Source organism: Numenius arquata, chromosome 1, assembly GCF_964106895.1.
Source record: "Numenius arquata chromosome 1, bNumArq3.hap1.1, whole genome shotgun sequence".
Lineage (NCBI taxonomy): Eukaryota > Metazoa > Chordata > Aves > Charadriiformes > Scolopacidae > Numenius > Numenius arquata.
This window is the reverse complement of record NC_133576.1, coordinates 93,337,616-93,409,704: the sequence shown is the minus strand read 5'-3', so window position 1 is coordinate 93,409,704 and position 72,089 is coordinate 93,337,616. Positions and strand designations below refer to the sequence as shown.

Sequence of the window (72,089 nt, the reverse complement as noted above, 5' to 3'; positions counted from 1 at the left end):
TTTGCAGGAAATTTGCTTTTGTCCCATAGAAATTTACGGGAAGGAAATGGTCCTGAGGAAGAGTTCATTCCTGTGCCTTTATGAATTTTCTATAGCAAGGTTCACAACAACAGCAATTCCACTACATTCACCTGCAATTCAGAAATAAACTCTCGCTACTGTCAACTACGTGTGTGTTCAGCTGTCTTAAAATCAAGACAGACATTTAAGATCCCCCTATGGCCTCAGAAAACTAACTTTACGTGCTTTCATAAAACACCAAAAAACTGCTACTTGTATCTTTTTGCATCCATTGCCACACTCTTGATGAGATACCTGGTGCTGAGGTCCTGCACATCAGACGCCTCTTCCGTTTTGCTCTCGTACAGGGAAACTGGACAGTTTGTATCATACTCTGGGTGCTACTATCAAAGAAAATTAGCTTACACCCTGCACTTTGAAGCAAAAAGAAGAGAACGTCATGAAAAATTTTACAGTCTATAAGAGATACTGAGTCATGGAGGGATTATTCAAAAATCACAAGAAATCATTACACTCACTTTTGCTTATTTTGTGAAAAAAGCAGAGAGCAGCTGTGGTTCTGCACCTTTTCTTGGTTATCATGGACATAAATCAATCACAGATTTGGAGGCAGGTATTTCAAATCTTGAACTCTGCATGAAATTCAATATGAGGTCAACATACAGTGGTTTATTTTTCTGAAGAACCAAGTTTAAGCACTTGCCTATGAATGTGCCAGTCGTGCTGTACATAGTGCACATATTTAAGACATACTCTAGTTAGCAACATCTGTGGGGATTGTGCTTGTGTCCTGAATATTGCCAGACCTCCTTACTGAAGACACGAAGAATGAAAGAAGTCTAGACCCCTCTCAGTGTTTTTACTTTTCCTATTCATGCTGCTGGGAATTAAACCAGTAACCAGTCACTTAGTATTGGGGCCATTGATAGACTCTAATTCATTGATATTTTTGCCCTAATCATTTGGGTTTGCATAGATATTATTTTTTTTTCTGGTATAGGTATTTAAGTCTTTCAGATTAAAGAGCTCTTACAACAGCATGACGGTGATGTGTTGATCACATTAACTTTAATGGAGTTTACAAACACAGGTACAAAATACAGTTACTCGCCTTTAGGGGCAACGGTACTAACAGTGAAATGAATTAGCAACTTGATCTATCGGATATATTAATTTCCCAGCTACATATGGACCGAAGTAGTATAAGACAGTGTGGTATCAGCCTCTTTGTCCTAAAAGATAGAGGATACCAGCACTGATTTCCTGAATGCTGATTCCCTATTCTTCTCTCTGACATACAAATCTCTACATTTTTCAGTAACAAATATCAGGTATAATGTTTAGAAACAGCAGAGTAGCAAGAGACAGAAAGATCCACACTGCTTTTTCCTTTGCTAAATCTGAACTTTGTATCAGTTATCTCTACCCTGGTGATAAGTAGCCTTCACAGAATTAGTAGAGGCTACTAATTCTGTGATGTATCCCTAGCCTCCCATTACAAAAAAATATCTCTCTCCTACTTAAATGGTACTCTTGTTTCTCTGATTCAGAAAAAAGCCTGAAAAGCTGTCTTTTTTCCTCCCTTAGCTCTGTTCTTACAGGCATCTGGTTCAGATGGAGTTAAGGGTCTTCTAGTTCATTCAAACATCTGGTGCTATAAATATTCATGCCTTGGTAGGATTCCAAATTTTTTGTGTCTGTTGGCTTCTTTTTCTAAAAAATACATGAGGAGTTTCCATGAGGGGAGCTTTCCTCTGTCTGAGTGCCTGCTCTAAGTTATGACTGTATCTTCAAAAACTGCTGAAGGAGGAAGAAAATTGAGGTTGTATAAAAGCAGTATAACTGTAATGAGTCAGGCAAAAAATCCCACAAAGATTTAGACCAGCATCCTCTGACACCCATCAACAACACATGACATGTTTGACACTGCTTAGCATGACCATACATTGATTTCCTCAACGCTTCATTAAGCCTTGTCTAAAGTTAGCAGAGAAGCCCTTCTTACAGCCCATGGAGAGAAGGGAGTGAATGTGGACTCCAGTTGAAACAGATTCTCCGTCCTTGGAGATATCCAAAATAGGTCTGAGTAACCTGGTCTAACTGGGCCTGCTCGGAGGAGAGAGTTGGGCTAGCTGACCTCTGCATCTCCCTCCCAACCTACATGATTCTGTGACTCTCACTTTTCTATTTAGCATCCATCCATCCATTGCTAAACCTTTGGGAGCAGAAAAACAAATCCCCACGCTCATCTGGTATCTTTTCAGTTACACAATGAGAACCTCAAAACACACATTCTGCAGCTTTTGGAAGGCACACAGGGTATGGCCAGATGCCTACTTATAAGATAGATGCCCACTTATAAGCTAGATGCCCTTTACAGTCGGTGGAAATCCGATCAATACAGTCGATGGCTGCACTGCATTTTCTGAGTCTAGGTTGCCCACATTGTCTACAAACTTGTTACTAATTTGCTGCATTTAAATTACAGATTAGGTTGCCCCTGCCAATGTGGTGCACTGCAGCTTGTGCAGTTTATGTGGGTCACACATGTTTTACGCAGATCTGGGAATTTACTGCTAGTCTAATTAAAGTCTTGACAGCCTAATCAAAGATTTATTATTAGTCTGGGTACAACGATACCAGCAATTATATTTCAAATTATCCAATCATTACGGCTCATCCCAGTAACGATACAGTGAAAACTGAAATATCCAAACTTTATAGTAATTGCCCCTTTCTCTAGTATTATGCTCACCCTTCCACTGTCATTCTGGTGACACAGAGATCATGTCCTAAGATTGACGGCTTTTGTCTTGGGAGGAGGGTGTCATGGCAAGTCATCGATGGAAGAGGTATGATGTTTGGGGGGTGGTTCTTCCTCCTCGTTTCTGGAAATAGGATGTTGGTATTGATGGTTTCTTACTCCTTATCTTGGGTCTGCTTAATGTCATTATTATGTACTTGCTAACACAGTCCACTTGCTCCTTATTCATTGGTTCACAATTCCATATTGCCTCCAAATCTGCTGTGTGCGGTATGTTTTACACATATCAGATGCCTGTTCTTTGCTGTTTTTCTTACTCCTCAGTTGTTTTATCCGGCTCCCAAGGTTGCATTCCTTTGACAGCCAGTAACTGACTATACTGCTGAGCTGTTTATGACCCAGGGGCCTCTGTTATCATCCCGTGTCTGCACTTTCAAGGCTTCAGTTATCATCCTGTGCCTGTATTTCCCTACGCTGCGTTTTTGTTCTAGCATCATAGATACGTGACCATAGAAAGAAAAACTACATGTTGTATCTACTACTTATAAAAATGTAAGAATGTTCCCAGATATCTCCTGGGAATACAATACAGCAGAGAGGGAACAATCCAGGAGGTTCCTAGAGTGTGTGGAGGATAACTTCCTCACACAGCTGGTAAGTGGGCCAACCAGGGGAAGTACCCTCCTGGACCTGCTCCTTGTGAACAGGGAAGAACTTGTGGGGGAGGTAAAGTTTGGAGGCTGTCTAGGGCACAGTGATCATGAGATGATTGAGTTCTCGATCCTTGGAGAAACAAGGAGAGGGGTTACTAAAACTGCCACCTTAGACTTCCGGAGGGCAAACTTTGACCTATTCAGAAGACTGCTAGACAAAGTCCCTTGGGAGGCTGCCCTGAAGGATATAGGAGTCCAGGAAGGATGGACATACTTCAAGAAAGAAGTCTTAAAGGCACAGGATCAGGCTGTCCCCGTGTGCTGAAAAACAAGTAGGCAAGGAAGGAGACCAGCCTGGCTAAATAGGGATCTTTTGCTGGATCTCAGAAACAAAAGGAGAGTCTACAACCTTTGGAAGAGGGGGAAGGCCTCTCATGAAAACTATAGAGGTAGTGAAGCTATGCAGGGAGAAAATTAGGAGAGGCAAAGCGCAGCTAGAGCTCAACCTAGCTGCAGCTGTTAAGGATAATAAAAAATGTTTCTATAAATTCATTAACAACAAAAGGAGGATTAGGGAAAATCTCCCTCCTTTATCGGATGCAGAGGGAAACATAGTCACCAAGGACGAGGAAAAGGCTGAAGTGCTCAATGCCTACTTTGCGTCAGTCTTTAGCAGTGGAACTAGCTGTTCCCTGGACACCCAGCCTCATGAGCTAGGAGACAGGGAGGAGAAGCAGAATGAGGGCATCACAACTAAAGAGGAAGAGATCAGTGACCTGCTACGCCGTTTGGATGCACACAAGTCTATGGGACCAGATGGGCTACACCCAAGAGCGCTGAAAGAGTTGGCAGACGTGCTCGCCAAACCGCTTTCCATCATTTATATGAAGTCATGGCTAACTGGGGAGGTCCCAATGGACTGGAGGGTGGCAAATGTAACACCCATCTACAAGAAAGGCAAAAAGGAGGATCCAGGAAACTATAGACCTGTCAGCTTGACCTCGATACCAGGGAAGGTCATGGAGCAGGTCATCTTGAGTGCCATCACAATATATAATGTGCAACCAACATATAATGGGCAACCAGGGGATCAGGCCTAGTCAGCATGGGTTTATGTAAGGCAGGTCCTGCCAGACGAACCTGATCTCCTTCTATGACAAGATGACCCGATTATTGGATGAAGGAAAGGTGGATATTATCTACCTGGACTTTCAAAAAGCATTCGACACTGTTCCCCATAGAATTCTAGTGGAAAAACTAGCTGCACATGGCCTGGGTGAGCATACGATCTGCTGGATCAAGCACCGGCTGTCTGGACGGTCCCAAAGAGTGGTGCTCAATGGAGTTAAATCCAGCAGGCGGCCGGTCACAAGTGGTGTTCCCCAGGGCTCAGTGTTGGGACCATCTCTGTTTAACATCTTCATTGATGATCTTGATAATGACATAGAGTGTATCATCTGTAAGTTCGCAGATGACACCAAGTTAAGCAGGAGTGTTGATCTGCATGTGGACAGGGAGGCTCTACAGAGAGACCTAGATAGGTTGGATCGATGGGCCAACATTAATGGTATGAACTTCAACAAGACCAAGTGCCAGGTCCTGCACTTGGGCCACAACAGCCCCATACATCGGTACAGGCTTGGGGAAGTGTGGCTGGAAAGCTGCCCAGCAGAAAAGGACCTGGGGGTTCTAATTGACAAGCGGCTGAATATGAGCCGGCAGTGTGCCCAGGTGGCCAAGAAAGCCAATGGCATCCTGGCTTGTATTAGAAATAGTGTGACCAGCAGAAGTAGGGAGGTGATTGTCCCCCTGTACTCAGCACTGGTGAGGCCACACTGGAGTACTGTTCCAGTTTTGGGCACCTCAATACAAGAGAGATATCGAGGTGCTGGAGCGGGTACAGAGGAGGGCAACGAAGCTGATGAAGGGCCGGGAGCACAAGTCGTATGAAGAACGATTGAGGGAGCTGGGACTGTTCAGTTTGAGGAAGAGGAGACTGAGGGGTGACCTCATCACTCTCTGTAACTACTTGAAAGGACATTGTAGAGAGGTTGGTGCTGGTCTCTTCTCACAAGCAAATAGCAATAGAACAAGAGGGAATGGCTTCAAGTTGCAACAGGTTAGGTTTAGACTGGACATTAGGAAGAAATTCTTCACAGTAAGAGTGATCAGACAGTGGAACGGGCTGCCCAGGGAGGTGGTTGAGTCACCATCCTTGGATGAGTTTAAGAGTCGTTTAGATGTGGTGTTGGGGGATATGGTGTAGGGAAAAACTTTGTAGAGTAGGGTAGATGGTTGGACTCAATGATCCCAAGGGTCTTTTCCAACCTGAATGATTCTATGGTTCTATGTATATTACAATAAGCCTTACACCATTCAATTGTACAAACCTAAGCAAAGGCTGAAACAAATCAGGTTAACAGCCACCTGGTTATCAGACAACTGCTGTTACAGCTAAACAAACTCAACCCAAGCTCCAGGTAGGTCAAGACAAGTCCAGGTCAATCCTGACATGTCCTAAGGCCTGTGTTGTCAGCTCCACACAGAGCCTGAAGCCTGCTATTCCTAATGGCAGCACCATATGTGCTGGGCTTTAAGGCTGAAGGGTCTGGAGAGCTCTTCAGCTCACCCTCTAACAGATGCCGCCTCTTCAAGAGCCCAGTTCCACCTATAGTGTCCTGAATGTGTTTTGAATCCTGGCAATGCATTCCTCCCCGATCTTCAAGGAGAGTGAATTATTAACCTTCTCTTTACCTAGCTCTGATAGTGCTAAGATCAAATAATGTTTCTGAAAGACATCCTGAAAAGCCCATGCTTGGCAAAACTGTTTTGAATGCAGATACCATGGTCTTATCTGCACATGCTTTACCTCTGGGAGAGCTCATACGTCAGAACAACTGGTACATTACACATTTGGAAACAGCTTTTCTATCACTCATAACTCTGGTGTTGTCCGAATAACACCGTTCCTTCATGACTGGGACATTTGCCTCAGAGTAGAAACAGTTGAGACCAGCATGTCCTTCCAAGTGGACATTTGTGTGCCGAGTTAAGCAACATTCTGAGTTGCTGTCATATTCCTGTAGTACTTGCTGACTTGTCACTATACCTGCTTCGTGCAGATTCACTTTTGCTGGGGTTCTTGCACAGGACCCAGGTCTTTGTCTCCAGTTGTAAATATCAGAAAAAAAAAAAATCTGGAAAACACTATGGGTCCCATTCAGCTTGCAATTTTGGGCTTCATTTCTGTTGAAACTTGGTATGGTATATATCAAAGGTTAGGAAATTTGGTATGACGCATGCCTGTGTCTATCCTTCAAATGGAGTTGGGACATGGTCAGTGGAAACAGGATCTAGGGAAGCAATCTTAGATCCATAAGCTTTGGGAGCAAAAGACTATTTCTTAGTTCCAGCCAAACTCTCTCAAAGTATCAGCCAGCATCTTAGGCAATATGGTTTCTCACATCTGTTAGTTTCTAAGCTTCCCAGGGGTTCTTGAAAATAATTTTACGCTGTTTCTCCTCCTGTCTGGTGCTTTCTCTTCTTTTTTGAGACACTGCCTGCAGATTTTACAGAGGGTCCCATTTTCAATTCCCACCATCTTGCTCATTATTATATTTGTCAGTGCAAACAGCTTAATAGCAGTGTTGTCAGCACGTGATTTGGCACTTCTGGGAGCTCTCACTGCAGAGTATTCCAAATGACAAGGAAATAAGCTCACTTAATGCTTACTCAATGTACTTATTAAGTTACAGACTGATGGCTGGAACATGCCACGGTCCTGATCCTCAGTCACTCATTCTCCTTTCTGAGACAGGCACCTGGTTTTTTTTTCTGTTTATGGCCACATCACAGAACTAGCATGGTGGCTGATGCCCACAAGGTTTTCACCTCCAAGAGAATATGGCTGGCCATGTGAACACAATTCCAGAAGTACAGGAGACCAGTCTCCTATGCCTAGAATTAACCAATTAACCTCTTGTATATCTTTTCCCTCTTTTGTCTTCTGCCCCTTATTCTGTGATGAGTGAGATGAGCCCTTCTGTGGCCTTTTGCTCAACTTTCCAGCCAGAAAGAGCTAATCAACTGAGATATCCTACAAACAAAATGAGCTGCAACACTGAGATGAAGCACCTTCTGCTATTTTTCTGAAAAACATATCTTTATCAAAGATACGCTCTGCACACCGTGTGGGTCACCTGCCCTGCTCCACATCTTGTGCCCTTCCTTTTTATATCTGAATTAATTTAGGAGCTCCTTGCTCATCCATGCAGGCCTCCTGCTGCCTTTGCTTTATCTCCTACTTGTCAGGATGAACCCTCCTTGAGCTTGGAAGGGTTAGCTTTGAATATCAACAAGCTCTCCTGGACCCCTCTTCTTTCCAAGGTCATAACCCATGGGACTCTTCCAAACAGATCTCTGAAGAGGTTTAAATGCAGGGTTGTGGTCTTTTTGTCCCACTTCATCTTCTTGGGATCCTCTTCCTGGGTCCTCCTGGATCCTGTGACTCCCATGACCAAGGCTGCCTCCAACTTTCCTATCCCTGACCAGTTCTTCCCTGTTTCTAAGTATCAGGTCCAGGAGATAATCTTTCCTTGCTGGCTTCTCCAGGCTAAGAGAGCTGGGATTGTTCAGCATGGAGAAAAGAAGGCTTGGGGAGATCCCATCCATGTGTGTGGATGGGATCCAAAAGGCCACCAGCTGCTTTTCAGTGGTGCCCAGTGACAGGACCAGAGGCATTTAACTGAGAATGAGATGAACTGCACAATGAAAATGCCTCTTTATCTCCACTCACTATAAAAAACATCCAGATATCTAGATCTGATGCAGACATCTGTAACAGAAACATCTAAATTTAGGTGAGCTAACTGCTCTGTAGTGGAATAAATCTGGGCAACACAGCTGACAAATATTTCAAGATAAGTGTTCCTCCTCTCCTTTAGCTCAACTCACATAACCATGTGAGGATCCAACCCTTACTAAACTGCTGAGTTCAGAGCACATCTGTACATTCCCAGCAGCATTTAAGACACTCAAGCATAGCACTGCCCTTTTTTGCCTCAAAACTGGTATGAATGCTGAAGCATCCTGCCTGAAGCTATATACATGCACCGCACAACGAACAAAAGCCAGCTTCGGTGGAAATTGTCATTGAAGATTATTTCTCAAAACTCATTTTTACCTTCTGCCACTGCAGTCCCAGGTCAGCTCAGATGTTGACGGGCACTTGAACTCAGATTCAGCGAACGAGGCATTTTTTCCAGAAAGCTATATGCTTTTGAAAACAAGAGTATGGAAAAGGCTTGAGCAATTTTAATTACAATTGTGACTAGTGTTTGCCTAGTACTTGCTAGTTCCCGAGGTGGGTCTGGGTAAAATTTGGGAAACTGCCTCTATTTAGCTGACATAGTACAGTGTATTCTGACAGTGGGACACGTGTTGTTTGACTGTTACCATGCTAGTCCGGTGAAAAAGAACATTTTTCTCCATGTTTAACAAGTTACCTGTTGAGGCAAGCAGTCATATTCAGGCAGTTTTAACTGCTCACGCATCTAGCAAATAGGTAAAAACTATGCATGTCAGAAATCCCCTAAAAGTTCTTTGAAGGGCTCTGCAAGATGCAGAACGTTTACTCAACAGGAAACTTGAAGCATGGGGCCTTAGAGAGAATTTAGGGCTGAGTTAGCATTGCACCTGGCTGGGTTTGGTTGATGATATGGTGGCTAATGGCACCATAATACGCAATTTTTGTTTATTCTGACTTACATTCAAAAGAGACTAAGCCAGCGTTACAAGGAGCCGCTGTAACAGCGCAGCACTGGGTGGCTTTTAATGCAGTTGTATTACAAACAGAGAATAAAAAAAGGCTGGTTCCTAATCCAAGAGGTTTATAACTTCTGCAGAGCTTTATTTTATATCGACAAAAATCAATTTGGGCATAAAGCCTGCTCAAGAGCTGTATATATGGGAAACATACATAAGGATGAACAGACTGAAAGTTACTTAGAACAAAACCATTATCGGTACTGTGCAGGATGGTGTGTCACAGGACATCTAATTTGAATGATCAGCATCATCTTGATACTGAAACGATCATTCTCACTTTATAGCTTTTCCAAATAGATTTTTATATTGTGTTGTAAGCGTTAGGAGAAATGCCAATACATTAGACTTACTGACCCAGCAGTAATTTACCCTGAACATATACTCAGCTTCCCTCTGTTCCTGTAGGACAGAGACTGTGCACTGCAGTTAATATTTTAAAGCAATACTGGCACTAAAGAGCATGGAGTTACTTGTGCATCAATTATTTGGCCTTTCCTCTTCTGGCTGTATAACAAAATTATTTTCAGATAACATCCAGGCCTTAACTGTTGAGATTTTTTTTTAGTACAACCAATTTAAAAACAAAGTAGCTTTCAGATTAATGGCTGAACAAATGTTTAAATAATCGTTTTCCTAAGGAATAGATGCTAAAACTGTTTTCTACTTAACCATACCTTATTGATTATACAAAAAGACAAGTATTGCCAAGATCAGAGTGGAAATATTTTGTCCAAATAGGACTTCATAACAGCAATGGATTTCTTCTTGCAGTATACATCTGTATTGACTTTCAATCTACAAAGTATGTTACCATCTGTATTTTCTACCATTTCCTCCATTTTTTCCAACAGATCTCAAGAGTTTGGGGATGTTTTGGGGTTTTTTTTGTCCTTTGTTTTCTAACTGGAGGTTATTTTCTCACATATTTCCCACATTCCTTCATTCAGCGTATATTTACATTCTTTATTCTGTTTTTCTACTTCACTGTCATCACTTTTATCGAGTTTATCTGACTTCTGCACATTCCATTCAACCCCATTTCTTAAATGGAACCTTCAAAGCCACAGGGGGATTTTTTTTTTTAAACACTGTTTATTTCCATAACAGCATATGATGGGTACTGTCAAAACTAGATTTTTAACATCAGATCTGTACCTGAAAATACATGGAAAAACTGCACGTTTTTTAAAATTGTAATTAATCCAGGTGTTTGGGGTTTTGGGTTTTTTGTTGGATTTTTTTTTCAGGTAGTGTCCACTACTGGTGTCTGTTACACATAAATAATTAAATTATTATATTTTATTACAAGCCATTTTCTGAAAAGTAGTTATAAACTCATAAAGAGAGAAACCAGCTTTAAAAAGAACAATTTCAAACTGGCACACACGTGCTTACTCCTGTGGTTCTTCTGCTCTGTACTGACTTCTCTCAAAGCACACAAGCCTCTCCGAAGAGGTGGGTCTTTGCAAATCCTCTTTACTCGCTGTTAGACCCTCCCTCCTGTGTGACCCGCATGAAACACCGTCACCCTGTGCATTCACTCTTCACAGCAACATCCAGCTCGCATCACATTCTGTGGAAATACCACTTTTTAAGAAGAATCCCCTCTGAGACAAGCACATGCTGCCTCAGCCTTTGTGCATGGACTCTGTGCCATTTCCTCTGGATTCACAGCATGCTCCACAATACTGGCTAAGCAATCACCCCTCAGTGGCAACTCGTTACGCTCTTTTTTCCTGCAAAACCCACCAAGCTATACTGAAGAAGCTGTACTGCTGCTAATGTGAGCATTGGCACCCTGAATTTGTCTGAAGCGTAGCTATGTTTGTTTGGCAGATGATGGTCCTTCACTTCTATGGTCTCCTGCTTTCACAGAATCGCAGAATGGCGGAGGTTGGAAGGGACCTTCAGAGATCATCTAGTCCAACGCCCCTGCAAAGCAGGTCCACCTAGAGCAAGCTGCACAGGAGCGTGTCCAGGCAGGTTTGAATGCCTCCAGAGAAGGAGACTCTACCACCTCCCTGGGCAGCCTGTCCCAGTGCTCTGCCACCCTCAAAGTAAAGAACTTTGTAAAGTTCTTTAGTAAAAGAAAAGTTTAGTAAAGAAAGTAAAGTAAAGTAAAGAAGTAAAGTAAAGTAAAAGAAAGTAAAGTAAAGTTCCTCCCCATGTTTAGATGGAACTTCCTATGTTCAAGTTTGTGCCCGTTACCTTTAACCGTGCTTGTGGCCAGCAAAGGTAATTAGTGTAAGTTGTAAGGGAGACAACCAGAGCCATAGGGATCTGACCACATTATTAATTTAGACAACGTACAGATAAGCACAGCAATGACAAACTTGCAGAATATAGTTTACAAGTATCTCTGTGACTAACAGGAAACAGCTATGGCAGTACAGAGATCAGTGCAGACTGCAAAATCCATCCTAGACCAAGGCAAATATTTGAGATGTTTCCCACTCTGAGCAGTAGTTACATTTAAAGCTGGTTCAGATACATCTGCCCAGTATTTGGACATAGCCAAGGACCAGATTTGCAAGACTATACACACATACATACACACTGAACAAAGGTGATGACGTAATTGAAAATCTGTATTCAGCTACAAGATCTTACAAGTAGCCTGGTGTTCCTGTCGATGATGGCTCTGGCATTGCCTGTGTTGCCTGAAAAAAACCAAAAAAGAAGAAAAGATAAAGAAAACCAAGTCAACCTCTTGTTGTTTCTTTCTAAGAAATTCAGACCCCGTGGTTTCTTTAAGCCAGGTTCCTGCTTAAAGCAGCTATCTAAACCCACATATCAATCAGAAATTTTGTGCAGTTTACATAACCAAGAACTTGGAAGTAAAACTAAATAGTTTATAAACAGTTTGAAAACAGTGAGGAAAACAAATACAATCAGTGAATTCACAGCCTGGTTTCAGGTCGGTCCATGAGTACATTAGATGCATTAATCTGATTAGATTTAAATTTAGAAAAATCTATTTATTTCCCACTGACATTATGCATATTAGAGGTTTGAAAACCAATGATCAAGACACAAAATGAAGTTACAAAACCTGAAATTATTTTTTTTTGTTCAGTTTTTGGATAAAAATGTACAGCTTTTATTCTGCATTATTTATAAGGTACAGCAAGCAAAAAAGGACAGTAAACATAATATTTACTTAAAATAGTATAAAACTGTAGGATGATATAAATACACAGTATTGCTTTTATGTATGCTTATTAAGACAAAATTAACCTAGTTCTGAAATCTTCCTATTGTGTAAGTTCCATCAAAAACCTTAAAAAATTGAATAGGCTTATACGGGTGAAGAGGGGTGAAGTTAAATATAGCGCTTCCTTATTTGCAGGCCATTGACTGAATGACGAATGAAAAACAAGTTTAAAATTGTTAAGTCTTGTACTGCTTGCCTTTGTGCGATTACGTTCAGACTTGTCTGAATTCAGATCACATCCTTCAAGTCAACTTTTCGCAGAACTGAGCTTGCAACAATTATTATTACCAAGAAGATTCTTTTCTTGGCTCGTTTTCATGGCAGAGCAAAGGTTAAACTGTTGAAAACTTGCGAACACCAATCATGTTTCTTCTTTCCTAAAACAAATCTGAAGCACACTTTATTTTAAATGTCATTTTGACACTGTTTTGTTTACATGCTATTTAGAACACTATTTATGTTTCCTTAAATACAGATCTTTTACAATAACCAATTTACCGCAGGGTCCAGAAAACAGTGCTAACCGTTCCTGTCACTGTTGGTCCTTAAGGTTTAAGAAGGTCAAACTGAAAAAGTAAATCTTAAAACTAGTAGTAAAGTGCTTTAGTCAACACGACTTGTTCATCTACGTAATAAAGTCCTAATAGTTCTGAAACACATATTTCTCACATAAATATATTTGTGTGTATGTATTTTGTACAAGAGAGACATGAAAATACTGGAGAGTGTCCAACAAAGGGCCACCAAGACGATGAAGGGACAGGAGCATCTCTCCTGTGACGAAGGTTTCCAAGACCTGGGACTCTTCAGAGCAAGGAAGTCATGGGGATGGATCTCATCAGTGTATATAAATACCTGAATGGACGGTGCAGAGAGGATGGAGCCAGGTTCTTTTCAGTGGTGCCCAGTGACAGGACCAGAGGCAATGGGCACACAGAAAAAGACGGGAGGTTCCCTGTCAACATCAGGAAACGCTTTTTTTTTTTTTTACTGTGAGCGTTACTGGGCACTGAAACAGGTTGCCCAGGGCATTGTGGAGTCTCCATCCTTGGAGATACTCAAAAGCCATCTAGACATGCTCCTGGGCAACCAGCTCCATGTGGCAGTGCTTGAGCAGGAGTTGGACCCGATGACCTCCAGAAGTCACTCCCAACTTCAACCATTCATGATTCTGTGATTTAAAGGTGCCTTAGTGCTTGCCAATTACTTTGCATTATAGAATAATGTTATGCCACAGTCCCAACCACTGGAACCAGACAATTAAAATACACAGATAACACTTCTGAAAATACAAAGATCTGACAGACATGCATGACCTTCCTTTTCTAGCCTTCTACCAGTACAATGACATAGCCTCCTATCCAGTTACATACCTTTAAGAAAAAGAGTTATAATGTTCCAGAAAGAATGAGAACTGAAAGATGGACATATTTAAAGCCTACATTAGTCACATTGTCTGTTTTGAGGATAAGTCCCATAAGTACACTGATAATATTCCTGAAGAAAAAGAAGTTGAGTCTCTGTATATCACAAGTTTTATCATCCTTCCAAAATTTGTCCCTACTTACAAAAAGACATGGAAGTCAGGTGGCATTTTCAAAATTTCAGATCAACACACCATTTCTGATTTGTACACCACTTTTCAGGAACCGTCTTCCTGGGCTTTCACATGCAACATTTTAGAAACAGTTTACTTTGGGGAAATTTATTTCTAACAATACAGAAGACACTAGAAGTTAAACCTATTATATGAATGGTCCAAATTCCATTTCCCATGAAATCTGGTAATATAATTAAGAGATTTTCCTTCTGTTTGGTAACTGAAGCACAGTGCAGTACTCTGTACAAACTATTCTTAAACTCGGCATGACCCTTACTAATAGCTGTTCCTTTTAAGACAGAATAATTAAACAGAAGAACTGTCATTATGTATAGATGTAAAGAGGAAAAAAGGAGGAAATCCTGTTAGGAAAATAATAACATTAATCCATTACTAACCTGTATCTCTCTGCCAACTTCGTTTCCTAACCGCTAGGGCTTTTGATGTGCAACAGAGTTCTTGTATGAGGAACGTAACAAATGCAATGAACAAAAGACTGGGCCCAAACTTCCCAAACTTGTTTTGTTTGGGTAGCATTAGTAACCACTGCATTAGCCAGATTCAGGCTGCAAGCAAGGTCCCGGGCACACACAGAGAGCCTCACGCTTCCACCTCCGCCTCCCTCATAATCCTGTGTATCTTCACTCCCACCCACGTCTAGAAACAAAACTCAGCTCGCTCTCCACTTCTCTGCCCTCCTACACGCACTTACTGGGACTTAACTCCACTCCCTCCGGTCCTCACCCAGCTTACCAGTAATGACTGCCTGCACAAAAATGCTTACCTTGCTGCACAGGTCAGCCCCCACACTACCTAGCAGCCTGGATAAATGCAATGACCTAGGCTGCAGGATAAAGTTCTGTCTGCAAGCCATTAGTGACAGCAAGAAGCTGCTTTCGTGAGAGCATTTGCCTTGCAGATCAGTTATACTCCAGTACACATACAGGCACCCCTTTTCACTGCAGTTAGGAGCTGCATCTACAGCTATTCCGAAGTTGTTTCATACGACAGCTACATCTCTTGACAGTCTGGGAGCCTCAGAATGAGTCATCCTCATCTGATACGCCACTATGGGTGAAGGCGTTTTTCTCTGGTTTTACCCCAGGAGGTCAGAAACAGATAAACATTTACAGTTCTAGGAGGAAGAGAGGAGAAGAAAGTCACAACATTTTCTTGCCAGAGAATGATGCTTTGCCTTCAAAGGAGCAAAGGGTAAATGGGCTCATGACTCATAATTACTTTAGGCAGATGCCTATTCAATATCATTCCCCAAGTCCCTGAGATGTTTTCTGCACCATATCCTACTTCTTGCCCCATGGAAATAAATATCTAAGCAAGACATAGGTTTGGGATGTAACAGCCTCACAGAATAGCCCTCCAGAGCAGGGAAAGAGTTGACGTGGCAGCAGTCATGAGCTGGATACCATGTACACCACGAAGAAAGAATCATAGAATAGTCTAGGCTGGAAGGCACCTTTAAGGTCATTGAGTCCAACTATTAACCTGACACCGCCAAAACCACCACTAAAACACATCCCTAAGCACCACATTTACCCATCTTTTAAATACCTCCAGGGATGGCGATTCCACCACTTCCCCGGGCAAACTTTCCAATGTTTGACAACCCTTTCTGTGAAGAAATTTTTCCTAATATCCATCCTACAGCTACCCTGGTGCAACTCTGGGCACTTCCTCTTGTCCTATCACTTGTTACTTGGGAGAAGAGACCATTCCCCACCTTGCTACAACCTCCTTCCAGGTAGTTGTAAAGAGCAGTCAGGTCTCGCCTCAGCCTCCTTTTCTCCAGGCTGAACACCTCCAGTTCCCTCAGCTGCGCCTCGTAAGACTGTGCTCTAGATCCTTCACCAGCTTTGTTGCCCTTCTCTGGACTTGTTCCAGAATCTCAACATCCTTCCTGTAGCGAGGGGCCCAGTATTCAAAGTGGGGTCTCATTAGCATTGAGTACAAAGGGAGTTGAGGATGGCCACCGGCACAGTTGGCCACCGCACACGGTGCAGGCCTACCGGCCAGGGCCCCTAACAGCGCTCGGCCTAGTGGATGGACAGCAAGCAGCAACCTTCAGCAGTGGCAGTGATAGTGGCAGTGCTGGCGGCAAACTGACCGCTAGACCGACGGCTTAACAGCCCCGAGAGACACACGCGGAGAGGAAGGACGCCGGAGCAGCCGGCAGAGGTGAGGAAGACCAACAACACAACCCTGCTCTCCTGCAGCAGCCGCAACGCCCTCAACTCGCGGTCCCGGGCAGAACATGGCTGCCGCCACCACCACCACTACCCCCCCCCCCCCCCCTCCCGCGCATGCGCGCCCGGCCGCGCCGGGGTGCTGCCGGCCCCTCCCCTGGCGGGGGCGGAGCGGGGGTGGGTGGGTGGGGCCTGGGTTGACTCCGCCCCTGAGGTGGGCGGGGGGCGGCCGGGCCGGGGCGGCGGCGGCTCCGGTGGAGCGGGCGGGGGAAGGGCCGAGGGACGCGGGGCCGGTCGGAGGAGCTGCGGCTGGCCAGGATGGACCACCACCAGCCCGCCAGCCGCTACCAAGTGGTGAGTCCCCGGCGAGGCCCCCCCCTCCCGCCCTCTGCCTCACAGGGTCGGGGTGGTGCGGCGGGGCGGGGGCGGCCCTCCCTCCCCTCCCCACCCCCCGGTTCTTTTGAGGGGTCTGGCAGAAACCCCTTGGCGTTTCTCCAGCGCTAGTACGGGACCGAGCGCCGCCCTGTCCCCTCCCCGGCGGTGGCGGGGTTCTGACAGCCGGGCCTTGCCCGGTTACCCGGGTGCCCCCTCCCCTCCCCCTGCCGGCAGCCCTGGCGCCCGGCCTCTGAGGGGGCGGCCGGCCTGGGCCGCGCTGCCGGCCTGCACGGGAAGCGAAGCCGCCTTTCCTCTCCCGCCGTCTCTCCCTCGGCGGTCGGTGCCCGTCGGGGTGATGGCGGGTTTTCCCCCAGTGCCGGTGAGGGGGTGGCGGGCCTCGGCGGAGGGGGCGGTGGAAGCGGGGCGGCGGTTCACCCCCGCCGGGCTTGGGGAGGGGGCGAGTCGGTCACCTCGGGGCGGTACCTGCCTGGGAGCGAAGCGGCGTTTCTGCTCTAAAACCTTCCTTCCTATTTTGTGGTAGTTCCCGGCTGTCTGACTCAGGGACGGAGTGTAATGCGTGTTGTCATCTGTAAACCCGTGTGTGTGTGTGCGTACTGTAAACGTGTGTGTGTGTGTGTGTGTGTACGTGTGTACTCGCACTTACGTGTACGCAGGCTTATGGAAGATTAGATGCAGGGGACTGTGAAGTGCAGAAGACTGACCTTCAGCAAGCCCCTGAGTGTGTGCACAGGCACACACCCCCCCCTCACTAAAGCGCAGTCTTCAGCCCTTCACTAAGTCCAATTTAAATCTCCGTTCTTTCCTTCCTAATCCTCACTACAGAAATAACCATTTAGGATGCAGAGGTTTTCCTCCTGCCCAAATTGATCGCACTGCTTGTTTCTCACAGTCATGAATTTTTGCAGTCCGTAGCTTAATGTCAGTTGTGCTCAAAGTATATAAGCTTTTCTGATGATTGGTTGCAAAATACTTCAGTGCAGTCAGCCGCCTCAAAAGTTTCAACATTATCCATCAGTTCCTTGTACTTCATGGCTTCACTGGTATATAAGGTTGTGTTATAGCAGTCTGAAGTCCTTGCTACTACTGCCTGTAATTCAGATTTCTGCTACAATCTTCTAGCTAAATCCCCCATGATTTATCTTACTGTTTGTGTTTTACAGGTTTAGCAGTGAAAACAACGTCCACAGACGTAATTGCGTTTACTTCTGTGCATGTGTTGAACTAAATGCTGGTGCTTAGATTGTTTCCTAGGTTATGATCTGAGAAATAGTAATAGGGAAACCCTTATAATAGGTTTGGAATATTTATTTTGATAGTCTTATAGCGTTGGAAATTTGTGTATGCTTTTTGGACGATTATATACTGGGACTGTCATATGGCTGACAAACACACCTAGGACCCTGCCACTTCTCAGGAGTGACATATGCCTTTAGGATGCTAGTCGGTCGCCAAGTGCTTTATGGGTCACTGCTTTCCAGCACACTTCTTTTTCTGTACCACCCTTCCATAGCTTGGAATCAGCAGAAGTTGGAAAGTCATTATTCCTTTCTGACGGAGAATAAAAATGCTGGCAGAGCGTTTTCTTAAAAGCCTGCAAACATTAGCTTCCCTGAGGCCTGAGGTAACCTGGGTACATTTTAAAAGGCCTTAAAAGTGTATTCTGTTAAACTTCAGACAGATAAAAGGGAAATTTTAATTGCATTACTCAAAGGAGTAGGAAAAAGCATGGTAAGATGAAATGAAGAAATAATTTGCCTCTGTAATATTTTTGTGTTACGTTTGAGTAGGAACTTCCAGCTACGGTGCTGGTGCCCAGCTTTGAGTAAATGCTTTTTGGTGCGGCCTTCCAAAAGGGCTAATCTTAATATTTGACAGCAGCAGTTGGCCTAGTTGGTTCCCTGTGTATATTAAACTTTGTGGTCAGTTTGTGTCACCGAATTCTGTTACGGAAGTGTTCTCTGAAGCCTTTACAATTACAGCATCTTAAGTTCCATTGAATTTACTGTAAGTCACAATGAAAGTGCTACCTCAGTCTCTGATGTACTCCAGAGTCTAAAATGTGACCTTACTGATTACTGTCCCATAGGAAAGAGCATGTGTTTTAATCTTCTCTCTGTTGTATATGACTGCTAGGCATTGAGATTTTTGTAATGTTATTTACTTACTGTGTTGGGTCAGAGAATGGAGGAACGAGGTGATTGCAGATGTACTTAATTAGCACCTGATTATTCAAGCATGCGATCTTAAGTGTTATGATATATTTGCTTACATAATGGCTATGAGAGGTAGTAAGCAGTAGATTATTGCAGATTTTGTGGTGGTGTCCTAATTTTTAAGGACAAAATATAGAAGAGAAATACGACTTAATGTGCCTACTATCGCATTAGTGTTGTGAATGTCTCACTCCCTAGTGCTAAGCTTATGAAATCTGACCAGTTCTGCTATGACACTGTATGTCTTGATGTCTTGTCTTTTTTTTTTTCTTCTTCGTGAATAATAGCAAATGCTTTTTTTTTTTCTTCTTCTCCTAGTTGTACCCATTCTGGGCCTTCTGACTTACCTGTTTTGCCGTATTTAGGGCAAGCTCTCTTTAAAATAGAAAGAATTATAGATGTATGTTATTATCAAAAGAATTACTGACTTGTATTTCTGTTCCTGGCAGTGACAGTAGCTCTTCACCAAAGTTGAAGGGGCTGTCTCACCGCTGCCTCTTTTTATTTGTGATTTCTTCAAGTAAGTTAAAATAAAAGACACTAAGAATGGCGGGCAATTTAGCTTTGAGCTTTAGCACAACAAGCCAGTTTTATGACTTCTTACGGAACAGAAAATGTCAGATCATAAAGCTAACCCTCAGCTTCTCTTATTTTTTTATCTCCATCAGAAACAGCACTAAAGCTTCGTTCTTAATCTTCTTCTTTCTTGTGCATCTGCATTTTAAATAAAAAGCAGTTAAAAAAATGTTCAAGCCAGGCAACTGTTAAAAAACTGGTACTTGGAATTGCAGCAAAGTGAGTGTGTTGTGGGCAAAGAGCAGGCAGTGCATCAGCTTTACGTAACTGTCTGCCGCGGGCATGTGTGGTTTGTATTGCTTTCTGCCCCTCCTCTTCTGTCCTCTCTTCATAGGACAGAAAGACAGCTAATTGATGGGTAAGAATTTGTCATGCTTCCCTGCAGGAATATGACATCAGAAGTAAATTAGCCAACCTTTGTTGTCCTGCTTTACTTCCTTTTTTCTTTTTTTCCCCTTAGTCACTTGCATGCTGCAGTCCTGTTGGTAAATGTGTCTTAAGTTTTACATTCTTTACAGGTTTAGTCAGTTCAGTTGTGTCATTTCCTTGTTGTTGTATTTTTTTTCTTTTTCTTCCCCTGTTCTGCTTGTTGGATAAGGGGACTCAGGCATCAACTTCAGGAAAATTATAATAAAAATTCTTCAGTGATCTTTCTCCTGATTCTTTTTCCTTCTAGCTTTTTGTCATCTGACCTTAATTTGTGCATTACTGTCTTGTCTGAAATGTTTGCTCCTAGTCCAGCTTCTTTGCAGAAAAAGTGATTTGAATCACGCTTTGTGAATCTACGCTGAAACAAAGCAGAAGAAATGCAGCTGTTTTCTGCAGTCCATAAAACAGGGTGAACAACTAAGTATTAAAGCTCGGGATTGCCTTTTTTTTTTTTTTTTATTTTCCTTCTGTGAAATGTGATTTTCCAGATAACTGAGTCATGACGGAAGACTTCACGTGCACGACATGAGTGATTTAGGCAGAGAAATCCCATTGAAAGCTGCAGGACTTGCATGCTGAACTGCTTAAGCATTATAATCAACTCACCATTCCCTCCAGTCTTTCTTGATTAAAGCTTTGGGTTATCAATCTGGGGTCAGGTAGTCATCAGTCTTTGATTTAGGGGGTGGTCAGAGCTAGGTAGGTGAGTGGTAAATGGGGAGGTAGCAAACCAGGGCAGATGGAGCCAAAGGCAGCAGTCCACATGGATGTCAGTTTAGCTGTTGCTGAACTTGTTGTGCCCCTGTAGCATCTGGGTTTGGTGGAGTTTGTAAGAGATGTGTGATGCAAGACTCTGAAACGGCAGCCTGCTGTTGTACAGCACTATACAGGGATAAAGAAACCGTGATTTCTAAAAAGTGTGTGAATCTTGTATGGATGTAAGTTGTGTGTGCTTTTTAGAAATAGGGTTAAGAGGCGAAAATTGCTCCTGTAAACACTTTATTCCAATCCATTTGCCTGCGTAATGCTACATGTTGTGAATAGCTTTATGATTATCTCAGATAAGGCTTAATTTTCTGTACCTCTTAACTTCATTGTCATTGACTCTACTCGCACAATGTTATCTGGTTAAAAACCTGATTCAAAGTCAAGTTGTCTTTGTAGGTCTCAAAACACATGAAAGTCAGCCTACACAGGAAATGCGCACAAAGAAATGTCTCCTCCTCCTCCCTTTCTTTTCACGGGACTGAGCATAATAGAAATTGGCAAATAAAAGCCCAAATATTGTTTATTCTACACTTTCGATATAAGACCCCTAGCTTATATCTAGCGTATTTTCTATAGTATCTGTTGTCTTTGAAGAGCTCTTATGTAATTGGTGTTACTGAACAGATTGAGCTAGCTTACGTTAGGGAAATTCTGTTCCTTTCCACAGATCTAGTGGTGATGTCATGACTGGAAGATAAAATACTGCATCTGGGGACTATATTTATCATACTGAAAAATATTGAGTAGAGATGCATTAAGTGATAAGCTTTACTGTTGCTTGTTTGTGACAGTTGTGCTGGTATTTTTAGTGATATGAACCTCTTAATCATTGAAGATAAAATTTTTCAGTGTACTGGCTTTTTACACATGAAATGCCTAGCATGGACCTTTAGAAGTTTAGAAGAGCAAATGAGGATCTTCTAAAATGAGGTAAATTACACTTTCAAAGAATGGGCTATCCTTGCATCTTAATTGTTTTTTTTTAATTTAATAATAAACATTTTAAATTTTGAATTTATTTCTGTAACATTTTTACCTGTAACAATTTTACCAATTTTTTACCAAATTTGGCTATCAAACATAGCGGGCTTTTTCTTGAAAGAATAGCTTTAATGTTTTTATAAACACTTTTCCTTATTTTTTATAAAGAAGAGAAATTATAAATGTTGAGGTATGTTCGCAGATACAGTAGTGATGCAGTTAACGCTTAAAAAGTAATACATTTTTACATTTTTTTCACTTTTTAGTTAAGTTTTTAAGTACTTTAATGTTTCATATGCACAAGGAAATGAACCTCATCTCTCTTTGAGTGTTCCTCCTAAGTCAAGGTGATGAGATACCAAACAGGTACAATCCTTTCTGTCTATTCCCCTTTGTAAATTTAAAGCAGGGTGGTCTAACTTTGTGTGTTGCCACCACTGGCTGGTTTTTGGATCTCTCTTTCAGAGGGCCACAGGGATAAACACCCAGCTCTGCGTCTGATTCATAGGAAGAAACGCTGCCTCACTGGTACAAGAGGAGTAACCACAGTTAGAATAGCTTTCTGGTTCTTCATCTGGGCACAGGCTGTGGCATGTGGGCAGCTTCCTTTCTTTTTGGCGTGGGCACGGAGGGACATAGGGTGGTTTTTATCAGCACACAAACTGGTTTAGTTATGTAGGGCACCGGTTTTACCATACTGAACAACATGAAACGAGTAGTATAGACCAGCCACACTTACCTGGGTTGTTCCACTTGGATTTTTCTCCAAAGGTCTCGGTTGGGTTTGCACAAGGGTACTGCAGGAGGAGAGGGTAGGAACAGGAGTGACCTTTCTGGTGGCAGCAGGCTGTTGGTGTGGCTGAGCCTATCTTGTGAAACACTGGGATTTTTAAGTTCTTGAAAGACATACAAAGCCAAAAGAAAGATGTACCTGATCTGTGCAGTGACATTAAGTCTTGTGATGTATAAAGACAGCTTCAGGCTGTGGCATGCATATATGCCATGTCTAGTAAGTCTTCTAATCCTATTAAAAAAGGCAAAAGTTCAGTAACAGGAATAAAATGCCTTCAAATAGCAGGGTTAGCAGAAGTCAATTGTGATGTGGCCAAGCTAGATGTTCTTTTCATGCTACTCTTAAAAAGGGAAACTCTAACCACTCTGTCATTGTGTTCGTATCTGAAAAATACGGTAGGAACCACATCAGGCTAATCTCAGAAACCGAGTGTGACTTTAATACAAAATGTTAGTAGCCATCTTCTGGAGGGGGAAAATGAGGTACGTTTGACAAATGGCTAACTCTAGGCTTGTTTTGAAACTTTCTTCCCAGTGACAGCGTTGACAAAACAAGGAAGATGTGGCAACTGGTAATGTCATCATGCCTAACTTTGTGAGACCTCAGTGCTCACTTTAGAGTCATAGATGTGAAGGTTGTATTGAGTTTGGTAGCCTCAAACCTCCTTCTAGACTTCAGGTGCGTCAACTGCTTCAGAAAGAGGAATGAACGAATGGACGTACACCAGTACACCCACATTAGACAAACTGTTTTCAAATGGAGATGTAATCCCAAGAGATTATGAGGGGGAAAAAAAAATAATAAAAAAATTGGCAACTTGTTATGTTGGAGAGGCACTGCCAACTGTTCCTACTGAAACGAAGCTATTGCACAGCCAAGGCTGTGGGTTTGAGCTGCCTCGGGCTTAGGTCTCCCACTTCCTGGACAAGTGCTGTCACAGCTCGCCGATTTTAGTAAAACGGGCACCCCCTTTGCCAGCTGTGTTTTTGATGAAAATGACTAACTTCTTCTGTTTTGTGCTGAAGTCATTTCAGACTCCCGCAGCCAGGGCTCGCAGCCCATGTCAGGATGCGGATGCCTTACGGCTTTGAGATTTACAGTGAAAGTGGAAAATATATTTCCATTTTAACATTTAACTGTTTGTTCCACTTAGCCTGTGATAATGGAAACGATGCTTAAGATTAGCCTAAACCTGATATAGTCTAACATACTTCTCTGTCGCTCTATAGCCAAAACATTAGATACTGAATCACCCTTCAACCCCATTGCTGGCTGTGCCTCCTCCAACTGTGTTTGGAGTAGACAGAACAATCTAGAAGACAAGGCTCCAAACTTTGGGTGGTGTAGACACAACAAAATCTGGTCAATATATATCAGTAGTATATTACTTTATTTCTGTTTGTAATCCCATTTTTCTTTCAAGTTACTGTTCAAGGTGTTTGGCAGAGATTTGTCATCTTCCTTCTTGTAAAATGTGGCTTTCCAGTAAAAAAATTGAACAAAATTTTGGTCTCCAACTATTGTATGATAATTTAACATATTCACAAACGTAGTTTGTGCTTTTGAACAATATTTAGCTTTGAACAATATTTTCCTTTTTGACAGTAATCCTGTTAGTGTTGACTGATTATTGTTGTAGAGAGGTCAGAATCATGCCCTTGGTGAAGGTGTACATGTGGCTTGAATTACTGAACATTTTTTAGCTTTTCCCTGATTAATCTGAAAAGGTTACATAGAGCAACCTTGAGGAAAAGTTATTGACGAAAGGATGCTTACAGTATCAGTAATCTCCTTATTGCAGAAAGTAAGGGTGGTTTTGTTGTTGGGTTTTGCGGGTTTTTTTGTTTGTTTTGTGGGGTTTTTTTGTGAAGTAACACAAGCTCATGTTTAAGCATTGCTTTGGTAATAGTTCATGTAGTTAACACTTGTCATCTTTGAGGATTGAGTGATGCCTTTGGTAAAGCATGAGACAATTGGGATAAGAGCCCTGGATGATTCCGAGTTCAGTTGTCCATTTTGATCATGGTGATTGTCATATTTTGGAATTTAAGGGAAACAGAATTTAAGGCATTTCTAAGGAATGTACTGAAGCATTAAGACTCTTAATTGAAACTCCACAGTTGCGGTCACAAAATTGACTTGCATCAAATGCATAGAGTAAATGATTAGGAAAAAGGGTTGCATAAGCTGTATACTCTTCAAAAGCTTTTCCAAATTCTAGAATGCGAGTGTGTAATTCGAACAAATGAGCAGGTTGCTAAAGCCCTGCAGCGCTGGGCCACACCTCATGATGAGCGATGTGGCCCATGTTGCTTTCTCACATACCTCAATGCCTGCTACTGGGATTGGGTTTTTTTTTTTGTTGTTTTTTTTTTTATATCCCCTGTGGTATACAGGTAGCACTCGTTTGGTCGTCGTCTACTCTCCCCTGAAGAGCTGAGCTTCCTAGACTGCTGCTTTTTTGTTGGTTTTGTTTTATAACCACAAAAACCTGACCTACTGGAAAGTGCCTGCCCCTCAATGTATGCATCGTTTCTCTAGCAGCTGAGAGATCCAGAGACTTGTCCTTTGGGCCACATATTTTGTAGGATTGCTTTAAAATGCTTAGTCAACACTCTTTAACAGTGGGGTTGAAAAAACTCGATACTATCTGTTGAGACATAAAAACGCGTTCTTTAAAGAAAGGGCCTTTAGTGTTCGTCGTTGTTGTGTGAGTTGTGTTTATCTTTGCTGCTAAACTTTATTACAGCTGTGAGTCCCATAGTGGATGGAAGAGAAAGAAGACCACAAATCAAAATGAGAATCTTTTTAGTAGAGCCTGTTCTTCTGCACGCAATGCATAAAAAGCATGTTCAGCTGGTGTTACGTGCTTGTGTGGGGTTTTTCTAAGCTGTTAAAATTTCTGTCTGTATTATCTTTCTAATGATTTGATTTACTGATATCTTAAGTTGAAGAGCTTGAATACTCCATTTTCCAGTTACTAAGATAATGAGATATGCTAAAAAGTCAGGCACAATTGACCCTGTAATAAGAATAAAGAGGGTTTGCTCTTATTGATTAATAATATCCTCTGATTTATGTATTATTGAATTAATGATTTCATTTTGGGCTAACCGGTACTATAAAGTAGGAAACTCTTTCTGCTTAACTAGCTTTATTCAAATACACAAGCAATAAAACCTCTGTGTTGTCAATAAAGTTGAGACTTTTGAAGTTTTTCTTAAAGTTTTACTGCAGAATTTTTTAAGACATTTACTTACCTGTGATACAGGAAACAAACTCGAGAGTCATTTTTTGCCTACATCTCTCAAATCAAATCTCAACTGTATGCTCCTGCAGTTCAGTTACCATGATACTTCTCCAGGAAAAAAAAAAAAATATTCCTCTTTTTCCTTTATACCACTCTCTTTAAAATGAATTTGCCATTTCTAGCATTTTCCTGGATTGTTCTTCATTAGGAAGCATTGTGCTTGAACCTTCCTACTGTACTTGGACTTTTAAGTGAAACATGCATATTATATTTAGAGAAATGCTCGGCTGTTTCAATCGACATTGATTTTTTTTTTCAGCCCAGATGAATGTAGGCTAAAATGGAAGCAGGAACTAACTGTTGGATATTGAGTTTGCTCTTGGTGACAGCCCTGTCCATTTCCTAATTTTACAGGCTGTCCTATTACCTCTGCTTTTACAGTTTACTTGTTTTGTATGTTCTGTGCGACTTTAGAGTGACTGGGATCTGTTTTCTGTACTGGTTCTATAAAGCTGCTGTTAAGTAAAGACATGACCTTTCGACTTGCAATTCTTGGAGCTGTCACTGACGGTTTGCTGAAGCTGTTGGTTCGTGGCAGCTGCCAATAAATCCTGATAAAACATTGTCCATCATCAGGGAAGACAGTGAGAATGAACAGGAAGCATCCCTGTATGAAACCTGGGCGCTGTATACGCCGTTTTGGGATCTCACAAGAGGAGCTACAGAAGGTAAAGGGAAGCAGCCTTCTTAAAAGTGGTATCTGAAATGGGTGGTGGCAGTTGGAAGTGATGAACGCTTAAAAAGTCACCAAGGCAGTGGACATAGCAGTTGCGGAGCTGTTATTCCCCAAATTGTGCAAGATTAAAATGGGAGAGCACTCACTGAAATTTGGGTTGAATCACAGAAAAGACAAGGAGAAGCGTACATACACAGTTTGTTAACACACAAGATCATTGAGGCAGATAGTACTAGCAGATTCAAGAATGCAAATTCATACACATCAAGACCATAACAGATGCAAATGGAATAGGCAGAGATAAACACTTTACCAGCCATAAATAACAGCTGTGAATGTTGGGGGAGCCTGAAGAAAATAGATGGCAAATAAACGACTAAGGCTTGTGTGCTGTCCATGTATCTCCTGATGATTATGTTGGAGACGGAACACTTCCTTAGCCTGACCGCTGGTCTCAATAACATGCTGCTGTTTTATTAAAGGTTCTGTATTATACACTCTTACTTCTAACTAGAAAGTCTTCAAGGAGGAGAGCCTCATTTTGTACTTTGTTTATAGAACTTAAAGCAGTTGCTTGAGCTGTTCTCGAGTTACCGTTTGACAAACAGAAGGCTACACGGTACATAGTAATCTTTTTAGTAACTTCTAAATTCTAGAGTAACTCAGAGTTGCAGTACTTCATAGTGTACAAGTTCTAGAGTAAGCTTTTTTATCCACTTTTTTTCTAGAAATAAATTTTTTTATACTGGAAGATTTGAAAACTGTTGGTCCCAGCCACAGTCTTTATTAGTATAAGAAACTTCAGGTGTTTGTTCACCAATTTCACAACTAATTCCTATAACCATGCAATACGAAAAACTCTTGGAAGCTATGCTTGATTTATAATTTTACAATAAATATCAAGCATGTATCTGTTTGGATCATACCGAAATTCCAGTATTCAAAATTATTTCTGTGTAATTCTTTCGTAGAGAAGAAACCTAAAAAAATTAAGTGGAGAGAAATGGATATATTTTAAAGGATAGAGTTCTCATATTAACCCAAGGTGTGTTACTGTCCTTTACTAATAGTTCCACTTTTGCTGTTAATCTGAGGGATGGGAAGGAATAGATGTTTTAGAAGCCATAGGGAATGAATGCACATGTGTATGCTGTGCTGTTAAATGTGCAATTAGTTGCTTAAATCTGGATTACAATCCCCAGAAAATGAAAGAGCAAGTAAAATGCTACATGGAAAGTTGCCATTGGGATGAAGAGGGCGAGAGAGAGATTTACACGCATACACATGTGTGTATATATAATGCTCTTAGTTATTTTATTTTTTTTTCCCCTTTACAAAGTCCTGGTCACCATTCTCTGTGGTTTTGGGGATTTTTTATGAGTTTTTTTTCCCCCAACATGCTTATAAGCTTCACTTTAAAAGAAAAAAATTGAAAAATCCAATGTGTTACAGATCCCTAGTTAAAGAGAACTGACTAAAATGATTTAACTATCACTTAAGTGCAGTTCATGTCAAACATTTTCAATTGCTATGGATCACTTTAGTTTTACATGAGGAGTCTCACTCTGGCAGAAAAGCCATTCTGTTGCAACATATTTTTCAACAACATTGGGTATAAATCTCTTTGGATTCTTTTCGGCAGAAGTTTGCCTCCAGAGGTTGTGGGTTTCCATGGCACCTAATCCTTATTTAGCAGACACACTTGGTATTTCTACACAGCTGTGGAATGGCAGCAATGGACTTCTGTTCTGCTTTCCTGCCTCTACTGCAGATTTTATACCTTTGACCTTCTAGCATATTGACTGCTGTTGAAAATTGTCTGCAGAGATGCATGAAGGAGGAAAGAAAAACAAACAAACCAACCAACCCACTCCATTGTCATGAAGGGCTGTTGCTAGATCTGGGTATGTGATAGTTGATACTTGCCAAGTGATGGGATGGTGGGGAAAAAATGATGTGGGTCTGTTCTGTGCAGTCATAAATTCTGATCAAATTTCATCAGTTACTTTTAAATACATAAAAGCTGAAAGTTACTGGACTTTCGTGTTTTACTGGAATGTACTGAAGTGCCTTATAAGCCAAATTGCTTAGTCCTTTAATAGAGTATTTATTAATCTGAAGTCTCTGCAGTCTCTAGAGGGTGATGTTTCTCTAGAGTGTTGTGGCTGTGGCCAGGACATGTTTTAGGAGAGATTGCATTTGGTGCTGAGCTGCAAATAGCTGCCTTCCTACTAGCTGGGAAATTAACAATCTGGTCTGCATGGGTTTGTGGTAAGTTTGTGTTACAACAGGAATTTGAAGAAAAAGGCATGATGTTGTAAACTGCCCCATTGGTAGAAGATAAAAACTGATGCTGAGGAGAAAGCTAGTAAGTTAAAATGCAACATGGTTGTGGGTTTTTCCCCTTATATTTCACAAGAATTGTGAAATATTTCTTTCAGAGGCCATTTTGAATATGTTTTGTTTTTTTTTTTCCTGGTAAACAAGAAAATGAGAACATTTATATTGTAGAAGCATTTCTTTCTCTCTTCTGCTCTTACAATTTTTATCTAAGTGTAATTACAGATTATTGGTTTTGATTTTGATTGTCCAGTGGCTACTAGTGACCTAAATTAGGGTTGATTGATTTTAGCACTTGGGTGGTGTTAATGGTATAGGTTTTATGGGTTTTTCTAAAAATAATGAAGTAATAGTCAATAGCGTGAGCTGTAGAGACTAATGACACAACATTCAGAAACAATAGAGATGGGGAAAAAGAGGTCAAAGCTGTCTCCAACATTAAGTATTTTTGTAACAGGTTCAGAATTAAATTTTATTTTGAGATTTCCTTTGGGTTTTTTTCCTTGAAAATCCCAAGATTAATGCTTAGCTATTTACAGATGAATAAACCTATTTTTAGACTACTAACACTGAAAAAATGCAAAATGTGGTTACAAAACAAGTATTTAGTACACAGCCTGTATTTGTTCAAGTGAAATTGTTTTTATGTAGGTAAAGAATTCTGCTTTCAAGCCTCAGTCGAGTAGCACCTTATTTGTAGGGAGCAGTTAAGTACAGATTTACAAATCACTACAAGTAGGCAGGTGTAAAAGACCTCTGAATTTTTCAGCAAATGAAAACATCAGGTGTAACATAAAGAGCGGAGAAGCTTCCTGAAAGCTTAATGAAGATGAGAGCAGTTTACTCTTTAACCTGCTGTTGGTTACACCTCTAACATTTACTATGGTAGAATTTTAGTGAAATAAATACCCGTGCAGCAGTATGGAAGATGTCATGAATCTAATGCAGAAATGCTGAAATACTTTTTGCACAAGCAGTCTTGAGAAGAGTCTTCCATGCCCTTCTCTCCAGCACTAGAAGCTGCAGTAAGTAGATATTTTTTGGTTGACCTTTTGGCATAGTCTGAAAAACTGACTCTAGAAGACCAAAGTGTTGATTTCTGCAAAGTAAAGTTGAATCTCTCTTGTTAAGAGTGTTGCTTTTTGTGGAGGAAGTGTACCAACTGGCTGGTTTGCATACAAAGGTTGAACTTGCATGATCTACTTAGTTGTCTCCATACTTAAAGCATAATATTAGGTCCAGCATTACAGGGTTTCTATGTATTATATTTGTTTTAATGCAGTTTGAAACAAGCCATGAGTTGGTTGGTGTGAGGTCAAAGCTGGAGGGGCCAAGCTTCTTCAAAAACAGAATTGTAATATCATTTGAAAGGCTAGAAAGGAGGACACATTAAAAAAGTGTCCATAATTTAAGATAGCTAGTGAGAAAGCTGTGAAGCTCTGGTGCCCCAGGCAGAACCATCACTACTAAAACTTGGGCAAAAACGTACCCGAAAGTCATTTTTTTCCAAGATGAGCTGGTAATAAAGGTATAAAAGGAAACTGGCATAAAAGGTAATAAAGGTATAAAAGGTATAAAGATATAAGAGGTATAAAGGTATAAAAGCAAGCTGGCTAGTCAGTTTTGTGTTTGGTTATTGGTTGGTTTTTTTTCCTGTATAGTAGTATCTTCTGCATAATTTTATGCTACACTAAACAAATTATATAAATAGCATGAAGATAGTGCATGTTTATAAATGTCACCTTTTTAAAATGCGTGCAATTTGCTGTTGAAGTTAATTATGTTGCAAAAATTTTGCAATGTACTGATTTCTGTAAATCATATTTTATGAAATGGGAAAGCAACAGCTTTTGAAACGTGCATAAAATTAGGTAACGGGAAAAGACTTGAGTGCTGTTTGTGTGTATTGCACTACGAGTATGGCGAGAGCTGGCGTGTGCTACTTTGACGCACTTTGTCAGAAAACATCATTCTAATCTTGTGTAAGTATGGTACAGATGATCTACAGACATCTTAATATATCATTTCCCCCTGATTATTTTTTTTTTAAATTGGCATATTTTACTAACTTGCCTATGTTGCCACTCTTGCACAATCAGTCAGTTCACCACAAATAAAGCCAATTCTATTTATCCAGGCAAGCAAACTTTTGTAGGTCAGACAAAATTACTGTCTACGGGTAAAAGAGAAGTGTAAGTATAGAATGACATCTTCCTCCCAGTTTAACCTTTTATTTTAAAAAGCCTAAAGAGTAAAAGCGTCTGCATCAGTCCCCTCAGTAAAGACTTCTGTACTAAGCACTTTTTTGTGGTTCGTGTTTTTTGTAGGGTGTCAACTGATTTCAGGCATTGCATCTGATTACTTTGGAAACAATTACACAAACTAAGTAGCAGATTTAAGGAAATAAATTACAGGAGGAGATGGCAGTACTTCTTTAAAGAAATTATTAATTTAAAATAAATATAAAAAATTATAAAGGTAGCTGTACTTTCCACAGTATTTTTGTGCTGAAAGGTCTGACGTTGGTTTTAAATTTTGAAATTAAATAGTGAATCATTGTTTTATAGAGCTTTTCCAGGAAAGAAACTGAAGATAGTATAGGGTAAAAAATCACATGAAGGAAAGTAATGTTTTTTTTTCCTGTGCTATATGCTGCTTAGTAGTTACCATGAGTTTTTGAGTCACTGGTGGCAGAAGAGTCATTGCTCCTTGATTGAACTTTGAATTCTAAGTGTCCTAACAGAGATACCTCTTGAGAGTATAAGCATCATGACTTTTGAGCCTGTAATGTTCTGTAGTTTGAGGGCTGCGAAAGCAGGGATTACAATACTTGTGTAAACAGTTTAAAAGTAATATGTCTAATAACAAAGTATTCCCTTTTTTTAAATGTAAAGCTCCATATAGTCAGCCAGTTACACTGCATACAGGCTGAGACGTGAAGGACAAAAAAATGTCTTTGTGTCCTGCTTTTAAAATGTGAAGGTGTGGGGCAGGGAAAGGTACTAATTTACAGTTGTCTGTAGTTTAACAGGTCCTGGCAATTATTTTGACTGTAATTTTGGCAAAAGCAGCTGTATTGCTTACTACCTTATAAAGGTTCATTAGGGGCTTGGGAGGAGGTTGGGATGATGAACTGTGAGTTCTGCGTAGTCCTTTAATTAAAAAAGTGGGCAAAATAATCTTACTATTGGAAAAAAAAATCTTTAGATATGATTTCTAGACTTCTGATGTTAAATGTATGTCAGGTAACATTTAAGTGTGTAGCATAAGTAATGCCTTGAAACAGACGCATTCTGTTCCCTTCTGAGTGTTTTTAGCTGGGTTTCTATGGCAATGGAACCTATGCAGAGTGTCAGGCCTCTTCTTCCCCTGTCTCCAAAAATAACTTCTAAATTTACCAGCCAGTATAAGCCAAAATTAAACGGGAAGGGGGAGGCTCAAAGGTAGTCAGGTTCTTACTGGTTTCAAGCAAACTGGTGACTCCACAGAGGAGCAGCAGTGCCCTGTGAAGACAAGGCAGAGTTGCTACAAGACAAAACAATACAACCACCGCTGTCTGTGCTGCTGGCATAGGCAAAATTTCCACCTTGCTGGGGCAAGTTCTGCTGCAGCTGTGGGCTTTTATTGTTTTGGTTTGGTTTTTGCCCCAGTGGCGTCCTCTGAGAGGAGCTGAAGTAATTGCCTTGAGGAGAGACTAGCAGACTTGAACCAAAAACTAACGAAAGCTGTTCTCTGTTCATGGAACAACTTGTGTTTATTATTTTAGGTGTAAACACTCAAGCTGCTTAATCCACTTCTTACGATTTTTATGACGGGGTATTCTGTAAGGAGTCTTATGATTTTTCTTTAAGTTGCTGCATTAGGATAACCTTGATGCCTTTCAGAAATTCTGAAAGGTCTGTATAGTAGAAGACAGGATGAATAGAAATGCTTAGTCCCTGAATATAAGCCCTACAAAATAAAGACCTTTTGAATGCACTAAAGGGCATAACGGGACTCTTTTGTATGGAGCCCTTAGGATGGAATTTTTCTGTTTCCTAATTGCAGTTGCTATAACAATTGAATGACTTGTTAACTCTGTCTTTGAAGGCAAGAAGTCCCATGTGCATGTTCTTCTCCCGTCCTCATGTTACTTTCATCACTTGTAACTATTACTAAATTACAGAAAATTTGGAGAAAGGTAACTTTCAAAAAAGCGGGTAGAAGACACAAAATTAATTTCCTCGGAAATGGCAAAGTGGATTTTGCGTAGTAATATGCTCTTCGACCAGTGAGCTGCTGTGGATCTCTGTGTGTCTTCAGGATAGCGACAGCACATACTATGGCTTGGTAGGGTGATTGAAGTGGAGGATGAAAGGAGAGGAAGAATGGAGCTAACAGACAGAAATCCATTAACTAGGCTTTACTTCTTCCCCTGCTCGTGGACCAGGTTGTTGTGGTGGGGTGGTCAGAACTACACGCACATCCCAGGTGAGGGTGGGTGTACCAGCCGTTAGTGTAAAAGTGTGCCAGTAATGTTCTGTTATTTGTTTCATTGCTAATGAAATGACAGTTTTATTTAAAAAATGATTTTATTTTAGCTGTATCCATTGCAATACTAGATTTTTCTTGTGAATGATAGTATTTAATTTAGAACCATAACATTTATAGCTCTCAGGCTGTTTTTCTGACCTGCTCGATATTTTTAGAATTGAGTGTTTTGTCTTCTCACTTGCTTTCTGTATCCCTAAAATACATTGGGTTCTTTTGAAGTGGTTTTGTTTCCTTTGGCCTTAACTACTCTTAAGTTGCTATACTTATTTCTCAGGTTACTGCTTCTTCTGGATCACTCATTAGCCATTAAATGGCCTGATTGTTCAGTACCCCAAATCCCTCAATAACCCCTATCAGTTCCATTAAAGGTGACTTCTTAATAGTATGTGTTTGTGTGTCTATATATTTACTTACATATGTGTGTGCATATATATGTAGTTCATATTTATAGATAAACCCTTTAAGCTATAGTTCTTTGAATACAGTATTTGGAAGGACTCTTGAAAAACAATTAAAAATGCTTTAGCAAGTAACGCTGTCACTTCTTCTAATTTGATATATTTAAAGAGAAGGGTGTGGTAGAAGCCATATGAAAATTGCATGAAGTTGGTCTGTTGCACTAACTCCTTTTGAAGCATTTTCTGTTTTCCCTTGAACATCTTTTCAATTTACCTGCCTGCTGTTGAAATGTCTTCTATGCTTTTAATTCCTGCTGTTATCCTCAGTTTTTCATCAGGAGGAAAAGCACAGAATTTGTAACGTGCAGAACTTGAACGTGAGCCAGCAGCGTGCCCTTGCAGCAGAGAAGGCCGATGGTATCTTGGGCTGCACTGGGCAAAGCATTGCCATTAGCTTGATGGAGGTGACCCATCCCCTCTGTTCAGCGTTGGTGAGGCCACAGTGCTGTGCCCAGGTCTGAGCTGCCCAGTATGATACTCAGAAGCACTCAGGACATGGTCCTGGGCAAACGGCTGTTAGGTGGCCGCGCTTGAGCAGGGGGGTTGGACCAGTTGGCCTCCAGAGATCCCTTCCAATCTCAGCCGTTCTGTGTACTTTGATATACCCTGGATATAAAACAATTTTGGTATGAATGTTAAGCTACTTAACAAAGAATTTAATATTCTTTCTTCTGAGAATGTGCTTTTTCCAGTAATCTGACTGTACTTTGCCTAATATGAAATTAACGTGGGTATATTCTTAATATTTTGTTATTGGAATTAAAATAATATTTTTCTGCAAGTTGTTCATAGAAATTACCAGTTTGAAGTTACAGAGTCATTTTTTTCAGATGTGTTCAACTTAACTAATCTTATTTTCTGGATTTTAAATATGGAGCTTCAGTAGCTGCCTCCTAGGCATCTTATCTTGTAGTTCACATAGTGGCAACTAGCACTTTTTTGTTTACTGCTAGTACTCTTTCTTCTTGAAGTTTGATTCATATTTGAAACACTATCAAGTTAGCTAAAATAATCAAAAAGATATTAGTTGCTGGAGCTGAATTCCACAGTTCTAATCAACATTTTTGCATATCCAAATTCTTCTTTCTGTATATACTTAACTGGACGTGTCTTTTTAAAGCTGCATTTTAAGAAAACAAACAACCAAAAAACCCAGCTACTTAAAGTTTTATAGGGAAAGGATTCTTCCCAGTCTGTAAAGAACAGGAGATTGTTTTGAAAAGTCTCAGAATTTGAGTGGAGAAGCTTTCTGACAAGATGCAAGAGTATAAAAATCCCAGTTATAGAAGTAGAAATTTGTTGTATTTTTTTATTTCTTCTAATTTAGTACAACAAAAGACAGTGTTGCTTACCTGTTGTGTTTTTAAATGGGTTAATACATTTTATGAATGCATTTAAGGGAAAAAGTGTAATGGTGTTCAAATATTCATATAACAGGAAGTATTTTGTAGTCAGCATTTTCCCGTGTTGTGAACATTTTAAAAAAGCAGATTTTAAAGACTCTCTGAGCATGACTGATGAGAAGGAATCCATTTGGGGGGGGAGGGAGGAGCAGTTAAGATGATCTTTAGCTATTTGCTTGAAAGGATTTAGCTGGACTACTTAAAGTAGTCATGTGTGATGTGCTGTTTCATAAATAACTTTTGGTTTTGTTGAAGGGTAATCTTCTCTCTTTTTAAAGATGGTTCTGCAAGTACTGGGTTGTCGTAGGAAGTATTCCCTGAATGCCTCTGAAATTTGTGTGTTTTTCTTCTAAGCTTCACAATGAGGATGACCCCCCAGAGCCTTCAGCAGCTGAGCAGCCTTCCACGTCTACAGAGACTACGCAGACGCCCCAGACGGCAGCCTTATCTGAAGCAGATACTTCCCCTCCACCTTACTGTAGCATAGCTGTAGAAGCAGCTGCAACCTCAGGTATTTTTCTTACTTAAGAGCTTGTCAGGGAGGAGTGTGTCTGAATCAGCACTTGGTTCCAAGTGGTACGATGCTGCGGTTTTGGGTTTTTTTTCTTCTCTACACACACAATTGCAGTAAAAAGCTCTGCTTTCATGCACAGCCCTTTGTCTGCTTTGTTCAGAAGAAGCACACTTCTAAATTGCACTGATTGTTCCAAATTACTAGGCTAAGTGATGTTCATTAATTAGTGTAATAGGTTTTATTTAAGTCTGCGTGTAGTTCAGTTCCACATTTAATCTATATCGTTGAGTAGTGCTCCATTATTAGACCTTGTTAGCAATTTTCACTCTCTCTTTGTAAAAAAACCCAAAACAACAAAGCATTGATTTGTCAAAACTTAAATTTCTTAAGTGTGTGCTATTGCTTGGTGAAAATATTGTCATGAAAAGATGCATTTTGCTTTAAGACTTATTGTGGAAAATGAGTAATGAGTCTTTTTTTCCATTTATTCACTGCTCCCTTTCTCATGAGGTTGTGACTTTTCTTTGGGGTATGGAAGACTTAACAGCAGGCAACGTCCAGGTCCCTCTTTAAGCAAAGTTGCTTGGATTTGCGTCTCCCATGTGCCAAATAAATATTTTAAAAGTAACCTCCAGCCTGATTTTTTTAATGTTGATTAAAGAATCAATTTCCTGTCCCTGTCCTTTGAGGCAGTGTTTGCCAGTAAATACATGGCTATGCAGAATTATCCGTATATATAACATCTTTGTGGTTGCGTGATGACAAATCTTTTTACCATCTGACCTGTGCTGACAAATCTTTATGGCATAAGCAGTCTTGTTACAAACTACTGCTGGGTGTAGGAGGAAGCTCAAGGTGTATTTTAAATAGCTTTTATTCATTTGGTTAATAATTCTCTTCTACATGATGATGTTTTACTATTTCACTGTATAATAATGAAGTCTGTAGTCCATTTTGATAGAAGGAACATTTTTAAAAGAATGAGGTGAAATTGAAATCTTGGAAAAACTGATTTTCACAGTACAACTTGAGTTACCACCAAGGCCGTGCTAATAAAAATGCAGCATGATTGTTACTGGACACTAATTGATGTTAATAATTAAAAGTTGTTGTTGGTTTTTTTTTTTTAAGGATGCTTCTGTGCATATCTTTTTGTATGATTTGATAAAAAGCCTTTGATTGGAATGCCTAGAGATGTAACTCAGCAAATGCAACTTTTTTGTTCATAAATTTGTTGGCTCCTTGCAGCATCTAGATTCAGTTTTCTGCCTTGAGTGGCAACTAAAAGCCCCGTTCACTATTTTATTTTGTAAAAATAAGTGTTTTTTTTTAAAAAACTTAAAAGAACTTGAAGTATCAATTCAATCATCAATTTCAGCCTATGTTGAAAAAAATTAGTTATTTTAAAGCTTGTAGTTATGTGCATGTAAAATTTAATATTCCTGACATCTTTCTGGCTTAAAAATGCATAACCTCTTTATTTTGAACAGAAACACACAATGAATTTTATCCTGTACCACCTCCATACAGTGTAGCTACCTCTCTTCCTACTTACGATGAAGCAGAGAAGGCCAAAGCTGCAGCAATGGCAGCTGCTGCAGCAGAAGTTGCCCAACGAGTAAGTGATACAATTCTGCTTGATTTCAATTTTGTGAAATGTTAGGCTACTCTAATTGTTTCTAAAAATTGGGCCTATATTATGGGCTATTTGTTAAAATAATGGTGGGCTGATGATTTAAATATTTTGGATGCTTAGGTTTTGTGTAGAGAGTTCAAGTTAGTTGTAAAGTACTACCAAATGTGTGTTGCATTTACTCTTTTCTGAGGCATAGCTGCTGTCTAAAAAGCTTTAAAAGCCAATTTTTGCCCTGTTTCAATAGTTTACCCAGTATTTTGTCATCTTGTAATTAGGTATCCACTACTAATGTTACTTTGTAGAGTTGTTGCTAATATTTAGTGTTTCAAATGGTAAAAAAAATAAGTTAATGATCAAAGGAGACCATTAGAAAGGAAGGAGAATTCCAACAAGTCTTGAAGGGATAAAACCCCAAATTCTGTAGACCTTTTAAAAAAGGAAAGGACCCTGTAGTTTGTTTCATGAAAACTTTAATAGTGAAGTTCAAAGAAATGTTCCAAGTACTTAAAATAAGCAAAAAATACCCCATGCCACGAGTTACTGTAAAGAGTAAAGTAATAGGTATACATTCAGCATTTATAGTTTTGTAAGAATTAACAGTATAAAGAATAAAATCTTCAAAATAGAAAAATAGATATCTGCAATTAATTTTAAATGTTAATTTTGGGATAAAAGAAGGAAGAATTTTACTTACAAGTTTTGGAATGTGGAAATTCTATTGTTTGGTAGTATCGGCCATAATATACTATACCCAAATTAGGCTTCCAGTGCTTTCACTAAAAATCTCCAGCTTGAGATCAAATGTGATTGCATTTGAGATGCATTTAAAAATCTCACTGACTGCAGCGTGCTTGTCACTGGAAAAAAAATTCTGCTCGTCCAGCGGGAGGCTGTTCCTTCCTTTACTGCTGTGTTGTAATCACAGTGCACAACGCTCACTTTTAAGGTATGCACAGCTAAAATTAAATTGAATTTGTGTAACATCGCCAGTGAAGGCGTTACACAAGTCTGTTTTACTAAATGCAGCAGGGAACCAGGAATATTTGCATGGTTACCTGCCAAGTTTCTGTGATGAGGTAATGATCCCCAGTTGTAACCTTTTAACTGCTTTAACAGGAGCATGGATTGTATGTAGTCTGTCCTTACTGCTTGTCTTATAAGTAAAACTTTTTCTGAAGTATTGGTCTGAATGAAACACTCAATCTGAAGTTATAAACCTTTAAACTTACTTGGAACATTAGCAACCCAAACCTTAACTTTTAAGGTACCATTACCAGTCCTGTGACACTACAGACAGGACACGTGCAACTCTTGCAAGGTTCTTTTTGCTTTTAACTTTGTACGTGTAGAACCCCATGGGGTGAAAGTTTCAGACATATGAGTAATCTTCCTTGACCTGAATTTCACAGGGGAAACCTCAGGCTGGGGTTCAGCCAATTTCAAGAACAAAGCTAAGGAGAAAAAAAAAAAGTGTTTTTTTCCTTGTAATTTTAAGCTTTTTTTACTTTGGAGAACTCTTTCTTACGTGTTCAGGTTGCAGTGTCAGAAATACCTTTTGCCCTTCCTCAGAAAATCTGCTTGGCTTTGGCCAAACTACAAGTTTTTGAAAAATTAATTACTACAGTTGATATACACAGCTTCAAATTTTGTAAATGTGTGGAGATTGTCTTGCATGAACAAGTTTAGACTGCTCGTAGCTCTGAAGGGGTTGGGACTGCAGGTGTGCTGTTGTCAGAAAACACTTTCAAATGTTCTGTATCAGAGTAGGATTATGGGACTAAAAGTAGGTACACCTTAGGAATGCTTTTGACTGTTTTTGGTCAAAACACTGAAACTGAGAAATAGGAATTTCTGATGTGCCCTGAAATAGTTCTGTTATTCTTGGCCTTTGGTTAGAAGGGAAGAGGAAAGCTGCTTAATTCAACTGCAAGGGCATTAATGGTAGGTGGAGGGAAGAAGGACAATGACTCTGAGATTCTGAAGCTTATGTGTTTTAGGAGAAGTCTTGTTTAGGTTGGGCAAGGAGGTAACTGGCTCAGAGTGAGCACAAGCAGTGATCAGAGAGGATGGGTCTAAGTCAAAATGAGAAAAGGCAAGGGTGAACGGAAAGGAGAGGTATGGAGGGAATAAAGAGAGATTTAAATGAGGAAACAGGAGGGAAGAAGGATCAGCTGGGATTGGTGGAGAAAGGAACTCAAGTGGGACAACGTGGTACTACAGGGAGAGGAGCTGAAGCTGGTGTGTGAGCAAAGAGGAGTAGGGAGGGAGAAGGAATCTGGAGTTAAGAAGTAGGAGAGTAGGATATGGTGACAAAGTGAGAAATAAACTTTTACATAATCTACTTTCCCAAAACATAAAGTAGATTTTGACATTGAAGAACTATGTGCTGAAACCACAAGAATTTCACTGACTTATGAAAAAAATCAGTAGGAACACACCATGGTTCCCCCAAAGCAAAGATTGGCTTAAAAGTTGTAAATTTATGGCAGTATTAAGTTAGTATTGGATGTCTACTCAGTGTACCTAAAAGCACAGTCCTAACTGCTAAAGATCAACTTTAATAGAATTCTTACTCAGTTTGCTTCTGTGGGTTTTTTTTATTTTCTTTTTTTTTTTTTTTTTTTTTAAGCACATTCACACACACAAGCTACATTAAAGAAACAGTAAAAGGTTGAGATTTGGAGAAAAAGTAAGAAATGCTGAAGTTAAGTTCCAGTTTTATAGATGATATTAAAATTATGTCCCAACACAGTTTTAATTAATGCCGTTCTAATTACCTTACCACGTGATACTGCCACAAAATCCCTGCCTTATTTAATACTTCTGATGGATTTACACTGGAGTGGACTAAGACTGTGTAATAAGACTGTCTTAATCTGGCAGATGACTAGAATTAAAAAAAAAAAAAAAGGTCATGTTATAGTTAAAGTGGTACTTTGCCATCTTGAGGGGAAGATTTTTGATCCTTAGCTCTGAATAGCCATGGAAGAACAGATAAGTCACTTAACTACATACCAGTAGTGCAAAGTTTAATTCTTTTCTCACTTTTACTGTCTTGGAGATCACAAGCAGCGGCAGCTGCAGGCAGTATCTGACTTGCATGTTACACACTTTGCAAAACATACGCAAATGATATAACATGTAGTTTCTTCAGGTTTTATTTTCAGCCTTATGAAATTGGTGCTTTTAGCATTGTGAACTCTGCTATGATCTCTGCCTCTAGTTTCTTCCTTGTAGAATGAGGATATATTGCCTCGTCACTACAATAATGTGAACAATTGGAAAAACTTAAATGTCCTTATGTTACCCTGAGTGATACACGAGGCTGATAACTGTTTCGTGGTATACTCCAAAGTGTGCAGTAAAGAAGGCTACAAACCTACTCATTGAGCAAAAGAGAATGGTATAAAAAGGCAGCACATCTAATAAACAGCTTCCTTTTTTTGTCCCCCTGAATCGTGTAGCAATCTTACAAAAAACATTAGCATGATCATATTAAAGACTTCGTCACAGGCCCTGCATCCACAGTTTGTGTGAACAATCTAAACCTAACATTTACTGAAACTTTCAGTACTTGTTTTTGTAGTTCTTTGTGTAGTTTGCCTTACAAGAATAGATTGTGTATAAAGACTTATTTTTTTTCAAATGTTCCCAGATAGCTCAATGTATCAAAGAAATTGTAGCAGCCCTATGTCATCAGTAGAGATAGCATTAGTTACTCTGGCTTTCGATGTTTTCCTTTTCAAATTCTCAGGGTCAGTTTTGAAAGGTTAATTTAAAGGGGCAAAAATATTGCTAACAGTTAAATGACTTGTTTATATGTTGCAATGAATGGCTTTTACTTAATGCTTTTCAGTTGCATTTGTCTTATGTTTTTCTGTTTTTACATGCTTAGCACGCCCAGTTTAGGGAGTCTAGGAGTCTGTTTGATGAAATATTCCTCAGTCGTCCAGAGGTATGGTATAGTTCTCTCTAGTTTAGACTTTAACTATGAATTTTCCTGCTGGCAAACAAATGCTTCTGGGGTTCATTGTGCCTTTTTTTCCCCCCACCATTAACTTCTCCATATTGTTTTGTATGCTGAAGGTATCATTTATGGGGATTATTAAGTAATTTGACCCTTTCTTCAGTAGTTTTTCTCTGTAAATCCACTGCATTGAGAAGAGTTATATCTCAGTTATCCAAGCGGGTCCTGAAAACTTGGGTTCTCTAGTTGATTAAAGGTGGTTGTCTCACTATACACCATGCTAGGTTTCAATCTGAAAGAAGTTAAAAAGCACTGGGGGGGTTGGAAACAGTCCTCTCTCTGCAGAACACTACAGAGGGTACTGTAGTTTAAGGAGTAAATACGTTAAAATTCAATAGATGCTGTGTACCATTGGATGTTCTTTTGCTTACAGAAATTATTGTGTGACATGCCATTTATGTTGACAATATATTTTGCTGTTCAGATGTTTCTCTGGTATAGGAACAATAAGTTTTCTGTTTATACAGACCTCGGCATATTTAGCCAACAAGAAATATTGTCCATGAACCTTAACATAGCTAAATTTGTCAAAAATCACTATGAGATACTGAAACAGTATTATACATTTTATGGATTTGTGTGTGGTGTTACATGATATTCTTCTCATTAAAAGGAAAAAAAATATAAATACAATATATAATTATTCTCATTGATAAAAATCTTAATATCTAATAGAAGTATTTCCATGAAATTATTTCGTTCTAAGCATCAGCAGAAAGAACAGTCATTCTGCATTGTCCTTTTTCGTTCCTCAGTGAATGGTGGCAAACAATTATATTTTGAAGAAAGAGTGGGGCAGTTGACACCAACTAGATTAGAGCACTGTGTAAGACAGACAATATTAGTGGGGCTTCAGCAGTGGCCAGTTAGTGTCTTCCATCTGCAGGACTGGTCATAAAACCACACGATACTAAATGATGTAGATATAGGAAACCATTTCTTAAACATTCCGATTATTTTCATATGACAATTTTTGGAGACAGTAAATAGAAGTCAATTTAATATAATTCCCGCTTGGCATGGAGTGTGATAAATTACAACTTGTTCACACTTACTACAACAGTGCCCACTTGCAAATAGCTGCTCTCATGTCCCTGGGTTGTATACTGCCCTGTGTTTCTCACATGTGTAAGCCTTAGAGGAGCTTGGGCTTATAGAGAAACCAGCTTAACTTGTTATTGTAGTTGAGCAAAGTTTTCTTTTTGTTAAGCAACATTTTGCATAGAGTGTAATTCACTATTTGGTTTGGAAATGCCAGTATGAAGTACAGTAGTTAGCAGACAGTTTTAAAAAAAGTCCAAAAATTATTTTATATGGGGTTTTATAGACCTTCTGAAATTAAAATTTAAAATATTTCCTCTTGTCCTGACTTGAAAAAGGAACTTTTGTGGCATACATTTCAGAGATAAGCACATTCAAATGCAACTCTTTGTTTAATGCATTTTCAGCTCTTCCTTCCCTCCCTGCCCCCCCATCAGTCTTGTAGCCGCATTGAAGCTGAGCTAAATAAACTAATGCTTTCATAGTCACTTAAGATGACCATTTAGGGACATCTGAAATTGTGTAGAGCTGAATTACAGCCCCTTAAGATTGTTGTTGAACTAACTTTTTGTGCTTTCCTTGGAATTGTCTATGTGAAGAGCAGTGTTTTAAAGTGAGTTATCTGATACAGAGTCTTGGTTAATTAATCTGAAATACAGAGCACAGCTGGAATTTCACAGCCGTGTTAGGAAGGGTAAAGCCTGGCTGCCTTGTGTTGGTACACTTTGTTCTAGCACATTTTAAACTATAATTGCTATACCCTGGTAAATTATTTTGCTGTGTTGACAAAGGTCAACATGTCAATCCCATAACAGAACTTCAGATCACTGTGGTTGTTCAATGCCCTTTAATTATGAACTTAATATATAAAATAACATTTAGTACAGTGACTGAATAATGTGTTAAAATCAGAATTACACTATTTCAGTTGTAAGTGTTTGCTGTGGGTGAAACAGCTAAGTAAACCTCACTTGAACTGATCTCACTTGATTTTTTTTAATTTTTTGTAGGTCATTTCTTATTTCAATTCTAATACATTATGATTAATTGTTGAGAAAATAGGAAAAGAATTTTACTCATGCTGATGTCAAGACCATATCACTGCTGCTACTGACAGCAGTATTTAACTTGTATCATTCTGCATCTTTTTGATGTTATTCGCTTAAGTATAAAAATTATGTGTTTAAGTGATTTTCCAGTTTTCATCAGGCTCTCTTTAGTAAGTGAAAGCTTTTACATTTGTCAGTCTACAGTTGCAGCAATTGTTTTACTTGTGCACAGAACTGCATACGTAAGAACTGCCAAGTTCTGTTGAAAATCAAGCACCAAGAAACAAAACAAACTCAGACTTTCAGTAGTTTAAGATCTAGTATTTTGACACGATGGGAGAAATCTTCGGATCGTTTTGACTGACATCTCTGTTTACTTTTGTTTGACTTTAAAGTACTGTGCTTTTCGAGTTTAGAAGACTTTTAAACACTTTTAATGTGCTCGCGCCCTCTAGTGTCCTTAGAGGTTTTCTTTGCTTTGCATGTTTTTCTGTAGGTTATAGTGTAGTCAAATTGGTTAGTGCGGTGCTGGTGCATCAGCAATTTATTTTAAGATACTAACCTTATTCTAAAGCTTTATTCTATATTTTTGGGAAGCATTAAAAGACTTCTGGCAGGAGAAAAATAGTATACGCGGTGTAATGGTTTTGCAAAAATACTTAATAGCTTAGCAGCATATCAAGATAGTTACAGTAAGAAAAGAAATTTCTATTGGTTTTGGTTGTCAAAGTACTCATCTGAAATAATTTCTAGCTTCATTTAAGATGAATAGGCAGCATGAACATACCTTCTTCAGAAACTTTTCCGTTAAATTTGGGCTCTATCAATGTAAGCAACAAATAAGACTTGTTTTATAGATATGAAATATTTTTCGTTAAAACTTCCTTTATGTAGATGTGTTACAGAAATGTCAGTTTTCTTCTAGCTTTAGAAACATAATTAATACTTTAATCCTACAGATAGTTATTCTAAAATAAACTTGTCACTAAATTATCACTAACCTGTAAATCCAGGAAGAAGAGTATCCACCACGGGATGATTTCAGTGATGCAGATCAGCTTAGAGTGGGCAATGATGGCATCTTCATGTTGGCATTTTTCAGTAAGTTATCATGTATCCCAGACCTACTGAACTATATCTTAATTGTACCTTTTTTCCTATGGAGTATAAAAGATAGCTGTTATAAACTGCAGTAATGTACTGTAATGAATGGATTTTTTTTATCTGTACATAGATATAAACACTTCCTGTTCCAGAGGTAGCAAATACATTGCACTTTATTTTTTTTCTGTGACATCTGTCACAGATAAGGGGACAAAGCGAAATCATAGTAAATGTTTTGAGGCATAACAAGGCTGCACTGTTACCTTTTGGAAAATTTTGTCATCTTGTTGGACTACCAACTTGAATTAACGCTTGGGTCACAGAAGTCTGGCAATCAATTTTTAAGTAGAAAAAATTTGAAAGAGAGAGATGATGTGCCATATAAAAGTTGCTGATGTTAGCGTAGTGAATTAAATAGCTGTGGGTGGATTTCTGGAGTAAATCCAACAACCCTTATTTTCAGGTTGAGCTAACCGCTAGCACATAAAAATGTACTGTCTTCAGGTAACGTCTGATTGTAGCCAGTACTACTCTAGCATTTCTTCAGTGTGTGTGCGCTGTGCCTGTCTTATCTTGTACTAATGTACTGCATTGAACCAAGCTAGATGTAGCCACTATAAGTTACTTCTAGAAGGAAGCTGCTTCTGTTTTGAAAATTCCATATTTCTTTCTAATTTCTGAGGATATTTTCCCTTTCTGAAATAAATGTAACTTATTTGGCAACCTTGATGGAAGCTTGGTGTTGGAGATGTAGCTGTTTTTTTTAGAATTCATCAGGATGAAAGCTGATTGATTATCCAGTGAAATCTCCTTTATGTCTTTCAACCTAGATCTCATCTTAGTTCTTTTATCTTTACTGTCTTTCACAGTCTTTTTATTTAACTGTTACAGATGCAGGTTACAGAACTTTCACGGAAGTTTTTTTCATGTTGGCATGCGATGTACTAGGACAATGTGTTGTTCGCATCTTGGGATAAAAATAAGTGTCTACATGACATAGCAAATATGTAAATACACGTATAAGGTAACAGTGAGTTTTGTAGTCTGACCTCTTTCTGTAGTTGGACCATGGTAAGGATATATATTCTTCAGGGCAGAGGACAGTATGGCATCATCAGCAAGATGATCTTTAAGGTCCCTTCCAACTCAAAACCATTCTATGATTCTGTGATTTTTCTGTTTTCCTTTTATCTCCTTCCCCATGTGCTGCAACCTTTTGTATTTAACCTATTTAGGTTCTGAATTGTGTGAACTTGTTCTTGCTTTTAAGTCCCAGTTCAGGTCTTCATTAGCACTGCACTTGGAGGTCAAGTGGATTGTTGGCTCTAATGTGCTTTAATTCCTTAAAATCACAGCTGAAAACAGACTTGTTAGCTTGCAGCTAGGAACACAGTAGTAGTAAAAAATCCTGCTATGCAGAAGCTGAACTGGAGTCAAAGGCTCCAGAAAGACTCCAATGACCCTCACATACAGTTGGCCAAAACTGCGTGCCCAGAACCTTGTGCGCACCTTCAAGGATACAGAAGTTTTCTTGGATAAACTGGCAACTTTCTCTTCAAATAGCTGTTTAGCTGAGGCTGACTGCACAGAGCACTACTTTTACACATTTGACAAAAATACTCTGATCATAATTTTTCTTGTTTATTCTGAGAGTATGTTACTGCCAACTTTGCCTATGAATGAAATGCATAAAATGAATGCTTACACATTGCAAGGTATTTATGCAAGTGTAAACTTAATTGCAATCTGTGTTGGCTGTTACGGATACTGGTTACATATGGAAATGGATAAAATTTACTTGTTGTTTGTGTTCGTAGTATGAGGAGTTCACAAAAACTCATACCATTTATAGCCCTGTAATATGAATTTTCAGTAGTTTTTCTTAGGGAAATTGGAGAACTAAATGAAAAATGGGCTTAACTTTACAAGGTTACATCGTAAATAGTGGGTAGTGTATTTCTGTCCCTCTAATAAGGAGATAAAAGTCTCCATAAAGTTGATGTATGTAGATTTAAGAGAGCAGGAGTTAAAATGAAATTTATGGCATGGCTATCTTTTGGGGTTTTTTTTTAGGGTGGGATATATTTAAACGCTGCAAGTAGAGGTGGCAGATCAGAGAGAGCCTAGAATAAGTTCCCTCACTTAGTTAAAATGAGGGAACATTTAGAGAACAGTGTCAGGCGCTGTGCTGTAGTGAGAGGAGCATGGAAAGAACGGCTTGTTCCAGATGTGCTCTCCCACCTCTTCCCGTGACTGTTAGGTACAGCGTTGGTAGAAAGGTCTTGGGGGCGTGGGGTGTAGGCGGGCAGCCTTTGTTTTAAATACAAAGCAGTGAAGTTAGCTTTTTAAATTTAATTTTATTCCACTGAAATATAATAAAATAAACTTTTGACTGAGCTTGCCTGCATATTGCAATCAACTAGTGATATGGAGCTACCATCTAGTGGTAGCTGCCCAAGTTGCATAAAATTGCTGTCTTGAGGCCATCTAGTGGCCAGATGTTTTTGTTTGGGTTTTTTGTGTGTTTTAGGAGCTTGGTGTATGCAAATTACAAACCTGTTTCATATCTAAGTTGTACAGTACTGTTCTCCTTAGCGTAATTGAATAGAATGAGACAATATACTCTAAAGAATAAAATCCCTTTGTGTGAACAGGTGTTTTTTTGCTCTAGCACTTGATTCAGAAACTTAGTGGAAAAATTTGGAAAACAGCCTGTTTTATTTCTAATATGTGGTAAAATCATGTGTTTTAAGAAATTGGTGTTACTCTTGAAGTCCCTGATTATGTTGGTGAGCAAAGAATCTGCTCTGTATTGGTCAGGATTGGCGTTTTGTCAGTTTCTGATTCTGAGGTAAATGAATATATTAGCAAATATATTTTTGCTACGAATGCGAAATGCAGGAAATCTTGCTATCAGGCCACTTAATGTATTTTTTTTCTATTATGTATTTTTAAGTCAACTGTGCCTTACACAGCACAGTATAAACTTTTCAGAATGCCAAAGGAAGTTGTTAATAGGTGAGTTTTTCAGTGATGATTATTACTTTTTTTTCTTTTTTTGCACAACAGTAAGGGAGGAATTTGAGCTGTTTCTTTCCATTTTGAACACAGATGTAATGGTGATAGAGCAAGTAACTGTCATGACCCAAAGGGTTTGGTTTTCATGCTTAACCTGCCTGTGTTCAAGTCTTTTGAGTCATGTCTGATTGAGTCATCCTGATTCATTATGTGAAGGAGGTCATTTTGGGCAGTAATAAAAGGCTGATATGGTTTTCTCTTATATTTAAGGAGTGCTTTAAAAATTTCTACCAGCCTTTTCACCTGTGGGCCCCAGAAGGAATTGCAGAGCTCATCTGGATTCTTTGAAACCATGGAAGGGAGTTTTGGATTGTCCCTACAACCTAGGAAAAATGAATATTTGAACCTCACAGATGGATTAATAAGGAGGAAGAAGTGGAGAAAACTGTTTGATCATAACATCCAAAGTTTAAGTTCTCATATAGAGATCGGATCTGTTCTTTTTGAACAACATCTGGGCATCGTAAACACTGTGTACAACTCACACCAATAAAATCTCATGGTGTGGAGAAATGTAAACGTACATGTTGTCCCAGATGCTTTATTGGAACAGATAATAACCATACCAAAATTTTGTAAACTGATGATGTTCATACAGTTTTCCAAGCTATTAGGTGCTTCAAACAGTCAATAAACTGCACACAAGCAAGGATATACACTTAGGGGGTTTCAGGTGGACCCAAGTTGGAAGACGGGGTTGTTGCACAAGCTCAGGGTGAGTGTAGCCTCTGGTTTTTCTGCTTCCCGAGGAGTAATTAGCACGGTCTGAATTTTCTATGTGAATTTAGGAAACCTGACTTGTCTGTGTCCACATCACGAATGCTGTGCAGGTTTCCCTCAGTCATGCGAGAGAAGCTATGGGGAAGTCACTTGACTGAAATTGCTAATGTTGGAAGGAGATAAAGGAATTATTTTGGGAGTGCTCGTTTCCCCTCTGATTATCAGGAGCCCAGCTGACCTTCATACAGAGTCACCTAACTCCTTCCTTTATGCAGAAAGAATTTGACTTACATGTTTTCTCCATCCATGTTGGATGTAATACAGAGTAATTGGAATGAGGAAGCTTCCAGTTGGGCATTAAGAAAAATTTATCAACAAGGGTAATGAAGCAGTAGAAATAAATTGCCTAGGGAAGTTTTTGAGCTTTCATCACTGAGTAGAAAAAAATAATAAAATTGGCTGCTGAAGTTGATAGCAAATGCTTCTAGTGATCATCGTCAGACTTCAGGTGAGCCTTTCAGGAACGAGCAAAAACATGTCCCAGTTCACAAATGGAATAAATTCGATGCAGGTAGATAGATAATCCTCCAAAATTGACTTTTATCAAAAAAAACTGTTGACCAATTCTTTGTTCCTAATGTTTTGCTGTAACTGTTCAAACTTTTACTGAAAAGACATAGTTTTTCCCCTGTGGTGATTTAATGTCTGAATTTTTTGTAAGTTTAGTTTTTTTCCTGAGTTTGGGGATGTAAAACATTACGAATTTGTGTGCAAGGGTTTTGTTCCCCTCTGTCCCCCTCCATTTCCTTCCAGTCTCTTCTGTGGTTTTTATGTTTATTGTGGGCTTCCCAAATGTTTTCAGTTTTCCACCATCTTGTCCTCTCCAGAACTCCTGAATTGCTGTCTTCCACCAGCTCCCCCAGTTCTTCTGTTGGGTGGTTTTCTTTTTAGTTGCCCTCACTTACTCTGGAAGATGGGACATCACCTAATTGGGAGTTCCTGCATTTTGACCTAATGCGTGCAAACTGATGTCAGTACAGATGATGTTGTTGATTGCCAAGTACGTATGCGGCTATGAAACTTCAAATTGTAAACCTACTGGGAGTTGTGTCAAAGCGTTGATTGAAGTTACAGTGGTAGTTGTGCTCAACGTCCTTTTTGTTTTTTGATTTCTTCAGCTTCTGTGTAAAACTTCCAAGGCTTCTTATGCTTGAATATAGATCTAAAAGAGAAGACAGTAACCAATGAAACATCAGCTTTTCAACTTATCTTCATTTCTGTACTATGTTTACAGAGCAAGAGTGGATACTTTTATTCTGTTCGATCCAAACTGGATAAAGCTGAATATGCAGCCTTGATACGTGCACGTATGTGTGCATATAACTATATTTTTGGTTATAAAAGCGTAGCAAAGGTTTTTTTTCTTCTTTGTTTCAATCCAAGTCTTGTATGTTAATAGTCCTTTGTTTGCATTTACCCTTCATATCTGGTGTCATCTGGTTAGATTTCTGTAGCAATGTAATGCTTTCTTTTATGTTGGAATTTTCTCTTGTTTGAAGTAGTAGGTTCCAGCCTGTTTACCATTTGCTTTGTTATTAAGTGACTATACCATGGGGAATGTCTGGGTTCAAAGTCAATCTCTGAAAACCTGAATTACCGGAAGGGAATTACTGACTGTGTAAGCATGTCCTTATTAGTTTAAAAGTGAAATTAGTGTTAAGTCTGTTTGCATAGCTATACAGATTAACAGAAGCTACTGTTTCTTTTATTTTATAGTGGCGTTTATTTTCAACTGGATTGGATTTTGTTTATCCTTCTGTATAACAAACACCATAGCTGGAAGGTATGGTGCAATCTGTGGATTTGGTCTCTCCCTGATCAAATGGATTCTCATTGTACGGGTATGTTTCTTGATTCACACTGTACAGACTCTTTTTGTAGAACCAAACCATAACGGTTTATTCAAGGATATATAATAATGGAATTAAAAATCAGTATATTAAATTCCAGTGCTTAACAGTGTCTAGAATTTTCTTTAACTTCCACTTTAGCAGAGAATTTACTTGCTATATATTCATATATGCTTTCTAGTGATGAAACTTAATCTATTTTTATCTGACGAAGCATTTTACGTTCATCTTTCCACTAAAATAAATGCAGAATGACTCATTCTTTGCACAAATATTTAAAAGCATACAGAAAAAGTGGAACAAGTACCTAAAATGTCACTGATATTATAGTGTCCTACGTGAAAGATTTATAAATGGCTCAGCCTATCGGGGTTTGGGGGCATGAGAAAACTTTTCTTCCTTGTATCTGATGCTTTTATTCCTTGTAAGATGCATACTGAGTCAAGTCAAAATTGGATATGAAGTCAGTCACATTTTTACCATCTTAGATGCACAGTTTCTTGACATTTTCACTTCAAGACTAGATACTTTTCAGAAAGGTATGTTAGCCAAATGGAAGTTACTTAGCTAAGTGGATGCTGGATGAAACGTAATGGTTCTTTCTGAGCTTGGATTCTACATGTCTGTGAGACACAACATTTAAAATCTTATCATGTCTAATGAAGAAAGAGATCTTGGATAACTTAGTTATCTTTTATGCCCTGCCAACTCTGAATTATTTTTTTATTTATTTATTCTTTGTGTGTGCTAGTAACTTAATTACTTGATTTGGTCTTAGTACGATAGTACAAGGATTGTTGGTAGAAGAGATTGTCATTCCTGGCCATGTCCTGCATCCTTCTTAGAGCTGAGAGTGATGTGGTTGGGTTTTTTTTGTGGTTTTGTTTTTTTTTTTTTTTTTTTCCCCGCTTCCTCAGGGCAGGAGAATGCTAGTGGACCAGATGTGATTCTAGTGCATTTAGTTGGAATTCAGGGTTTGGGATGGAATTTATTTTAAGAGACTGAGAAGACATGAATTTTTCAACTATGCATTCATTGGGGATATTTTCAGCTTCCCTTGAGGCATACTAAACAGAGGGCAAAACTTGCTCATTGTGTCAGTTTTATTATTCCTGCCTGCTTGAAAATGTGCTCAAAAACTAATATCTACTAAACTTCCTTCAGGAATTACTGTGTTCTCGACTAGATTTAAATTCTTGTATATAATCTGTTACTAATTCTAAAATATTAGAGCTGGCCAGTTCCGTGACCTCAGGGGTGGGTTTTTTTCGTAGTGAAGGTTATCATCTTCCTGTGTTGTCTCCCTTTCTGGAGACAACAGCAGAAAGCTCATAAGGTGTATGTTGACAGTTTTGTTTTAATGATGACACACGAGCATGGCGTGTGTGCACAAAATTGTCCTATTCTTTTGTTTCAAGCTCCTCCTGAGGCTTGTGCTGCCCTTTTTCACTCAGGGTTGGTAGTACAGAACTTTATAATGCCTAAATGGTCCAGGATCACACATGTTCTCTCTGTATCAGTTTTTACTGGGGTGGAGGGGGGAGGAACAAAAGCACGATTTTGCTGTTGGGGAAATTCTGCAGCCATGGCTGCTTCTGCCTAAAGAAAGCGTGAGAGTAATACACACAGGCTAGTATTCGATTGCTGCTTTTGGTAAATCTTCTTTCCAAAGAAGTGAAACTCTAAAAAAACTCTAACTTTTTTAACTCTAAAAAAAAAAAATACTGACTTGCAAGTGAGATGGGATTAATAATGTTGTCAACTTCTTGAGAATTGAGTATTCATCTGACGTTTAATGAAGTGTCAAAATATGAAATGCTGACTCTGCCAAATCATAGAAATGCTAGTATTTATATAGGGATAATGTAACTGCCAATTCTGTAGTTCAACTTAGCAATTCTGTTTTTTGATTATTTTTTTTTTCTTGGACGGCCCATAGAAATGAATACAGCGCAGTTAAAATTTTTAAAGAATTCCCATGATTTGGCTTTATTCTGGAGAAAACGTGGATCTCAGTGCACAGTTACTTGAAACAACAACTGTATCTAGAGTTCTTTAAATGTCTTGGATTTTTATCTGGTTGTGTATGTTGCCCAGTATTTTTATTTCTTTTTTTTAGACTAAACTGAATAATGTGATTTCTTTGTCGATACTACTGAAATGCCCCAGGGATGCACTATGGCAGGATGCAGTAAACATACTGTATGATAATGATGTGCAGTAAACATACTGTATGTAGGATGAGAAGTGTATGAAAAGTGTGCAGAGCTTCTAAATAGGTTATTTTATTCTTTCTGGCAACTTTTCACACGTCTCCCTGTTCCTACTTCTTCTGTGAGTTTTGGAGGCATTCGATTAGCCTTTTTATCAGTGAAGCATGCAGTCTGGAGTCTGGTAAAGGCACAGATACCTGTCTCCAATACCATCACACCCTGCCCTCCAGCTGCCTCCCACATCACAGAGAGGACAAAACTGTCTACCATGGTCACTAACAGGAACAGTTGAAATGCCACTTCAAGGTTCATTTAGTTGCGTTCAGCTCACTGCTGGGAACTGAATGCTGGTTTGAAAATGAAAAGACTTTAATGAGTTGGGGGTCTTTATGGGGCTGGTATTCTTGGCAGCGATTAACAGTAGGGGGTATACAGAAGGTCAAAAGCTCTTCTTTTGAGGGGTCAGCAGAACATCCCTGTCTGATAAGATTAAACTAATGTGGCTTTTGGTGTTAATATCTAAAGCAGCAGGCTGCTGTAATGTGTTTGGGATGGCAGGCATTGGAGGGAAAAAAGGAAAATCGACAAGTGGTGATTTGTTATAACAGAAAATGTCAGATGATTCTGGCAAGTAATAAAAGGGAGTTTTTTATATATATTATTTTATATATATACACACACATATATTTTTAGAGGTTTTAAAATAACTGCCACTGATCAACTGACACTAGAAATATTATTTTTGTATTAAATTGCTGTACAAATACCAGTTTTGCATTTTAGTTGAATACATTACTTTTATTTAAATTTGCTTTTTCCTATGTGCTTTCTGTATTTGCATAGTGCATTAAATGCGTCTTAGTCATCTGTCACTGCAGCTAAGCCTTCTGTATGAATTTCAGTTTTCAGATTATTTTACTGGGTATTTCAATGGACAGTACTGGCTTTGGTGGATATTTCTTGTACTTGGTAAGTGGCAATTGAAACCATTTCTGTTTTAATGTGGAAGTACTTAAAGATGAATCATGTCATTGTAAGTAAGAGTTCTGTAACATGCTTAGCTGTGTGTTTTTCTTTAGCTGCTGATAGTTTTGTGTGTTGTTTTTATTTCCGTAGTATTCCCAAGGTTATTGGTTACCATAGTGGTGTTACTGTGTGAACTGCAGACTATTCAAATAACCTACAGCTTAAAAAATTCTGTTCTTCGTATGTAATTATGTACATTCTTGAGAATTGTAATTTGGGCTTTTTAAGCTACTTCTACTGATCTAGGGGTGCAGAACTGTGTAATGAAAATTCAGCTTTATGTAGAGAACATACTGAAAAGTGAGTGATATTGAGTACTTACATGTATAAACCCATATGTCGAGTATTAAATTTTGAGAAATGTGACTGATCCTAGGAAGGTGTCGCCTGCTGTCTTGTACATAGGTCACGAAATGTCCTTTTCTAGCCCTTTGAAATGCATACTGCATCAGTGGTTTCTCAGTTGGAGAAGAGAATGGCTTCATGCTTTCTGATCACAGTGCTCCCATGATGTCAGCTTTCTCTTAAGAGCTCCGTCTGCCCTTGTTCAAAGTCTTACGCTCATCAAATTCTGCTCTTTTGCCTGTTTTTCATTAGGATATACCAAACCCCAACCACTATACCTTTTTTCCTACTATGGATTTCGCATTTTGAATATGGAATCTGGAATGATTTTCTGTTGCAGAGGTGAAGGCTACTATCCATTTTATTTTCTAGCTCTGAAAACACAGTAAGCTGTTGCTGGTTCAGTAGGTGGCACTCTTCCCTTTGAGTCAGTTGACTCAAATGGCTAACAGCAAATGTTAGAATGAAATGTTGAGTAAATTTAAAAAAAAAAACAAAAAAAACCCACCAACCAACACTGAGTTCCTGACTGTTTGTGACTTGCTATTTATCTCACAAGAAATGCCAAAAATCTTAAATGATGTTACCTAAAACTTTCTCTATCTGCCTGCATCAGTCCGTTGAATGCTTTCATTATTCTGTTTGAGGTGATTGTATTTAAGTAGGAAGTGAAACGACTTGTTACAGGTACAAACATCATCTCCAGATAACTCTTTTAATTAAAACAACCCCTTGTGGTGCCTGAGATTTGAGGTTTGACACTTTTTTGACTTGCATGAAAATGGTTTTTTCTTCCCCTAAGACTTTTCCCCACTGTGTCTATGGAAAAAGCAGTGCATTTGTGGTTCCTCTTTTTACTGTCTTTTGTAGCACTTGTTCAGAAGTTACCCCGCTTAGATTTAGGAAAGCCTTATATTCAGCCTTAATTGTTTGAAGGTTTTGGATTTTGTTTTTTGGTTTGGTTTTTTTTTTTTTTTTTTACTTTAACTCACAAAGTTTATACTATGCCTTGGGATAAAAGGCACTGTGAGGCGTGCAGTATGCATACCGCACCCAGCGTTCCCTTGTCTTATGAATGTCTTGCATGAAATAAGCCAACAGTGTTTTTAAACTGATAAAGTGGATATATTGTGATTGCTAGAACACCATAGAAGGATTTAACCCAACGGAGCTACTTAGCAGGACACGGAGGAGTATTATCAAGTCATGGGAGCTCTGCCAACCAGATGTGTATTTCATTGTTTCGGATAAATTTCCCATTAGGGCACACGAAGTAGCATGTCCTGCCCTTCTTCACAAGTGAATGAACTGAGTTGGAGTCTTTCTTTTGCACAGTCCTTTGACATACTTGAGCCCACTTATTGCCATCTTCTCCTCTCTTCCGCTGTTCACCTATCTGTTTCTGCTTCTTTCCTTTCTTTCAACATCTGGAAAAATCTGCTCATGCTTCACAGAGAAGCGAAGTGGTCTACTTCCAAGGAGCTGTCATGTACAGTGAACAAATGGGAGAGAGAGACAATCCTAATTTTTAAATTTAAATGTTAGCCAATGTTTCTTTTTGAGGAGCGCAGTGGAAAGTGTTTTGGTTTGATGGGCTTTTTTGGTTGTTTTTTTTTTTTAATTCTCTAAACAGAGAAGTATAAAATATGGGTTGAACTTGGACTGGTTTTCCAACATGTGTAATGCAGAAAGTATGCTCTTGGGCACCTTGAGAGCTGCCTGCCCACCTTTTGCTGTTTCAGCTGCTTTCCAGTTGAATGTAGGACTATCTCTGGTGATGTCTGGGTAGCAGCTTTTGTAGTAGACTTTTGATCAAGATCTTAGTGCTTTCTTCTTGGTACAGAATTCACTTTAATCACAGAAATGTGTCTGGCTAGGTCAAAGTTCAGTGGTTAGCAGAATATTCTGTGTTTGGGGTTTTTTAGGTGCATGTCCTAATGAGGCTTTGGTTTTAAAAAAGCAAAAAGCAAGTATATAAAATAAAAATGTACAAGTAAAAAGAGAGAAGAAATGAGCATAGGAAAAAAAATAATCAGAGTCTCAACCTGGAGAGCAGGAAAAAAAAGTGCATCACATAGCAAAATGTTAATGTAGACACAGAGACTGTTTATTAGGATGTAAGATGATGAAAAGGATTAAATCCTTGCTAAACTTACTAAGTTTCAGTTTAGATTTTCATTTCAACCTTTGGAATCTTAATGTATACTTGTATATATATGAACAAGTGTATATCTTCAAGGTACCTGTGTGTTCATTAAATGAGGAGAATTGCTCGTTAGGCTCGTGTTTCTCTCCGTAGGGTGTGGATTCTTTGAATAGACTGTTATTCTTCCTTTTCTGGGACAGGTGCATTTTCCTGGATGGTTAAATCTCAAACTGTAATCTATTATAGTTTATTAATGGCTTGTTGCTAGAGCAGTCTGTGCTTTCCGTCTGGTTTGGGGTTGTTTCCCCTGGCGTCCCCTTTTTACTTGCACTGTATTTATCTTACGCATTTCTAAAGGTATGTTTTCTGGTTCGAGTAGTCTTTTAACACACTAGTAACTTATTTTAAGAATTCTACTTGAAAAGAATGTGCCGCATGTATTCTTTTCTTTTTTTTTTTCCTTCTTTTGAAAGTCTTTCATACAGTCTTTTTAGCAGATGATACATGAACCCAGAATGAGTGTAAAATTTCTTGAAAGCTTTCCATAAGGCTGTATCCTCATATTGCAAGATAAAAGCAGAAGTCTCGCATGCTGAATTGGTGAATGATGCATAAAGACCTTACTTTCCATAGTATAATCTAGATCAAAAAAAATTATTTCAAGAATAATGATGTGGGATAATGTGTACCTAGGTTGATATACTTCATTTTATGCATTTTCTACAGGACTCCTCCTGTTCTTTCGAGGCTTTGTTAATTATCTTAAAGTCAGAAATATGTCTGAAAGCATGGCAGCTGCTCACAGAACAAGATTTTTTTTCTTGTACTGAAGGTAAGCAATTTTTAGTGATAAGATATCTCTCCCAGGAAAACTGGGAAGAATGAAATACTTCTATTAAAAATAAATAATCAAACTTCTGTCACAAAACAGAAGTTGCATGGTTTTTGAACATGAATGCTGTGTATATTCCACGTGGACTTGGAAATATCTGAAGTATCTTGAAGTCATGAAATCTGAAAGTAAATAACGCATCCTTGTTGCCACCAGTCCTCCCTGGAACTTATGTTCGGTAACGAAAAGAAGAGGAACCTGTTGTTTTTTTCCTAAGCAACAAACAATATCTGCTGCCTGTTGGGATACTGTCCTTTGTGTTGGAAAATGGCTTTAGCAGTCAACCTGTTGTCAGCAAGTGAGGAAGCACTAATCTGCCCACATATTAAATCTGATTGACATGGGTCTGAACATGCAAACAATAGATGAGTATTGTCTCTCTTTACATGACTGGATTAAGGCAGTCATGTACAAGTATGATTATTGTGTATGCAACAGTGTGCTTTATATATCCTTCAGGTAGCTGACTAATCAGGCTGGCACATCGCCACTTTTTTCTTTAATACTTTTTATCCGTTCGGTGGATGTATTGGACTTCACTAAACTGCGTGACGAGATAAACTGAAGTCTAGAAATAAGTACTGTAGCATTTTCATTGCTCTGCGGTTTACTTAAAATACTTAAGTACTGTATTTTGACTTAACTGAGAAGCTATGTTTACCACAATAAAGCAGGTTTTAGTAACTTTTCTCCAAAGTTAGTCACGGGATCAATATGAAATAATAAGCAGCATGTTATTGAAGCCTGAAAAAAAACTGAGACAGTATTTGCCTAGGAAAAAAAACAGTTCCTTTTATATAAGACAGTGATATACATTTAAAAGCAGCTAATCATAAATATCTATGCTATACCATGTAGTTCTTGATCATGGAAGAAATCTGTTAATGTAACTAACATAATATTTCTTCTTAACATGCCGTTTTGTCAAAATTATGTGGTAATTTAAAGTTAAATAACTAAGGTATAGATTGCCTTTTAGTAACCAGCCTAAATTGGTATCTACGTGGCAGCATTTCCTTTTTACAATAGTTACATATTGCTCCTTCTCTTAGTAATGTAGTAACCTCTTCAGAATACCGAAATTTGTAGAGACAAGACTGAAAACATGCTGTTAGCTTTCATTACAATAAAGTTTAAAAATACTATTTCAAAAATAATTGTTAGGACCAATTAGTGTTTGAAAACTGTAGCTTGAAGAGAATAATGAGAGCGTAGGACAATGTGGTCTGGGATTCTTTGCTCTCCCACAGTTAAAATTCTGCTTTGGGACAAAACACTATTTAATTCAGAATTAACTGAAGTTAATGAGTTGTCCTATCCGAGTTCAGTGGTTTTGAATTTTTCATTTACGTATAAGCATCACTGAGATGTGTGGGCTGGTAAGATCTGCGGAGTCTTTAAAGGGCTGGACACGTAAATATTATTTTTTTGAAGCATCTTAAGTATTGAAACAAGAAGTTCAATTTAATTGCTGTCACACTTCAATGTCTTTGTTCTTGCATAGACACGTAACTTTTTCTGCAGTGACTATTAGTTTTAATAAATAATAAACATTACCGCTACAGTTTCAAAAGCACACCTGAGAATATTTTGTAATGATGACAAAATAACAGTAAGTTTTTGCTTTTTTTTTTCCTCCCATCCTGGGAGGGGAAAAAGGCTGCTGCTTTGCTGCTTCTAGGTTTAACGTGAGTTAGCAGCGCTACTTCTAGTGAATCACTGCAATGAACTGAAGTACAACTCTTTCTTTATCTCCAGACTGCATCGAACAGACATTCCTTCCCTATACCAGTGTGAAACTTCCAGATGATCCGTAACCCTCCGAGCTAATAGGATAGAAGACTACTAAAACCAGAAGGCGAATTAGTGAAGATATGGCTTCAAAAACGAATGGCAGGATGGTTTATACTCAAATACCAGTTCTGGTCATTCTAGCAAATATTTATAATTGCTGTCTTTTGTTTTAGCACATTTGCAAATGTGCTTATTAAAAAGATAGTATTGAAGTAAGAACAAACCATCTGTTAGTATAGATTAGGTACAGTCAGATTCGGTTAATCTGTGCTTGTTGTATCTGAAAGATTTAAGTGGTAACTTGTCTCACAGCACGTTATGTACCACTGACTCGTTGATCTGAACTTTGAATACAATGAAATGCATTAAATGATTCAGATTAACCAGTTCAAACAGGTTGGGTTTTTTTATATAATTTAGGCTCAAATAATGATTGTGTAGAACGTTTTTAAGTTTACTAAACCCCAAGGTTCCTTGTTGTCACAAACTTCTATTTGCCATTACTTTATCAAATTCAAACCAATATACTGGTTTGCTTAAAACTGATACTCCACTTTGAGTCCCCTGTAAATAACTCTGCGTAAATGACTGTTTGAATTGCTTCTTAGGAAATATGTCAAAATATATTTTGTAACAGCATATTCTCTAAATTTTGTTTAATCTTAGAGCTGCATACGTATTTTTTTGTTAATTGGCCTTTAAGGGTATAGTTACCATTAGATGTAATTTTGGAGGTAAAGGCATTGAATTGTTTGTCTCGTCCTGGCTTTCCTCACATGAATTATTATTAACTGGTTTGGGCTTGAGCCTAAAAGTTGGTTATTCATATGCATGATCCCATGGAAAGACAGAGTTTGTTGATGTTAGCAGGGATGGAACAGCCTTACATCTTCAGTCCTTGGTTATGCAGTTGGATCCTCGTAGGTGCACCTTTGTTCCTGAAACAGAGTATTGCAAACGTATTCCCTGGGTTGTAACACTGGCTCTGTTTAAGAAGTCTTGAGTTCAGTATAGATAAAGCATCCACCCTGAGGGCTTCTCAAAAAAAATTCACAGATCTATCTTACAATGCTTGTTTAGAATAAATACTTTGCCATTTCCTGAGAATAAACTAATTTAAATGCAAGGTAATTTTGGAAATAACCTATGGAGGAAAAAAAAATAATAATCTTTTAAAGCTCTGAAAGTAGAAAATGTGTGTTGCACCTCTCCTAGTATTCATTTAAGGTATACCATTACTTTCTTATAAATATCATCTCTTTAAGGGGTACTGTCTACTGTTCATGCATGTGTGGTTTCCTTTAAAGTTTGTGAAATTTATGCTTCTCCTTAAGCAGGAGAATACATCTCTCAGTCCTTTGTACAACTGGAATCTCAGTTGCAAAAACACATTAGTTGTTGGTTGCACCTTTGAGGAAAAAAAAATGCAAATACTTTCCTCCAATTTTTCTTTTTATGTTAGAATTCTGCCTTTTTATTACTAACATTAAAAACAGTGAAGTTTATGTTGTTTTAAGCTAGTGCTGTATTCGGTTTTGTATCTATAATGAATGTTTAAAATATACATATGTAAACTGGTCACATTATTAATTTTCTTAATCTTTCAGAAATACTGAAAGTGACTAAAGCTTTAGGCGCACCTCCACTTCCTAGCTTTTTATGGAAAGAATAAAATTAAAGATTATGTTCAATATCCAATTGGGATTTCCTTCTAAACTTATCTGTTTGTTTCTGTATTCTTTTGCAGTCATTGTCCATATGAAAAAGAAGCAGATAATAAAACATTGCTTTGTTTTGCTAATTAAGCCTTATGCTTTTTGTTGGTTTTGTACTCCAGATTGAAAAATGCATACTGCAATAGTTGTGGCAACATGGAATTATTGACAAATTACTTGGCAAAATACGTACTAACTGATCCTCTTCTCCTTTTATCTCATGTTTTATGGCAACAAACTGTAAGGACGTTTCTTTTAATGAGTTAATACAGCTGTGCAAAGCATGCAATACTGATTCATCTTCTGTGTTTATCAATAGATATCAATATGTTTTCCAGCTATATCAGTTTTCCCAAATTAAGTAGCAGTCTTTTGATTGATCGATTTGTTTCTGTGTGCTCCACTGCATTTTACAGAAACCTTCATACAGACACTTGGTTTTGTTGTGGTGGTGTTTTTTTTTCTGGACCGGTTTGGAAAAAATTCTCATTTGGACAGAAAGAATATGCAGGGTTAAAAATGTACACATGTTATCTAATCCTCTGTAGTTGATGCAGCAGTTTGGTAGCCTGAAATCTCATCAGCAGGAGGAAAGGGAATTGGGACACTGTTTTCAAAGACTCTGCAATCTATTCCAGATGTGTCAAATGCTGCATATTTTCCTTGCTATTTCCTGTGAGCTTGGTTAGGAGCAGCTGGCTCTGTGGTTTAGAGACACCTGGCCAGCTTTGCTTTGTGTCTTAGTCAGGGTGGAGGGCAGGGGGCAGGGGGGGGAGCTCCAGTATCGCAGTAAAGTTGACTGTAAACAGATTTTGTATGAATGCAAATAAAGCTTTGTAGTTTGGGGCAAAAGCAGCTTTGGGGGGGGGGGAAGAGGGGAGATGGGGAGAGAAAATTACATTTTATTCGAGTAATTGGCATGAACATAACTTCTTTACTTTTGTCGTCTCCTTTTATTGATGTGGACACCACAGGAAGGTGGACATCTTGAATGTGACTCAAGTAGCCTGTGACACTCTTATTAATGAATTTCAGAAATGATCCATCACTCGCACTTCCAGTCCTCTTATAGGGAGGAGGTTGTCTCCAGGCTTTCACTTTGCTGTCTCACCTCGAGCATGGACACCGTCCTCATCCTGCAACACATTTTAACCCGGTTTCAACACCCTGCTTTTTCTAAGTCCGCTTCCCTCCCTTTGAATGACGACAGCAGGTGAGGAAAAGTGGTTTTATTAGTGTGCTATCCTAACATCAGAAAGCTTTTAATCTCTTTTCCACTTTTTGAGAGTGTTTTCCCAGAATACTCTGCATTAGTCCCTTCTGTGTGGTTGCTTGCATTGTTTGCTTGAACAAAAAGTTCATCTCACGAAATTACTATTGCTTCCTGGACTTTTGAAGAGAAGGTGAATAACCTCTGGTATGGAAATAGATATTTCTATAGATGTAAGGAATACAGATGTTTTCAATAGATATAAGGGAGACCTTATAGCAGCCTTCCAGTATCTGAAGGGGGCCTACAGGAGAGATGGGTAGGGACTCTTTATCAGGGAGTGGAGCAACAGGATGAGGGGTAACAGTTTTAAACTGAAAGAGGGGAGATTTGGATTAGATATTAGGAGGAAATTCTTTACTGCGAGGGTGGTGAGACACTGGAACAGGTTGCCCAGAGAAGCTGTGGGTGCCCCATCCCTGGAGGCGTTCAAGGCCAGGCTGGATGGGGCTTTGAGCAACTTGCTCTAGTGGGAGGTGTCCCTGCCCATGGCAGGGGGGTTGGAACTCGACAATCTTTAAGGTCCCTCCAACTCTAACCATTCTATGATATCTCTCAATAAGGAAAAAAGAAATTTCTAATCATGCCTATGTGCACAGCTACCTAGAAACAGTAGAGTCCAGTGTATTTTTTGTCCTATGTATGTTGTCCTTTTCCACTGTCCTATGATCCTTATCTTTATCCTTTATACTTCCAAGGATACTTTTATCATCTTTATCTTCTCTACTCATTATATCCTTTCCACATCCATACCCCTTCTCCTTTCTGTGTGCACTTGTTACAAGTCCAGCAAGCACAGGCTGTCCTACTCCATGTTGGCTGTGGTTAATAAATAAACCACCTAACAATTTCTTCACTTTTTTTTTTCCTTAACTGCAATGATGCTTTGTATTTTCATACATCCATATCTTACAGGTAAGCAAACTTTTTAAAATCAATGATTTTCAGACAATTGAAAATGCTTAAAATATGTGACTGCCATCTACCTGTTTTAAGTATTGCATATGCAAGTGGAATTAAAACAGTGGTAGAATTTGGTTTAGGTATATTTTCCTTTAGCTCCTGAAGTGTCTGCATGATTGACTTTAAACATTTTGTCTGATACGTAATTGTTGGGTGTTTTTTTTTCCCCACCCTTCCTAAATGAATGAGGGGTCAGCTTTTCGGTTTCTATCTACGGCATATTTTCTGCATAAGGAAACTTGCAAGCAGTGAGGCTTAAAAGTATTGCAAACAGCATCAGGTCTCTAGCTATTGGGTTTTTTGGGGGTTTTTTTTGTTGGGTTTTTTTTTTTTTTATGTAGAGCAGGTGTATATTCAAAAGAGGTTTAAAATGGTTTGGGCTCTTTTATATTGAAGGATGGTTACAGTTATCCCCATGTTTTTACATCTGCTCTTGTAGTCTTCACTCTTAATTTTTCTTGTGGCCAAAGACAGACAAACACTGTATTTGGGGGTATCCTTGGTGTAATACGAGAAGTTGTTCATTGATTCTTCATTATACATGGCTGCACAGATGCCCATCCTTCTTCATTTTCTAGGTTGGTGTGGTCTCATGACTTCCGAATGCCCAGTTTCACATGGAACAGGCTGTTGCTGCTGTAAATCATTGTAAAATAAAGCAAGCTTCGCTTGCATTACAAAGCTTCATTTCGTTAACTGAGCCTTGTAGTTTAATATAATTGCTGTAGCATTGCTGGTCAGTCCGCTGCTGCTGCTACTGTAAGTCGCTGGTGAGAGCTCACTCTGGGAGTCTGAAGTCTTAGGTGTATTTTTTCCATTAGTAGTGACCGGGTGTTTGAGTGAGGTCTGCGGGTCTTCCCGGTGGAAGCGTTACTGGAATGAAGCCAGCGCTCATCATCATGTAATTGGTAGCATGAACACCTGCGAGACTATTGCTTAGCTGGTCTGCTCTTCCCTGAGCCTCTAACTGACTTCTAATTAATGAATTAGGTTGACAGTGTCTCTTGCAACTTTCATAGGAAAGTCTTCATATGGATTTTCATCTCAAAGGTTGACGAGTTGTTTTTGCTGGATCAGATTTACCTCGGTACTTCTTGGAACAAGGAATTTCTGGAGACAAGCCCTATCAGTGCACTTCTCTGTATACACAGAACAACGGAAATAATTTCTGCAGATTAAATTGATTAATCAAATACTAATATTCCTACCTGAAATGTGAATCAGATCCCACTTAAAAGCGGTTACTTTGAGGATAGTCTGACACTGAGGTTAAACAAAATCAGCAATTTCTATTGTAAATAATTACCAGCAGTGGGTCTTAGTGTTACTCTACTTTGGATTCTCAAGTGCTGCAATTTTTTTCCCTGAGGGGTCAATTTTGGGGTTGTTTTTGGGGTTTTTTTTGTAGGAAACTTGCAACACTTATTCCAGTTCTGCTGCTGTTCATCGTAACATATGTTAAATGCAAGAAATACTAACGGCGTAATCCTGTGATTGAAAAAAATGTAAGTGTACGTATTCCGGAGACATAAATTCTGACTGAAAGCTGACATGATGCCTTGGACTTGGCAGGTTACGTATGGCTTGGCTCGGGTCTCTACCTGATTCCTCCCTCGTAAGGAGCCTGCTCTGGATACGTCATGGGTTCGAGCTGAGATTGCTGCGTGTCTAGCAGAGATTCCCTGTGAAGGGAGCAAGAGAAACAAGGGGAGCAGGAGTGCCTGGACCTTTAACTCTGGGTTTGCAACAGCTGATGTAGCAGGTATTTCTGGCGACATGATGGGAGCACGTCTGGGTACAGTCCTCACCTCCTTCCTCCCCAGTTGACCAGCCACTTTGTGTACCTACATGGTCTGTGAAAAGGGCTCTTAGTTTTGTTTTTTTTTTTCCTTTTCTTCCTGGGGATGACTGGAATAGCAAACTCTCCTCCACTTGGACAGAGAGAAGGAGGTCCCAGCTGGCTGTCTGCGAAGGCGCTTGGCCAGCAGTCGTTAGCCTAGCTGGCCCCATGGGAAAGGCCTCCAGCTCTTTCCCTGCCTTGCCAGCCGGAATGCAGTCTCCAGCCCTGTCTTTGATTGTACGGTCCGCATTCTACATGCGCAGCCTTCTCAACTCTCGCCACACCGAGGTTTACGTTAATGAAGAAATCGGTGTTGTCAACTCCGTATTTTGTCACAAATCTCGTGACGCTGGGCATCTTTCTTACCACTTCGCTTAGTGTAGTAGCTACACGAGGTTCAGTTTAGGGTGGGGAAAAGAAGGTATTTTCTCTCTCAGCACGTTTTTTTAAAATCTCGTAGATGGGTGCGATGTGTTCATTAACACTTGCTCCTGATCTTGGGTGGGCCTCTCTGTAACTACCCTAAACAAAGGGTTCACTGACATTTGTGAATGGCTTATTAGGAATTACTACTTTACTCACAAAATTTACACTTTTGAAGAAATTGATGATTACTGGAAATGTTATCTATCTAGTTACAGCAACAGCTGTAGGAGGAACATAACCCTAAATACTAATACTAAACCCAAAATACTAATAGTTCTTACTAATAGTTTCTAATCTAATAATGTGATTTCAGTGAATGAAAAATTTCCAGTATCGTGTTAAATTTTTCATGATGGAGTGGTTTTTTTGGTTTTTTGTTTTTGTTTTTGTTTTTTTTTTTTACTTGCTTCTACCTTTGATTTTTTACATTTATGAAGCTTTGAAAGCTTACAGTATGAAGCTTTTTTTCCTTTGAGGGATGTAGACAGCTGAAGGGTCAATGTTGCAGTTCTCAAAGGCTGAGTCACTTAATTTGGTTGTTCTTAGAGGATTGTCCTTCTTTGAACCGCGAATGTGAAAATTACTTAGGGAGGTTTCAAGAGCAATGAGTCATCAAGAATTTAAGAATCAAATTGATCAAGGTGGCATACCCAAGAAATAAAAAAAAAATGGGGAAAAAAAAGAAAAAAATATTCAGTCTCAGCTTTTCAACTTTTTTATGGCCAGTCGTGCAATACTAACTTTAGTTCTACAAGGTCTTGCCTTGCAAATCACCAGCGTTAATAAAAACTCGGCAGAAGAAAGTGTTCTTCCAATTATGCTCTTATAACTGAATTTGTATTTAGAGTCTTCTCACAGTTAAAATATATCTACAATCCATTATATAAAAATTCCCTACAGAGAAAATTCATGATTTTTTTTAAGTCAACGAAGATATCTCTCCGATGATAATAACTGAGTTAAAATTTTTTGCACTTACCAAGAAATGTAGAGTGGCGGGATTTTTTCCCCTCTCATGATGAGACTCTTCAATGGGATGTTGTGAGGTGAGTACAGTTCTTAAGACTGTGTATATAGGGTAGCTCTGACATGTATGTGTAATGCAGGAAGCATAACTCTTGCCTTCCTCAAATCTCTTGAAGAAGCATAATGGACAAAGATCCTTCAGCTTCGTTGACTCTGTGGTACGAAAATGAATAGCTTTAGAATATAGGAAGATACATTGTTCTTCATTTGGTGTTTTTTTTTTTTTTTTCTTTCAAAAATCAAATCACTTAGAAGTAATTCCTAAGTTTGCAGTCAGTGAAAGTTGGCACAAAACATATTTTGTATGTTCGTTATTTCCCTGCTGCTGTTGTAAAGTCTTTCTCATGAGGATAGTTGGGCTATATATGTACTATACATACAATTTGATCTCTGTCTGTGGTCCATGCCCATAAAGTGACCTACTGTATTTTATACATATTTTATGTATATGTTGTATATATTTCTTCTGCAATTATATCAAGAGAAAAGATAGTGTGTGTTTAAAAAAATAAAATAAAATAGTGAGGTTTGCTTTGCTTTTGGTTTGCTTGGGAAGTTTCAGCAAACCGTTTATTATTTCTGCAGCTCAGCCCTAAACTGTAAATTGCAGTGATAATGGTGATTTTTGCATCTTTATTCCCTTGGGGTTTTTTTCTGTTCTGGTTTTTGAGGCCCGTGTTAATGGTTGTGTGGTGCTTAGCACAGTACCACTCCCCATTTTTTTTAGAGCTTCTAATTATACAGCATCTGTGTTACAAAAGCGATTAAACAGCTAGCGCATGTGATTTAATCCAGATTTGGGACTTGTGAAATGCATAAAATGCAATCCGGTAGTATTTGTGCTCCTAATTAGTACAGAATTGTTTTGTCCTTCAAATGAGGAATGCCATACGGTTAACTCTCAGCTATCCAGCGGCAGCTTATCTGTGTGATGAATCCGTGAAGGCCACGGGCTGACACCTGCACTGGTCTTGCTTGGCTGCCAGCTCTGCCCTCATCACACATCAACACTGTGATGAGCTTTGATTTAGGTTTAAGTTTGAAAAAGTTATCATGGCCACCCTCTGTGCCAGGTCCTGAGCTAGAAAGTCCTCTGCGACTGGGCTGGCTGCATGCAGAGCCGTCTCTGGTTTCTTCAGCTGTGTCTCTAGTGTCTGGACTACGGGGAAATATCGTGCCGAAATTTCCATGTGGAGCCAACTGCGGTCTGACATGGCTGATTCCAATTTGGGTGAAACAAATTTGGTCAGGCTCAGGCATACCTTTTGGGCCACTGAGCATCAGCACTCTTCAGCACATCTTGAGTATCCATATTAACTAGATCTTTTTTCATGATAGTGAGAAATTAATGTCAGGCTGATGTATACAACATTTAAGTTCCTTTATGAACCCAGTTTTAGGTGTATTGCTTGGGTATGCAACAGGTTGAAGCGGAGTTCCTGCTCTCAGGATTATTTCTATGTTTAGCATAAAGGAAAATCTCCTTCCACGAGTATCTCAACTCCTATTTGAGTGCTATAGCTAGGTTATAGGGTTGGGTAGCCTCTTACCTGCTTTCCTTTGGATGAAGCAGTTCCCACGCTCACTGTGCAGGACCACTCATTCATGTTGGAGGGGACAGGAGATAATCTAGTGCAAGCTCCTGTTCAAAGCGGGGCCAGCGCTGAATTCAGACCACATTGCTGAAGACTTTGCCAGCTGGATCTTGGAAACCCCGGAGCTCAGCCATTCCCTGCGATTCCCAGGTGACTTGTCCCAGTGCTTCATTGTCCTCATTCGTTATCACCATCGCTGACCGAGTTTCGATGAGGGATGTGCTCCAATGGCTCCTTCCACAGCAGCCTGGTGCTCCCAGCTCTCTCTTGGCAGGTAAACCCTGGCACAAGGAGGGATGTAACCCGGGTCTCTGGATTACCAAGCAGCCCTGCAAACTGCTCAGCTGTCCAGTGATGAAGGGGAGAAATCATTTTGAGACAAAGAGTGTCCAATCTCTAATGAATTGCCCGCATTTCCAACACAGAGAAGGGATGGTGGGTCTTTCACTATTTCTTGCCAGCTTGTTGAAGCATATCGGTGCTCAGAGCACTGGATGCTGTCAATTCTCTTAATCGTTCTGAAAACTGTCACTTCCACAAGGCCTCTTCCTCTATACGTGGCACCTGGCTATTCTCCTGTGATTCCTGTTTCAGCCTAACTGTAGGTTTAAGTATCTGAATCACTTGGAGCAGGACTCGTCATCTAATTTCATTTGCCTAAAAATGTAGTCATCTAGTCTAAGCTAGTCACCGTAGATTACTCTGTAATCAAGAGATGGATCTCTGCAGATCGAGAGATGGATCTGCAAATGATGCTTTTTTTTCCACCCAATGCTGTATGTCCAAACTGGAGTCAACTGAATCATTGTTGAAAAGTATTTGGGCTGCACACTGGACCTTTCAGTACCTTTTAAAAAATGTGCTCTGCAGGTTCCTAAGGAAACAATAGTTTTTGGTCACACTGAAGCTTACTGAGGAGTTCCTCATTTGTAGAAAAACTGCTTTTCTTTCTTTGAAATTCAGTTGAGCAATTTGCCCCAGCTTCCAGCGTTCCTGCCCTTCAGGCACATCTGTCCTGTGGCTGAGGATACCACAACTTCCAGAGCTGTCACTCCCCTGGTTTCCCCCAGGATCCTGCCTTGTATTTGGCAATAAGCTTCAGTCTGTGGTGTTTGGAATGGAATGGTTTGGGCTTTGCGAAATCCTGTTTTTTTTACAGACTTTGTTTCACAAGTAAATAAAGATCAGCTGCTCACCCCATTCTGATCCAAGAACTGAGGGGACATAATGAAGCAAGTATGTAGATGTCAAATTTTTTTTTTCCAAAAAACGTGCCATTGAGCTGTGGGACTCCTTTCCCCAGTATTTTGGCATATTTTTGTGATTAGAATGGCTAGTTCTTTACGAAGACCAGAGAAACCAATTTCTGTGGCCAGGTTCCTTTTTTGTATGGCTTGTGGGGACTGTATTTTTTCATGATAGAGCTGGCAAGGTGTGTTAAGAGTGCCACGCGGAGAGCTGCTAGTCAAAATTTGTCATATTCCCAGCTCACTTAGTGAATTTGTGAACGGTATTTGTGGCTATTAATTTGAGATTAATTGCTACTTCAGCAATTTTGAGATTTCGAGAGGTCACCCAAGTGCTCTGAAACCTACAGCCCCATTTGATTCTTGAATCGTCCCCCGGTGAAAGCAAGAGCTCTACCAATTCTGAGTCTTACTTAGCAGCTTGGCATGAAGAATGACAAACCCTGCTGCAGGAGTGCCGCTCAGTGGCTGGAGACAACACTTTCTAGATAGGGCTTAGGGACTTGTGCTGTCATGAATTAAAGAAATTTTCAGAGACAGCCTGGGACTCTTAGTATGCTTTTAAACATCTTAGCTGCAGAAAGGGATCTTCAGCCACCAGGCCAGTGTCCCAGCATGGTTTACCTCCAGGCTGCAGCGACCCAGCAGACCTGGCTGCATCCACACCACGTGGCCTTGGCTGCTGTTGGATCTGATGACAGAAGCATTGCTTTGCATTTATGTTTTAGCTCAAAGCTCCGGAAACGTGGCCTATATTGCAGCTTTTCAAACCAGTGGTTTTTTTAGACAATATCTGCAATAACTTCAAGTGCTTAAGGGTTCAAAGGCTGCTGAGTGACGAGTCTGTGAGTGTGTGCACGCTCACATGCTTTGCTTATCTGTATATGCATGAATTTGAGATCTGTACTTTCATTTATATGTATACGTATCGATTGGGGAAACCTTATAGTAAGGTAGTGTGAATCTTGTCATCTTTGAATCTGTAACTAAGTCACTATTCAATTATGTTGTTAAATCAATTTGCAAATCTTTAAATCGGTTAATGATTAAGTACTGCTAAATTTCAACCTCTTCGCCTACCTCAAAACTTCAATAAATTTTGAATCGCTGCTAAATCATAACCGTGTCAAATATTTCCATCCGCGACAAGGACTGAGACAGTAGCAGAGGAAAGAGAGTCAAACCTGGTGCAGTCTTAGCCACGCTGCGTTTTGGGAGCCTTCTCTGGAATAATTTCTTGCCAGAACTGCATCCAAGCTCGGTCATGGGGAGAAGGCTTTCTCTAAGCTTAGCTAGAGCAGTCCAAAATAGCGACGGAGAATGACCTAACAGCTAAGCAGTGCAGAATATTGAGGCTCTGGTTTTTGTGTTCAATCCCCAACTCCTTCATTGAGTAACTTCATTGAGCATAACCTTAAAATCTATTTTCATTATGCTGCAAATGTACTTAACTGCAAGCTCAATCAGATGAAAACCTGGAAGAAGCTTTTGTACTCTTCAAGAAGTTGTGTAGATTCCCTCTCTCAGCTCTGGGAAACTGATTTAGTTATTCCACACTAAGCAAGATTTTCTTGTGAATTTGAAGGTTAAGCCTGAACATTTTAGTCTGTTATATCAAACGAGAAGTGATCCAAAACATAGTGCAATAAGCTGAAGGACTCGAGCGTTTAACGGCGGCCACTGGGGAACGGGAGGGTCTGCCACCAGTTGAAAGCTCCAACCTGCCCTTGCCACCACTGTACCAGTTAAAATGCTGTGCCTGTGTGACTTCCAGGCAGGTAGAAGAAGGTGCCCGTTAATATTTAATTTTCATCCTGCGAGAGGTAGGAGTGCCTCCCCGCTCCCGATTCTGCTCCGCGTCCCATCTTCTGGCGGGGCTGGTTTCCGTACAAAGGAAGGGAGTTGCAGCGAGCTCTGAAAATATCCCTGGGTCGGAACAATTATGAAAGGGAGGTGTGTTACCGAATACACTCGCTCTGCCCAGCTGGAGAGACCACGTTTCGGATAGTTTCACAAGCTGTAAGGCCTCAAAATCCTGCCAACGTTAGCACATAATCTCCGCTTTGCATTTCTAAGCGTTCCCTTTGCTTTCGAAGAGAGGAGGAGTTAAGAAGAGAGGCCTCTTTTGTAGGACTGGGGTTTAGTCTGGTTTTTTAAAAAAAAAAATAAAAAAAAAATCTCAATCAGTGTTTTTTGGTAAAAAAGAAAACACAGTGAATGTGACTTGTTTAATATTGTAGTCAAGTTTTCTTCCTTTAGGTTTCTGTAAAAAGGTACGGAATGGATTGCAGAGCTGTTGTTGACTCAAGGGTAAAGGATAACCGGCTGCTCTCTGATGGGCTGGATGGGTATCTGGAAGGTAATGCTTCACCTGGGCATCGCCTTCGGGCCCAGTGGTTGTGCCTACCCAGAAGGCTCAATAAAAACCTTTTTTTCCTTTTTTCTTTTTTTCCTTTTTTCTTTTTTTCCTTTTTTCTTTTTTTCTTTTTTCTTTTTTTCCTTTTTTCTTTTTTCCTTTTTTCTTTTTTTCCTTTTTTCTTTTTTTCCTTTTTTCTTTTTTTCCTTTTTTCTTTTTTTCCTTTTTTCTTTTTTTCCTTTTTTCTTTTTTTCCTTTTTCCTTTTTTCCTTTTTTCTTTTTTCCTTTTTTCTTTTTTCCTTTTTTCTTTTTTCCTTTTTTCTTTTTTTCCTTTTTTCTTTTTTTTCCTTTTTTCTTTTTTTTCCTTTTTTCTTTTTTTTCCTTTTTTCTTTTTTAACTTTACCGTTGTTCTACCGAGAGGAGGCTTCCTTAATTCAACTATATAAACTTTTAATGAGTGACCTATTTGTGAGGCTCCTTTCCGCGTCGGCAAACAGCGGGGACGGGAGGGAGCTCCTCCTGCTCTCTGCACGGTGGCCGCCCTCATCTCCTCCCTCCCCGTCCCCTCTCGATGGCACCCGAACCAGGCAGAGAGAGCTTGGCCTGAACTCGCCAGCTGTGGGATACGGCAGCTGGACATGGGTGTTTCTGCACCTTGCCGTAACAACGCCAGAGGAAAAAAAAATAAAATAAAATAGGCAACTGGTGGCGGAAGTGGGTGGCCTGCACCGTCTGGCCCGGCTGGTGAGAGTCTGCTCGGGCCTAAAGCAAACAGCTCTTGCTAAATGCGGAGGCCCACGCTATTGTTGACACAGCGATAAAATAGCGCTCGCAGCCCACGGCCTGCTTGCTTTCACTGCTTTTGAAAGGGGTAGGGCGTCCAGGCGTCAGGAAAAAAAAAAGAAAAAAAAAAAAAAAAAAGCAACGGTTTCGGATCCGGCATATTGGATAGGTTTGGATCCCAGCAGCTGCCTGGATGGGGCACAACAGCCCACACTCCT

General features: G+C 39.4%; 1 protein-coding gene across 2 annotated transcripts; it reads left to right on the top strand.

Moving 5' to 3' along the window:
- The first annotated feature begins 16,521 nt into the window (after positions 1-16,521).
- On the top strand, positions 16,522-60,796 carry NDFIP2 (Nedd4 family interacting protein 2). 2 transcript variants are annotated; one of them, XM_074167621.1, is made up of 9 exons: positions 16,539-16,633; positions 35,510-35,666; positions 37,160-37,287; positions 41,201-41,260; positions 44,436-44,523; positions 50,101-50,225; positions 53,350-53,416; positions 56,691-56,796; positions 58,615-60,453. In XM_074167621.1, the coding sequence occupies exons 1-8, from the start codon at positions 16,598-16,600 to the stop codon at positions 56,792-56,794; spliced, it is 765 nt and encodes a 254-aa protein (XP_074023722.1). In that variant the 5' UTR covers positions 16,539-16,597; the 3' UTR covers positions 56,795-56,796; positions 58,615-60,453. The 2 variants fall into 2 exon arrangements, with proteins under 2 accessions (XP_074023770.1, XP_074023722.1); XM_074167669.1 differs by lacking the exon at positions 41,201-41,260 and having other exon boundaries at positions 16,522-16,633; positions 58,615-60,796.
- Positions 60,797-72,089: the final 11,293 nt, after the last annotated feature.

What these genes read in the sequence shown, in the direction of transcription:
- NDFIP2 (XM_074167621.1), top strand. Translation starts at nt 16,598, where the DNA reads ATGGACCACCACCAGCCCGCCAGCCGCTACCAAGTG. An exon ending in CAGCAGAAGTTGCCCAACGA is followed by an intron (nt 37,288 to 41,200) that starts GTAAGTGATACA and finishes TTACATGCTTAG; the next exon opens with CACGCCCAGTTTAGGGAGTC. An exon ending in CTTCATGTTGGCATTTTTCA is followed by an intron (nt 44,524 to 50,100) that starts GTAAGTTATCAT and finishes TTTATTTTATAG; the next exon opens with TGGCGTTTATTTTCAACTGG.